The sequence below is a fragment of the Hydractinia symbiolongicarpus genome, chromosome 9, assembly GCF_029227915.1.
Source record: "Hydractinia symbiolongicarpus strain clone_291-10 chromosome 9, HSymV2.1, whole genome shotgun sequence".
Lineage (NCBI taxonomy): Eukaryota > Metazoa > Cnidaria > Hydrozoa > Anthoathecata > Hydractiniidae > Hydractinia > Hydractinia symbiolongicarpus.
This window is the reverse complement of record NC_079883.1, coordinates 2,124,496-2,196,584: the sequence shown is the minus strand read 5'-3', so window position 1 is coordinate 2,196,584 and position 72,089 is coordinate 2,124,496. Positions and strand designations below refer to the sequence as shown.

Below are 72,089 nucleotides of genomic sequence, written 5' to 3'. Positions count from 1 at the left end.
ACTTTCTATTCATTATGCTATTGTGTTATTTTTATAATCAGTTTGGTATTAGAATTTTTTATCCTAGCCAACATTATTTCTTTTTGTGCTAGGGTTGTGGATAATTATGTCTTTAGTCTAAAAATGAAGGTATGCAGTTTGGGTACACCAAAATTGTCAGTCAATAATTCTGATGCTGGACATAACTTTTTTAGGCGAGAACAGTTTTTTTTACCAATGTTGACAATGAATTATATAAAATATAGAACTACCCAACGCAATTACTTTTGGTGGCGAACTCCGAAATCAGCCGTCTTGTCATATTTTGACCAAGATTCTAGCTATATTTTTGTTATGGATTTTCTTCTTTTTTTTGATGATATAAAAGCTTTATGGCGATAAAACTTTTTTATTCGCTGTTAACTTATAAACTGGTTTTGCCGTGATTTTCACAGAAAATTATGTTCAATTTCGGAAGAAAAAAACGAAAAAGAAAATATTCTTATGGGAAATAGGAGAAAAACTTCAAAAGAATCTTTTAACTATATACTAAAATCATTTTCCACTTTGAGTCGACTGTCATTTATAACCTTGAACTTAATTGAGTAGCAAAAATTAATACCCAAAATGATTACGTGTAAACAAATATTTGATCTTTATCATATAACAAAAAAGTAATTTATAAAAAAAAATTTTTTGGGATAATAATGCATCTTAAATACATTTTTTTAAAAATATTTTTGCACCATTTTAAAGCCCAGAACTTTTTCTATCTAATCACTGAAAAATTTTTTTTTTAAAAAAAACTCATTTTTTTCATATACTCACGCCTTTAGTAGATATAACTTTTACAGTAATATGATTTTTGGAAAAAGTCTTGAATTTGTTGATTCGATGAAACATCAGGGTTTTTTTTGCATACAATTTTTTAACAACAAGGTTATTTAACAAACACTTATCTTGGAAAATAAAATTAGCGAGTGATTGTTTCAGCTGGCGGAGTAATGAAGGACTCTTTTCTGTGTTTTCGTTCAACCGATGTTGCGATAAGCGTTTTTTGAAAAGGGTGTTACGCCTAAAGAGGGCACTGATGTAAGCACTTCACAGGAATGTGCATGATTTTTTATTTATTATTCTTACTTCGCCTTTAAATGACTTAAATTTAAACAATTTTTTGTAAAAATAAATACAAAACTATAGCTGTTATAATGTAGAATTTAATAAAAATTTGTGATTGGGTGAAAGAAGAAGACTGTAGTAGTCTTATCACCAAGCCTCTAAACCTTCTCTAAAAGGTTGGCAAAGAAGATTCGGATGACGTGCAATTTAACTGTTTTGTTTTCTAAAAAGGTTGTAGTTCATTGTTAGTAGTTAATAATTTACGATTTACTTTCCGTTTTAATTATTCACTTTTTCTAAAATAATGTCTTCTGTAATCAGAAACAATTTTTGACGGTAAAGTAAATAAAAATTAGGCATAATATCAGAAAATCAGTACTGATAGTTTGTTTTGAGAGGATATGGACAATTAATAATATGAAATAAGACGGCTAATTTCGCCGCTACAAGTATACATAAGGTTCCGCATCTTGGCAAATTCTTAGCTACGATTCTTAAATACATAGCCAAATACACATTATAGTGAATTATGAATTGTTTTTATTTGCTTGCATGTTTGTTTGTTTGTTTGTTTGTTTCGATGAAAAGAAAAATTTCCCTACACAAAGTCTGTAAAGTCTGGCTAGCTATAAGAAACTCTACAATAAGGAAGAACTATTACGTATTATGACATAAAAAGACTTTAATGAAGAGTCCATTCAAGTCATCCTGAAATTGTTGAGTTTTAAAAATATTTCAAGTCACCCTAAAATTGTTGAGTTTTAAAATTTCAGTAACAACAGCTTCTTGTTTCATCTGAACAAAGCACCAAATTTCAATAAAACAGCTAAAGATAAATGTCTGTTTCATTAACTTAATATCCAGAAAGCACAGCAGCATCAGGTTTCCGTTTACGCGAAAAAATAGTAGACAAGTTTAAATCCAGTGAAATAAGCAATAACAATGACTCGAATCTTGAATCCAGTGTAAAAATATCTTTCATGAAAACCGCCGCCGCCGTCGCCGCCGTGACGAAAGGGTAAACCAACATATCACACTACTTCGTACGTGTGATTTAATAAAGGGAGATTTTCCGTCATTTCTCAAACTCAACCTAACTGATAATAGATGGACTCTTAAGTCCACTTACAATGGCGGCCTTGTAGTGGCCTTGTGAATCTCCCTTCGTAAGAGTAGGGTTTCTTTGACAAGTGTGTTTACCGCAGCTACCGGCAAACCCATGCTACGTACACATGCAGAACACTGGACCCACATTGTTAACAGTGTTTCCAACACTGAAATGGTTATATCTCTTCAAAAAAAGTCGTATTCCGCCCGTCTGTTTATGCGCAAAAAAAAGTTGTTGCGCACAGCTCCTTGATCTTTTTGTTACGCTGTTTTAACATGTTATTTTTGTTTTGTCTATCACGAAGTTTCACAAAAGTTTAATTTAAAACATTTCTCATACAAAATTTAAGCATAATTAACTTTTATTGTTCCTTCGTTACTGTTTTTGTTATAAATAACTACACAGTCAAAGTTGCGGACAGTTGACATAACATTGTCTATTTCATTAAAGAAGTATTCGCGCCTTTTTTTGAAATTTACAAATTTAGAATGGGAAGAACAGTAAATATTAAGGCGGTTTTGTAAGTGGTTATTTGTTTGTTTACTATTATATTTCTGCCTTCAATTAATAATATTAAAACGAATGATAATTATTAACGAAACAAATTATAATATAAAAGTATTTATATTCACTCGATGTAAATTCGAATTTATTTCTTCGCGAGTTTTCTTTGATCACACCATAAATTTTTTAACATGACTTTTCTGCTGAAATTGTTTTAATTATCTTTTAAACAATCTTTAAAAGCGTAAGAAATTGCCAAATCTTAAATTTTGAAAACTATTTACAGATTTTTGTTCGGAATCTAGGTTTGGCTGTAAAAATGCGATTATTATGTTTTTTGCGAGAAAGCGACGTGACCCTACTTTGTTTTGTTTTCTTAAATTTTGCTAAGCTTTGAAAGTCGATTGACACTCAGTAGAGAGTTAATATGTTCCCAGGCTAATGTCAGCGTAAAAGTTTAATAAGCTATAGGTTCAATTAAAAGCAAAAAGATGTGGTTTTTAATACTTCAGTGTCAATAAGTATATATTTGCAGGTGCTCATATGAGTACCATGAAGTAATTTCATACCAAGTAAAAAAATATTCGCGAAATACTGATGCAAGAAATATGTATGACAGGTGAATTCCCGTAGATTTTTCCACGGGTCTCCCGGCTAGTCTCTTTAATAATAGCCGTATTCTGTCTGTTCAAAATGGTTGCGCGCAGCTTTTTCGGAAAAAATAGCGCGGGGCCCGATTTATACGGACCTCCTTTTTTCTGTTGGACGCAGCTTAATTTCGGAATAATTTCGGAACTAAAAAATAAAAGTAGCCAAATACAGTTTGGCTACCAACAAAATTCCTAATAATAATTATGTTAAATACAGCTACTGTTATAAAAATTTATTCTGCAAAATATAATTTGCTAAGTAATTTTTTAACTAACCCCTGGGTTAACGCCAGGCTGTTTACTAATTTTTTTTTAAAACCAAAGTTGCGATAAAGTTTTTTGAAAAATGGTGTTACGCCTATACTCTTGTGCGACACAGTGTATCTGTAAAAAGCGCTTAGTCAAGTGTATACAACTGGCTGCTTCGTGTTTTTGCTGTGACGGGATAACAACAGATTTTAATCTGTGATTTATTTCAGCTTAAAATGTTGAAAGTTATTATTTGCAAAATTTATTACACCGGAAATACCATAAATTGTGTGCGCTTCACTTGATTTATTACATACTTGCCTCAATGTGTTGTACAGTTGACGGTTATTAATCACTAATTCGGGTGTTCAACGCCGGGTAACACGGGTACTTGTGGCTTAACCCGGCGTTTCAACAGAGTGTATCCTGTGTTTTGTAAACCAAAGTTGCAATATATTCAGTTTTTTTGAAATGGGTATTAAGCCTAAACGCGTGTGCAACACGGTTTACGTGTACTAAGCGCTTAGTTCGGTGTCACAATTAATTTTTTAACTTTCACAGACAATTATTCTGCAAAATAGAATAATATTGACCGATTGTTTTTGCTATGACGGTGTAACAACGGTTTGTAAACTCTGTGGCACAGTTTATGACGGTTATTAAGCGCTCCACAGAATGTTCAACGCCGGGTCACACTTTCACTTGTGGCTTACCCTGGCGTTTTGACGCCGGGTTTCCCGGCTAGTCTCTATTATAATAGCCGTATTCCGTCTGCCTGTCTTTGCGCGGACCCCCCGCTGAGTTAGAAACTGATGTTACGGAAACACGAATTTCAAATGCGATATATTTTTATCCACTTTGTTGCGACGGGTAAATTAAAAGAACAGGAGAACCCGTGGATATTTCCAAGGGTTAACGGCTAGTCTCTATAATAATAGCCGTCGTCTGTCTGTCTCTGCGCAACACGGCGGAGCAAGTAGCGAGACCCGCCGAAAATCCCCGCGGCCCTGCAGCTTTATTTCGAATCCCCGGCAGACCCCGTTTTTTTACCGGCCTTGCTTTGCCGCTCATTGTAATAAACCAATCACGAGGCTCTATTTTCACTAATGACCAATCCAAGTGCTTCGCGGCCTCAACATGCCGACGGGAGGAACATGCTACCCCTACGAAGGCCATTTTGGTTTGGAAGTGATGGTGTGAAGTTTGTAGGTTTCCTTTCAATCCTCCTTATTTCTTCTGAGTACTTTTTATCCTATAGGATTATTTAGTTTGTTTTCACATGTTAAGGTGAATATTTCATCACATTTTCTAGCTACGTATAAATCTTAATCAAACCAATTTTAAGTTTTTGGCTAGCTACAAAACGTACATTTTGAGGCAGCTAGCTATAGCTATCTTTATTTATTCCTATTCTTTTAAAGTTTTTATTCAGTTCGGTATATTGTTCTTTATTTTTATGTTGAAGTTGGGTCTACCTATCTAGCTCCTTTTAGCTCAACCTCTGGCTAAAAAGTGAAAGTAGCTAAATGCAGTTATGAAAGTTTATGCTAAAAAATAAAATTGCTAAGTATATATTTTTTTTAACTGAACTTGATAACGACAGGCGGTTTCCTGATTTTTTTTAAACTGAAGTCGCGATAAAGTTTTTTTAAAAATGGTGTTATGCCTATACTCATGTGCGACACAGTCTAGCTGTACTAAGCGCTTAGTCCGGTGGTAACAACGGGCTGTTTCCTGTGTTTCTGTTTAACCGAAGTTGTGATAACGTTTTTTACAGAAAAAAAGTACACACTGTTTACCTATACTAAGCGCTCAGCTTAACATTTTTTTAAACTTTTCCCGGGAACATTCCCTGAAAAATAAAGAAGGTTGGCCAGCTGCTTTCGCTATGACGGGGTAACATTGAATTGTAATCTGGGTTTTTATTTTACCTAAGTTGTCGAAAGTTATTTTTTGAATAGTATATTACACCGGAAACACCATAAAGTTGTGTGCACTTCACTTGATTTTCTACACACTATATGGCTGTACTAAAGCGCTTTACCTGAATGTGTGGCACAGTTGACGGTTCTTATTAATCACTCAATCTGGTGTTTAACGCTGGGTAACACAGCTACTTGTGGCTTAACCCGGCGTTTCAACAGAGTGTATTCTGTGTTTTGTAAACCAAAGCTTCAATAGTTTTTTTGAATAGGGTCTTAAGCCTAAACGCATGTGTGGCACGATTTACCTGTACTAAGTGCTCAGTCCAGTGTCACAATTAATTTGTTAACCTTTACTGAAACTTATTTCGCAAAATAAAATAAAATTGACCAATTGTTTTTCCTATGACGGGGTAACAAATGGTTGTAAATTGTGTTTTTATTTTGGCTAAAGTTACAGTAGAGTTATATTTTCAAAAATACACTACAGCCGAAACACTATAGTGTTGTGTGCGCTTTACTCGATTAACGACATACTGCGTACCTGTACTAAAGCGCTCCACCTGACCGTGTAGTACAGTTTACGGCTCTTATTAAGCGCTCCACATAGTGTTCAATGGCGGGTCACACCTTGACTTGTGGCTTACCCCGGCTTTTCGACGCCGGGTTTCCCAGCTATCTGTATTATAATACCCCTATACGTATGTCACCCAAAATGGTATCCACAGTAGCGAGACGCACAAAATGTTGTAAATAAAGGACGGGCGAACCCGTGAATTTATTCTAGGCTACGGAATATATTATAATAACAATAATAACACCATCTTGATCTCTCTCTGTATCTACACAAAATCTTCAACTTATTAAGAGATAAATAAAATAACAAAAAAAAAAAAAAAAAAAAAAAAAAAATAGTAATTCAATGTAATGAGTCATCACATTCTAATTTGTACATGGCACTAATTTGTTCCAACGCAATAGCAGCTAACTACTCTATTACACTGGAAATTTTTAATAATCATAACAAATTCAGACAAGCATTCTTTTATTACCCCATTACAAAAATATACACAGAATGACCTTATGTAATCTAAATTTTAATATGTCATTTAAAACAAAGTGTGATGCTGGACAGTTAATTTAACTCGTTTGTTTCCTAATATAACTATCGTGCGGTTAAGTGTCAAGTTACTTGAAAAGATTCAACCTCAAAATATGTAGGGCTTGGAGGTCACAGGGTGGTCTAAATACGTAAAGTAACTTTGTTTTTGTTTGATTGAAATATTCTTGGCTATGAGACAGTCCAAATGATGTACAAGGTGTCAGTTATTATTAACCTAAAATTTTTAAGTGCTTTTTCTTAATTACCTCCCATTTCAATTTCTTCTCCGAATTAAAATTTCCCTTCAAATACTTTACCCTTTGACTCTTGCTCGCTTAGAGCTTCATGAAAATGCCTCGTTAACACTTTTCCTGATATAGCTATTCAACTACAGTTGTTAGCTATTAAATTCACTTCAACTCCCACTTAAAAACACGGCCTGGTGAGATTTTATCCTTATAACCCATTTTTTTGTGCCATATGTGTAAACCGATCGAAAGGATTAGAACGGAGTAAGTGAACAATTTTATAGATTCAAAGACCGTGAGTAAACCGACATCAAAAAAGCATTTTTGTCTTAAAAGAAAACTTTCAAAATTTGCTTTAACATTTTTTGTTACCACAAAAGGAAAGAAAACACTGATCAACAGTCAAGACAAACAATTTAATACTTAATACTTTTCAAATTATTAGCCACAAATAATAGAATACATAGAACTGAATGTAGACCCGAATAACACACCTATAAAGTTAAATCATATATATGTAGTAAAAATAAATAACAATAAACAAGTTGGAAAAAATATTACTTCATCATTCATCACAGAAATTACATTCGCATTGATCAATCACTTCCACTCTAAACCGCCTATATTTCCTCTTTATCGAAAATGGACATGTAAGTTTCACTTTCCTCCAGTGTGAGCTTTTTGGCTTGCATCTTTCACACACTTTGAGAGTATCTTGATAACCTTTATTGCCAGGTAGATATATTGAATTACATTGTCCATCACAGTACTTTAACTTGAGAGTCTTTGGAATACAACCTTTGTGAAAAAGCGTTCTCTTGTATGAGCGTAGTACACAGAAAGAAGCGTGTGTTTCTGTTGCATTCATAACGAGAATCCGGCCTGCCTTTTCTTTTACGGCGTTTTCTACGATTTTTTCAATTTCAGCAAGAAACATTGGGTTGGCTATTTGGCAAAAAATATGCAACAATGTAAAGATGGTTGGTAGGTTAGATGTTTTCATGTTCTAAAAGCAATAGGAACGTTAACAAAAATGCTCTGGTTGAAATGGAGTATCAAAGTGACGCGAAGCATGCTAATCTTTTTTAATTGCTTCCTTTACTTTTATCCACGAGAACCGCTGCTATACTGAACAATTTTGTCATCACATAATAGAGTATATGAAAATAATTATGTTTCCTTTTAAGATCTAAAAAACATGTTAGGTATTTTCAACAAAAATTCCACTAGGAATTTAATCATCAGAGGTTCTACAACATCGTCAACACATAAATACACTTGAAAGTAAAAGTGAAGAAAAAAATAAGAAATATAAAAAACGTACCTTCATTAACAATAGCTGCAAAAACTTCTTTACAATTATGTGAGAGGTTTAACCTGATATATTAATAAAATACTCTACACATTAGTTTACCTTTTTTATATTTGTATAAGGCAATTAATTACGTCGGAACATTACCGAAGTTATGACATTATTTCAATTATCTCTAGGTAACATGTCATATCCACTACACCTACAATTAAAATATTGATATTAATGATATCTAACATAGACAACGCATGATATATAGGAATATGGTCGGACGTCGGGAGCAACAAAAACAAATTTAACAAGAATGGTATGACAAATATTTAACTATTGCAAGCTAAATGCACTTCATGACCTTGTTGTTAGTTCCGTTCAAAGAAAAATGCAAGCTTTTCTACTTTATAGACATCCGGAGAAAACAATGTTGTCTGAAAAAAGCTAGACTAAAGCTCGTCATTTCAAGCGATGAATTTCAAGCACTTTTAAATATTTTTTTAAATGATTCTTTCCCGGTCTGCATTACATTAGACAAAACTACCTGCTTCAAAGCAATTAATTGCTATTATCATTGACTTTTACTCTAGAAGAGGACGGTATTTTCCGACGCTGTGACATCCATTACTACTGTCGGCTTTGATTATCGGTTAAGGAGATATAACAGTTTAAGAATTTTGATTAACTCAGCAATAACTCGTGGATACGAATTTTTTTATAAGGTCATTCAGCCATTAGTTTTATTAGGTAATTCTTAACAGGGTGATAAAGGAAATGCATGGGATCGTGTGCTTTTGATTGCCGCCCGTAAAAACATTGTGCTGAAATCAGCGCAGACTCGCAAAATTACAATTTTTTTTTCAAGAAATTTATATACCTTTCGTATATAAATGATATAGAGCTTGAAACGATGAACAAGAAAATGTGTGAAGTCATGTGATTTTAACAGGAACGGTTGAGTAAGTATTGGGGCTCACAGTTTTTGATGACGTCAACAATCCGTCCATTACAAAATGTGCATAGCCATTTACGCAGAAAGATAACAAAAACATGGATAATTTGACATTACTATAACGACACAACATATATTAGAAGAACGATTTAACTGTTCACAAATAACTGTTGACTCTTTTATGATCTGCACGTCATCGTTGCACACACTATGGTTAGCATAAATTCTGGAACCACACAGACATTAAATTGCCGAACGCACTTAACAAAATTTTTCTTTTCAGCCACGCTACAACTTCCCCCTTTTGCTTCATTTTCTTCCTTCTGTGATCATGCCGGCTAGTCTGGATACAAAAATACTTGGTTTTAAACTCATACCACCGTTGACGCTAAATATCATTGACGTAAACATTCCGTGTTTTACATCTATGATGCGTCGTGTTTCTTTCTCTTCCTTCTCAGGAACCTGATAAGAATGACATTGTTTGTCGTCGTTAAGCTGGAACGATGGTACTAAAGGCCCTAATGTCTATGAATACTCGTTATCCTTTCTGTCAAAGACTTGTTTTCACAATACTATATAACAGAAGCTATTGGGAAATTGATCTTATTTTTGTTCCATGTGGTCCCTAGTTACATGCGCGGTTAAACATAACTGAAGTCACCACCCCATTTCCAAGTTATTTAGCCCAAAATTTATAAGTGCATTGTAATGGCTTCATTATTTATATTATGCTATTAGCATTAAAATACTGATATTCATGTCCATGCGCTTTTTTGATTTTCTTTTGTCTCTTCTTCACTTTTATTTTTAATAATATTTTCTTCTATTTTTATCTTTAATATATTTTTAATTTTTTTATTAGGATGAAGAGCCGTGAAAATATATTTTCCCTTACTTATTACTTACTTACTTAGCTCCTTTTACTTCTGATTTGTCAATCATTTGTAGAACGCAATTTCTAGCAAATTGAATGAAAACACACCTCCTGTATAAAGATATTTTAATACAAAAAAAGGTCGTTGCTCATCACTATATACATTACAGTAAAATTAAACTAGGAATATATATTCATTCCAAAACATTAAAATTAATGACAAAGAGTTCGAAAATTTAGGTAAAAAACACCGAAATTATATCATATCATACCTAACAAGCTTTTTTTTAAATATCAAAATAAATAGCATATTAAAATTGCAAGGCACAAATCTTCACGGAGACTGTTTCATTCAGTTAGTCTTCTTTCAACTTCAAGTTTGTTATACCTGAGGTAAGGTCATGCGGAATACTTACCTCTCTTCTCCGAGCAAAGTTTATCTTCACACTATGATCTCAAACACCATACAACTCTTCTAAGATTTTTTGCATGTGCTTAAGATTAAACATAGTACGTTCATAATGATTTTTACAGTGACTGCATTTCTGAGCGATTTCTTCTTTTGCTATCGTTAAACTTTTGCTATCTAAGTAGATGGTAAATACTAGAAGTGCTTTAAACGATTCCCATTGTCTTCCATAATCCTTACATATGAAGTTTGCTTCGTCAGGCACGAAAACTTCTAAAACATCGTCGAAAATTACGAGATCAGAAAAAATGATGTTTTCAAAATGAGTTTTCTATAGTGTTCTATACTTCTTTAGTTTTTTTATCTTTATCAGTTTTTCCGAAACTTTTCGATTCATATTTACTATGAACTAACTTCCATCTTGGTTCGAGAATCATCGTTAGAAGTTAAAAATCTCCTTATAAAGAGAATTTTATTCTTATAACGTCTAGCAGCACACGCAATAAAGTTCTAAAATCATGCGTCATTCTGTTGGCTAGCAAATTAACAAGTCAATAAAACGCATTTATCGTGGGAGAAGGGCGTCAAGAGGATGCTAACGATAGAGTTTTAAGTTTATCACGAAACTCAGTTACCTGAAACTTTTTTTTTATCTCACATAGTTTGTTTTTCAAGGTTTTAAAGTAAAAATGTTTTAAATAATAAAAAATGAAGAACGAGGTCTGATTTAATAAGCTGAAATGATTATCCGTCTGATGACGGTACATGATTGTGGGACTATTATTTAAACGGAAAAAACTAGCATTAATTAATATTCAAATATATAAAGGTCTCTTAATATTTTTATATATAAAGATATCTTAATATAATCAAATTACTGTGCTGAAGCTGTTTACAATATTTTCTTCCAGAATATTTGTTTCGTTACCAAGTGACATAGTGGGATGGCAATACTGTAAATGCCAACATCGTCCCCAGCACTCTTTTACGCCTACGATATTCTGACTTGACAGCTTCGTAATAATTATAAAGTAAAAACAACATTTTTTAATTTGCAGAACATGTTTCGATTTTTGATGTTCTGCAAATTAAAAAATGTTGTTTTTACTGTAAAATTTTTTGTTCGTTTTGTGCTCATAAGATCGTTTCGTATTAATTCTGGTCCAGGGTGAAGATATACGGATTTGCTTAGATGTGCGTTTTGAATAGAAACGGCGAGTTAGACATATTTTGATTTGTTACAAAACAAAGTGATGGAGCGTGAAGAGCAGGGAGCGAAGAAATCCAATGAAAAACAAAAACAAAAAAACGCAAATGGGCGGAAAAGAAATTCTAACAAAAAATATTACACTAGCAAACTTTAAAAATTTTAGAAAATGTTTTTTTTATAGTTTTTATTTAAAAACGTTGTGATGAGTGAGGTAACAACAAACAGACAGGTTGTAATGTTAAAAAAGTGTAAAATTGACACATTAATAATAACGTATAACATATAATATCAAGATCTCAAACAGCTTTTAAAATATATTATTTTAAACTAGTTATCCTGCTGCTCGCTATTATTACTTCACCTCCAGTGATCTCTGCACTTTTACATTACACAGATATTTCGCACTACATCTTACGACCATTAACCCTATTGGCACCGAGAGGGCGCTTTTGCAGCGCCCCCTTGTCATTTTTATCCACCATTTCTTAAATATCTGTCGTGTCGTACTACGTTTTTATGACTTTTAATATTTTTTCACTGCGGCATTATTACAAAAAAAATATATAAAAAGATGTCGCGGTTCGGTCCCAGTACCAAATTTTTCACACCGCGTCAAAATATCTAAAAAAATCGCCATTTTTCAATTTTCATGGATTGTCATTATTTTGATATTTATTATATTTTTGGGGGTGATTTTAGTTGATAATAATACAGTAATATGCCAAAATCTTCATAAAGCTTTATAGACGCCTAATATCATATTCACTATATGTAGCTAATCACTTGAATATATATTATTGCTTACTTGTCCTTTATTGTTTAGTTGTATAGAAACAATATTTACAATGTCTCCTAAAAAAGTACATATTACGGCTGAAGAGGCAGTGGCAAGATCCGCTCGCGGTGCGTAAATCCTCTTTTAAAGCCATGAGCTGGCCGTCGCATTATCAACGCGTAGACCATACCAATGCCGCGCTGTAAATAAGTGATGTAACGACGGCCTGCTGTCAAGAAAATAGTTTTGCAGGCACCCCCAACATCAATGGTGTGTATATGAATTCTCGTCAGGGGGGAAACAGGGGGGAGAGTAACTGCTATCAAACTACATTATCATTCGTTCAATTTTGCAATTACTCTTCCCCATGGTTTCCGGCCCCTGACGAGACTCCATATAAGATTTCATTTTCGCTGATTTTATACGACCAAACTAATATGGCTGAAAGTTATACAAAAAAAATGTAGGTACTTTGTATATTATGTTTACAACGATATACCAAAGATATAGACTACAAAGTTTTGTTAACAAAATTGTTTATTGTATTTCCAAAGTTCTCGTTAATCCTTATATGATAATCCATCTGGAATGTGTTTGCATTCGACCAGCCTGCCGCTCTACTGATCTCTGTTAACGAGAATCCTGTGCTTGCTGCTGCTGACGTTGCAGCTGATCTGGTAGAGTGACCAGTGAAAGTGACGGTATCGATACCAGCCGACTTCAAAAACTTGCAAACGTGTCTAGATATTGAGGGAGATGTTACAGCTTTATGTGGCTTCGCATAGCTTATAAGAAAGGCCCCCTTGTGACTTTCAGGCCTAAAGTGAACAGTCCTTTCCAAATATTCATTGATGCATTCCACCACACATATGTTCTTATTCGCAGGGAATGCAAGAAAACTTAAAGGTTCGGGGTGGAAAGTCGGCCTTGACTGCTTCATCAGTGTTGCAATACAAAACACACATTTAGTTGTTTCCGAGTGCATGTATTCCAGTTGGAGTGAGCTTATTGTTTAAGCCCTTTACGATAGCGAAGAAGAAGCGGTATATCTGAATGATCTAAATGGAGATGATGGTAAGCTAATTTTCTCATTTTTTATTTCATATGAGGTTGTTTTTTCAGTGATGCACAGTAGTACTGAAATATTATTTTTTAGTGGAAGACACTGAAGATGAAGAAGTAGAAGGCGAAGATGGTGAAGATGGAGAAGTAGAAGATGAAGAAGATGAAGAAGTTGAAGAAGTCATCAATTGATCAAATCTGTCAATTCCTCCCGCTATCCGTACACTTTCATTGCTACGCCGCATAGTGAAAAGCCTGTGGAAGAAAGCCGTGCATACTACATTCAAGGAACGGAGAATATTGTGAAGTATTTGGTGGAAAAGCTAGAGAGTAAGCTTCAATTGAATGGAAGAAACATATCCTTCGACAGATTGTATACCTCACACAGCTTGGAAATGTGGTTGTACGAAGAGACAATAGCTAGTATTGGTAGACGACAGATCAACTCTAAAGGTATTCCAAAAGACCTCAAAAAAGTAAGAAATAGGCAGTAATTGACAACAGAGGTTTACTGGCAAAAAGATGTCGCACGTGGTCAAATCATCAACGGGGAAAAAAAGTACTGATGCTGAAAAGGAACAAACCAATTATGGGTCTCACAAAGGACGACAAGAAAGAAAAGTTTGGAACATACAAATTGTATGCTTTTACAAAGGGCAGAACCGACATTTTTACCAGCAAATGGGATTTCTTACATGCAAAACGAAATCGAGAAAATGGACAATGGTTGCATTCGCATATTTATTGAACACGGCCAGAACTGCCCGCAAACGACGAGTTAGGGCCAACATTAGGCGACACGAGAGGAAGATGTTACATTTGTGTGGAGAACGCTATTGGTGCAGGCTACATGAAAAAGAGGAAACTTTTATCAAGTAACCGATGTATCTGCCAGGGATGTTCTCGCTATACATGGAAAACTCGCTTAGTGCAAAAATGCAAAACATTTAACCAAAGATAACAAAAAACTTGGCTACATACACGGCATAGAATGTACATTTATGTTCATTTTTGTTTATACTTCCTGATTATACAATCTTTTATGAATCCAGAAAAAGATAATTAAATTCTACAAGCAAAATTTGAAATTGTAGGTTTTTTGACCAAAATCCTTTTTTTTTCGACATGTCTCGAATAGCTACAACCACGCCGTAGTGGCCATTATCAAACTACTTTTCATATTTTTTTAACATTATGGTAGTAATATGGTTAAATATCCCCTTGCCAAAAATAGATTCATAGCGCATTCCAACAAAAAATTTTCTTGGGGTGTCGTTAAAGTACCCTCTCGGTGTTACTCCAGTTTTTTTCACCCGTTGCTAATAGAGTTAAAAAAATTGATAAATGGATTTTTCCTCAATCAAATAACATTTCTTTCTGGATTTTTTTTCAAATAAACAAACAAATTTAAATCAACAAAACACCAGTCATTTTGATATATCATATACATTCCTTCCCTTTAAAATTTACATAACAAAGGATCAAAAGCTAATTCTACTAGCATTAAATCTTTCAGTATCGCTAAGGAAAGTCGCATATGGTCCTTTGTCCAAAATTTGTATCTAGCACTTTTCAAAAAAATTGTCTTGAGAAACTTTCCAACAAAATGAAAAAAGATTTGGGCCATATTTAACCCTAAAGAGTGATATAATGTTAAGTCTAATTTCTCTGGACGGGATAAAACATGTTTTCCCAAACCTATCAAAGCTATTTCATTAGATCTATCTGGCTTAATTAAGGCGTGATAATTGGTTATAATGTTTTCTGGACATGTGTCTTTGTCAAAATTAACATGCTGTCAAAATTGGTTTAACGGGCCCTCTAAAAATGCGACAATTATGGAACTTAGGAACTGCGATTGCAGGTCATACCATGCTATACTCAATTTAAAGACATTATTTTAATATTTACTGCAGTCGTAAAACTTTTAACTCGAGTGAGAAGTATGTTTTTTCGACCGACAGCAAAATCTACAGCGGGCTAAACGGCTTAGAATTATTTTTAAAAAATTATAAAGTTTTCCGCCTTGGAAGAACAAATAGAAGTTTATAGTGTCGGCTTATATAGGCAAGTCATTTTATATATTTTGATATGGGAATTATCTGAAAGAAGTGTCTTATCTGTTCAGAGAAAATATTAATAACAACCATCGATATTTTTTAACTTTTTTTTCAAAATTTTTGCTGTTCATCCACCCATTATCAAGAAGTGTGTAAAAATTTTTACAAAGATACATATATAATAATGTTGTTGGCGTAATCATTTAGAATACAATTTTTTGGCAATAATGGAATATCAAAATAAACTTTTATTGTAAGAATATTTTTGTCATCGTTCTTCAGGTAAACCCCAAAGTATGGACGCTCTGAAGCATGGCTGATTAAGGAACACTAATAGCTTATGTTCAAAAGCTCATCAACCACGTGATGGGGTCTTGTACTGTTGTTAAGTTCCACCATATAGTGAAATCACCAAAAGATGCCTAAAAACTTCTTTGCAAAGAAAATGGTTGCTTCGATTCACCATAGCTGCCATAACTAAAACCGCAGCAAGTCACGTTTCTTCAACAAAAAATTTTTTACCAGATCTAAAAATTAATTTGAAAAAATAACTAACTGCTTTATTACAAGAAACATAGGCCAGCAAGTTTGGCATCAGCACGATGCACCATAATTTTCTTATATTGTAGTGAATTTTCACTTTTTAACGAAAGTTCTTGTCACTTTTTTATGTAGAACCTGGCTGTATATGAAATGTAATATCCAGTGTTAAATAAAACGCAATGTTTTCTTATTTTACAAAATAAGTTTAACACAATGCATTTTGCGCTGATATGAATAAACACAGTTTATTGAAACTGTTAAAACGCGCAGAATTATAGCTCCCCTAATACTTGATTAATCAGCTCTCCAACATTTTTATTTGAAATGCCCCTGGCTAGAGTTAAATCATTTTTAAAATTTGTGATTATTTTTTTCACTTTTATCTAGCACAAAGACTGCTGTAACTCAAGTGAAATAATTGAAGAAAAAAAATCAAATAATATGTTAGAATAACAATAAAAAAGGGAAAGTAAAACCGCACAAAGCTTGCTAACTAGCTAATCACTGTAGCTTAGTGGCTATAACTTTAGCATCTTTTGCGACCGACCGAGGTTTTACTGTCGTTAGCGGGGATTTAATATGGGCGAGTAAATATTACCATATCCCAACCATGTGAGGAAATGGGAACCACACTTTCTGAGTGGAAGATAATAGACATGTCATATCCCCTGACATGTATGAGACTAGCCGTGTTTGGTAGTGATCACTGTAAATACACCCTGTAAGGCGTCTTGCTGCATGCAACGCCATGTGCTTGCTAGATCTTCAAAATTACATGTACACTATCATACCACAATATGATCATAATTAATCACATCAGGATGTTTGAATTTATTTACATGAATTATAAATTATGTCAGGGGCAAAAACAACGAAAAGCAAAACACAATTTGGTAAATGATAAAACAGATGTTGTATGCGGATCCCTGTTAGCTGATACCAATAAAACATGTATACAAGCGCATAACGTGGATTATTGGACTTATCAACATCCGATCATGTTTATTTGGATTCGCTGCGGCCGTTCAATATTTATTAAATTTATGCTGGAGCTGACGTAAGTGCGTTAATAAGGTCTGCAAAATATACGGAAGTCAGAAGAATTAGAAGTTTGTGTTTAAAAGAAAACAAAATCAACATAGAATTTAGTGAAGATTTTTAAGCTTTTTGCTGATGATTTAAAAAAATGCAGCCAGCTACCTGGTCAAAAAAGTTTGTCTTAAGCTAGGGCGACGCCAGGGACGTTTTTTATGCCCGTGCATCAGGAATTGTGTCATTCCATGCTTCTTTCTCTCACATGTGATAGACCAAACAATTGTGCTACCACTATACTGCAACTTTATTTAGGCGGTTTTAATTTTAATAGAAAATATGGTGCAAAAATGTGTTGTAACACTCCGTAAAGTGCGGCGACACAATAAAAACATTTTAAGAAATTGTTCCTAGCTCATAACTTGTTCCTAGGTACTTTTTTGACATATTGCAACAAATCTTTGGTTATGGAAAACAATTGAACTTTAAATGAGCTTACCATCTTTTAAAAGGGGACTAGTTTAAAGTAAATCATTTCCTGATATGAAATAAATTTAACATTTTAAATTTTCCACAAGCTTAATAATTCATCAGAAAATAAAGTTTCATAAACCCATTTTTTTAAATTATAGTTTTAAAATTACTAGGTTTTTAGACTTAAACTTCATTTTGATAAAAATCCTCAAATAAATAAAAGGCTTAACCAAGTACTTACGATATGAAATTGGTTAGCTCTATTTTTTGTATTTGTGATATCGATCAGCAAAATTAACGAAAATCCAATTAGATGAAGTATTGTATTGTTTTCAAAAGCCTACATATAAAAATGTAAAGGTGATAATAATAGCTTATCTAGAGAACATATATTGTGAATAAGTATGAATTATGTCACCAGCCTAAATTAGCGAATGTGAATTTTAGTGCTTGCAAACAAGTTGATTATAAGAGAATTATAAAAATAATGAAATTCTTTTTTGACTTGCCATAATTGTTAGCATCTTTAGATATAACGATACATATTTAAGAATATTTAACTTCCAAATATGTAAAACTTGAAGGCCGCAGGGTGGTCTAATTATGTAAAAAAGATCCTTATTATTTGACTAAAATATTATTGGATTTAAGACAATAAAGAAAAGACGTCTAACAATTTTCACTTGGCATATGTAATGCTATGTAATATATAACTATTAAAAAAATAATGAAGCACCGAAGTAAGTAGAAACTAAACGTAATAATTGGACAATTTCCTATTTACATAATTTTACACCGATCCAAATGATGTACAAGATGTCAGTAATTATTAAAGTATAAGAAAAAACATTTTTAACTAAAAATTTTTTTTTTCGATTATTTTATTTAACTGCTTCCCATTTCTATTTATTCTTCAGATTAAAGTTCTCCTTGTGTTGTCAGTGCTGTTTAAAAATATTCAAGAAACCGTACTGAAAAAGTCAAATTTGCCCTTGACTTTTCTATTAAACGACTGTTCCACACGGGACTATTCAACTAAATCTATTTTTTTCACATCAGATACATACAGCGCGCCCTTCCCCAACTGGAAACACAACAGGGGCGCCTCTACAACTACTTTTTGTTGCCATATGAGCGTGTCTGGCGCGGAAAGGTGAAAAAGATATTAGCACCTTATAGGTTAAGGAAAATCTCCTTATTTATCACAAAAATTACATTCGTATTGAACAATAAATTCCATTTTATATCACTCACTTTTCGCTTTCTTTCACTGTAAGCTTTTCGCCTCGCAACTTTTCCGCGTTGTAAGCGTATCCTTATAGCCTTTATTGCAAGGTAGATAAATTGAATTACATTGTCCAGAACAGTAGTTTAACTTGATAGTCTTTGGAATACATGTCTAGTAAAAAATGTTCTTTTGTATAAATAAACTGCACGTGAAGAAGATTTGCTTCTGTTGTATTCATAACGAGAGTCCAGCCAGACATACGTTCCTCATTTCCAGCAAGAGACCTTAGTCGGCCTACTTCACAGGTTAGATGTTTCCATAGTTTCCATGTTCTAAAACCCAATATGAACGTCAACAATATGCTATGGTCGAAATGGAATAGCAAAGCGGCATGAGTAGCTAATCAATTTCAATAGTTTTACGTTATTTTTACCCGCTTGAACTGCTGCTATACTGCACAATTTTGAAATCCCATTTATGCTATGGAGACGCATATGAAATGTATATGAAAAATCCTTGCAGGCTAAAAGAATTCGGATTCTTGTTCGTGTGCAATTTTGTTCCCTCTACCTAGGTCACCAGTAGCCTGTTATGTACAGAACTTCTACAATGTTATTCAGTTATTTGAAATAAATAGGTATTATGCCGTGGTATTATCTTGAACTTGCAAAATGTTTTATGTAGTACAAATATACCAAAAGTGATTTGTGAATATTAATACTTTAACAATACTGCACTACACTTAACATTCATAAAAAAGAAATAAAGACGTTTTGGCATATCAATTTATTAGATATCTATGCTTGTGGTGTAGTTATATTTTGGAAATTTTTTATTATACCTGAGACGTGACTAAAATCTTTATCAAGTTTAAGATATCCAAGATTTGACCATAAAGTTGGATGCTACAAGTTAAAGGTTATGACTACGTTCATTGGTATAAAATTAACAAAAGAGACTAAATCCAAAATGCAATTCCCTGGTATTAATATTTAGACTAGCCGGGGGACCCGTAGTCGAAACTGTGTAAGTAACTGTGTTACCTTGCGTTGAACGCCTGGAAAAGCGATTAATAAGAACTTCAAACTCTGCCACAAATTCAGGTGAAGCGCCTTAGTATAAGTTTGTCATAAATTGAGTGAGGGGCAGAATATTTCGAGTGTAATATGTTTTAAAAATAATAGGCACACGACATTTTAGTCTTTCCACTGTAATATATTTTTCAAAAAATAACTTTTTACAAATTTAGCTGAAATAAAGACACAGTTTACAACTCGTTGCTATCCTGTTATAACAAAAACATTTGGCCAACCTTTTTTATTTTTCAGAGAACGTTACCGCTAAAAGTTCAAAACAAATATTACTACGGACTGAGGATTAGTACAGGCAAACAATGTCACATATCCATATAGACATAGTATGCCCTTTTTTTGAAAAATAACTTGATCGTAACTTCGGCTAAACGGAAACTCAGGAAACAGCCATCGTTAACATTTTACTAAGCGCTTAGTATAGGTAAACTGTGTCATCAATGCGTTTAGGCGTTAACCTCTAGATCTCGGTTTAGTTGAACAAAATCCGCCTCGTTATAAACATAACTGGAAACGAAAACTTGAAGGAGTATCCACCATAGCTCATCAAATAATGTTAAAATAACATTCTATAACAATATTTGTGATCAAATTCGTAACGCAGTCTTCGTTATTTCCCAATTAAACGGATATTAAGATGCGCACACAGTGGGAGTAGCGCTGTGTTGCGGGGTCAGGTCGGACTTTAAAAGTCATGAAGTCACGGCAATCGGTTAAAAAATCGGTCAAAGAAGAAGAAGAAGGAGGAGAAGAAAAAGACCGCCCGTTTTAATAAGATCTCGGATGTTATCCGAAATCTTTTTAACCAGACATTTTTAGCTCCTGCCTGCTTTTTAAAACTCAGGCATTTAAAAGTCGCACGACAACACAAACACGTAAAAAATGTTAAAATGTAAAATTGAAAAAGGAAATATGACATAAGATATCTCCTGAGGGATGAATCCAATGTCAAACATAATTTTCTGTCCGAAAAAATCCATAATTTCATAACGCTAATAAAATGTTTCAAATCAGAGTAACATGTTATCTCTGCATGTTGCAATTAATTACATCGAAGCACAAACGCAGCTATGACATAATCCAAATTATCTCTACATCTGCAATTATTGATATTAATAGTCGATTAGGTCCGTGGAAAAATAAACTTAGGCAGAAAAACAATTGAAAAGTTCTGTCATTTGAATTTTGATGACATCAGCAAATATTTCAGTATATTGAATATGCCTTTTACTAAAAAAAATAATCTGAAAATGCATAAAAGGAAAGTATATAAGTCATAATTTAACAAAAAAGTTCTTAAAATCTAACACAAAATATCAAATGTCAACTCGCATGAAATCCTCCCAACAAAACTTCAGACAAAATATGAAAAACAACGGCGTGCAAGGTGTAAAATCTAGTTAGTAGAAAGTTACAACATTGACAGTCAAAACCCAGACAGTTACGACAACAATAATAATAATGTCAGAAATAACACATATCTCAAATATGTATACATCTTATTATGTGATTATGTCGAAAACCTTTAATATTTTAATCTGAAGTGTCGAAAAGAAAGGCTTGCAACAGTAAGCACAGATCTATGAAATAAGTTCTTTACCCATTTAAAACATTGTCTTTTCCCTAAATGCTTATACAACAATACAACCTGAACAATATCAAAAAGCCAAAATTAAACAAACACAAAACACCTAAAAACAAAATGTTAAACTTTGAAAAATCATTTATTCGGTTGCATACCATCCTCTCCCGCAAAAATATGCACAAAATGTAAAAATTAACCGGTTAACAAAACAAAATTTTTGTCTAATGATCCGTACTGACTTTACCAAACATTTTAACCTGAAATGTCGAAAAAGCAATGAGCAAGGAGTAAATTTCAAATCAACAAAAATCATTATTTTGAAAACATTGTATATATATATGGTCCTTCCTCACAAAAGTTTACAATAAATGTAGAACACAAAGGTTTATGAGGAGCAAATCAAAATATGAACAAAAATCAGTTCAATTGGCATGTTCTATATTGTCTTCAGCCATAAAATCTTCCACAAAATTGATATGAAACCCATCAAATTCAACTCAGAAAAAGCAGTCATTTAAGTGCATAGAAAAATACAACTTGTAGAATATCAAATTATTATTTTTAGTATATATAATTGCATATGGTCCTCCCTCACAACAGTTAAATTTTTGCACTAAATTTGCAACACAAAATACAAATTCTAAATAATTCCTATGGTTTTCCTCAAAAGTTTAATCAAAATATAAAAGATGAGAGGTGAACGACAAAATCAAAGTTTGCAGAATTTAATTATTTTGGTATATATATGTCTATTGATATATGCCCTTTATAACAATATTTCAATCCAAAATGTGAAAGAGAAAAACAGTTTGCAACAAAATCAGTTATTCTGATGATATTGCATACACTTTTTCTCCACAAAAGTGTAAAAAAAGAATGGTTGTAGGAAATACTTCTGATTCAACAAAAATCAGTATTTCCATCTTGTACTCATTAAATGTTACCCAAAATTTCAAAAAACTGTGATTTGGAACGCATCAAATTTATAAATAGAGAGGGATCAGTCATTTCGGTATGTTGTACAGAGTCCTGCCCGGTAAGAATTTATACAAAATATAAAAAAAAAACAAGTTTTTTCGGTGTTGTGCCATAAACAAAAACATTTTAGTCAGAACATCTAGAACAACAAAAATCACTACACTTAAGGTACCAGAATTACTACATGTTAAATAAAAATCGTTTCGTCATATTGCATGTAACCGATGTATATAAGTTTAGTTAACTACACAAAATGTGAAAAATACATTATTTGCATACACAAATTGTGAAAAATACATTATTTGCTTAAAAACAGTCCTAAAACTCTTCTTAAATATTATGTAATACTTTTTTAAAAGTTGTTGTGGCTTGTTAATTTAAGCTTAAAATGTCAATTAAAATAAGTTACAGTCACATTCTTAGCAAAGACCACTAAGATTAGCTTACATGTAAAAAGCAACATAAAACTGCAGCTAGCATAAGGTAGCTACAGCAGCTAATAGCTGGTCACCTAAATATAAACTGGAGATCTAGCTAGGTATAAAGAACATGGCTACATATTTATAAATTCCTAGCTACCTAGCTAGCTAGTTGTTGTTGTTGTGGTTGATGCTAGCTAACAAACATGTCTCGCATCAATAATATCATCAAAACTTTAAAAAACATAAACAAACCTTACAGAAACCTTTCTATACTTCATTTATATACCATGCCCCTTTTTAAATGCTTTTGTAAAGATTTATTTTGAAGGCAAGAGAAGACAAATGCTTAAAAAAGACAGCCATCTTTTTTGCAAACACAATTTCCGTTACTTTGTGCTAGAACTTCATTTAACAAACCACACAAAACTCGCGGATTTTCACGACAAAGAAGACATATTTTTTCGGCAACATCAAAGATTTTTTTCGGTAACATCAAAGGAAAATGAAGACATCCACTTTGCCTGTCACAGACACACAGACAGACACACCTAGCGTATTATTATAGAGATGGTATCTAACATCGACAATGCATAGTATATGGAAATATGGTCAGATGTAGGGAGGAAATTAAACAAAATTAAACAGAATGGTATGACAAATATTTAAATATTGCATTACTAAATTCATATCATGATCTTGATATTTTAATATATCAATATTTTAAGGACGGAGAACCTGTGTATGTCTCCACGGGCGTCATTAGTAGTATTGTAAAGCCACTATATGAATAATACACCAATTCCGTCTGTGTTACCCATTTTTGCTGTTATCGCCTGCGCCTGATAAGCAAATCACTAAGCTTGGTTTTTTAAATAACCAATTAAAATATTCTTGGCAGCCACAACATGTCCTTGGACGATGATGGCCATTTTAAATGTTGTTATATTAAGGTTTGAAGTTTCTTTTGACATTATTCTGCTTCATTTAGCCTAATTTGTATTTAAAATATTATTTTATTTTCATCTTTTTACGCATATAAACTTAAATGATGATGATGATGTGCATTTTTCACATGGCTATCCTAACAAATATTGAAGGACATACCCTGTCTATTACTTTAGACGGGGATTCCTAGACCATTTAATGCTCATTTTAAGCTACGAAGACGCAATTTAACGGTCAACAAGTTGTGCCATCTCCCAATTTCCCTCACATGGCTTGGGTTAACCCGTTGCTATGGTACCATTTACTCGTCCATATTGAATCACTGCCACGGGAAATCGAACTCCGGTCTAACGCACAAAGTACAAAAGTTTATTCACTAAGCTACGACGCCATGAAATGAATACTTACATGAATATTTCCTCACATTTTTTAGCAATGTATAAATCTTTTTTCCATCTTTAAGATTTTGACTACAAACGTAAATCAGCAGGATGTGATGAGAAGCAAGCCCAGCCAACATTCTTTCGTGATAGCTAACTTTTTATCCTAGCCAACATTATTTTTATCGATGTATCGATTTTTCGATGCACCTGGCTAGCTAGCTAAAAAGCGCAAGTTGACAGATTTCTGTGTTTTGCTACATAAAACAGCTAGTTGACTATGAATAAACTACACAAAAATTTCAAGGTGTATGTATATGTGTATTTCATGTTTTACATTGTGGCAAGGTGATATACAACTGTTTTCCTATCTAACACTTCTTTTAGAACATTCCCTGAAACTTATTCTGTAAATAAAAAAAATCCTGAGTGACAGTTTTGCTAGTCCGACTAACGACAGATTTTTCTGTGCTTTTATTTGAACTGAAGTTGTCGTCTAAAAAGAACGCAAGTACTCCGCACTGAATCCTCATTCCTGTCATAGAAACTTATTCCAACAAATAGTACCTTGTGTTTTTATTTTTGCTAAAGTTGTGGAAAAATTATTAAACATTAGCAATGTAACGCTGTGTGCGCTACAAAGGATTTGTAACATACTATGTACCTGTACTGCACTGCTCCATCTGGTTGCGCGACAAGGTTAACCTGTACCCAACGCTGAACTAGGCGTTCAACGTTGGGACATCGCGTCTCTATATTAATCACGCCCGAATTATGTCAGTGCACGACAAAAAAACCATCTGTATGTGCGACCTTTTGTCTGAAATATGTACGAAATATATTTGAAAATATTGGTTTAAATGTTATAAAATAAAAAATAAAAATGGTAAATATTGGCAACTGTTAAGAAAATTTGTTTACAATGCAAACACCATTACTTACAAGACATTGATATTCAAAAAAAGGCGTCCTGTCTTTTCTCAAATTCTCGGCTGTACAATGTATCATTTACTTTGTGAGCAAAATAATTACAATATTTATACATATCAACAAATATTCAAGTTATATAAAAACTTAAAAAATCTATATTATTAAGAGGAATTCTGCATTAAAAATGACATTATTGTATTGTCTTGAGAATAAAATTTTGTTTATGAAATCATTGTGGTTTTTTGGAAAATCTTTCTTCGTTCTCAAGTTGTTCAACGTTTATAGTTAAAAATCCGAGAACTTATTACATCATCAGTAAATTGACGTGCTTACATTTCTACCAATTATTAAAGATAAAATTATTTTTAAACTACAAAACTTTATATCAAGATATGCAAAAAAGTTTTGATATTATGTAAGTTTGATTTCCAGTGCTAATTTTTGTTTATTACCCCCACGACCACCTACCTCTCCCCCAAATTAAAGGATCTTTTTAGTCTAATATGACGTAATCATATATTTTCAAACCTAAAAAGCTGAAACTGTAAACCCTAAACCTCGGAATAAACAAAAGTCTACACAACTTAGGTGTGTAAAGCAATTTGATAGACGCATCAAAAAGGTAAATATTACTTTCAAAGAATATTTAAAAAAAATTTGGCTGTGTAACTAAAAGACTAAAATAATTAAGTCATACCTAGAGGGGTAAAGGTCAGACTAAAAGCGTGCAGATGCTTGCTAGGAAGACAAGGCTTTTAGAAATGTGTACGTGCGCACTTTGATCATCTGTGGTTTCGATTTTTCTTATTTTGATGCTTATTTTGCTGAATTGTCTCAATTAAGTCCGTTACAACAAGCTCTTTACAGAAGTAGACGAAATATTTTAATAACTATAACATAGTTTTTTAAAGGCCGGAAGACTGCGGGAAGTTTGGGTGCTAAAATTTAGTAAGTGTATGCATGCGTACGTAGGGAGGGTGGGTCACGGCGAAAGTGCAGAAGTGTCAACATTGGTACGGGGGTTGGGGATTATGCAGCAAATTATCACGTTGGTGCCTACGTACTTTATGGATGGCCAAATATAGGATACTTCAAAATTTCTATGCGCTCAATGCTCTTAGTAAAACTGCCTCTAATTAGTTAACCTTGTGATGTCCTGTAGAAACATAACGACGTAAATCTACTAGAGTAACAATGTTTACTGTGGCTGGATATCGCAGTCAAATTTTTATAAAATAACAAATATAAAAATTACAATAAATCCTGTTGTAATAACTAAATGGTCTGTTAGCGCTAATTACTTTCAAGCATTTCCAGTATTTATTTTTGTTAATGGTTACCTTTTTTAGATAGCGATGTCTCAAATGTGTTTTTGATTTAGGCATTTGTTATCAAGTATTTTATTCCCATGAATACCATTAGTTCTTCGTTGATAATGTTAAACTACTATTTGTTATTTGTTACATGTCACTAGCTGTCTGAGATACGCATTTATTTTGTTGCGTTGTATGAGGGTATGTGTGTGCGCGCTTGTGTACAAATTTGTTCGGGCTGCATAGTGCTTTTAAGTAAGTAATTTTTTATTAATTCTTTTCCGTTTCAACTTACGCACTTGGTTTCTATCCTCTATAATATATGCAGCCTATTGAGGGTAGCGTTTAATTTTTAATCCTGGTGTTTATATGTTGCCTTTTGGACGCGGTCATTTTGAGATGTGTCTCGCATTAAAACATTTGTTATAGCTGTCGTTTCCTGCGCTAGTATGGTCAGCTGGAAATATATACTTTCATAGTTCTATTAACTAATAGCTAGACTTGCCTTAGCTAAAGAAGTGGTCAAAGCTCTATATTTACCAAGTTTCAAAACTATGCTTTTATGCATGTTAACATTCTGTGGAAAATAAAACAAAGAAATACACACTTCCACCATTTTAAAATTACTACGTTGCAGAAGACCTGATATCTTCATTCTATGGATCAAATGCGGGCAGTAGGCATTGTATTATAGACTAGTCGTATATTCTATATTCCATTGGGCATTGCTATCTTGTACATCATTGTTTGCTAGTTAGCATAAAGTAACTAAGTTGCGAGAAATTGGCTAAGAAAGGCAGGATACGGGTACTAATATAAAGATTGCTGGATATTCCGACGCTAAACTGTGTTGCACATTTACGTAGAGAACCTTGGTGCGGCATCGTAGCACTCATAACGATTCAGTGTTTCCGGTGTGATGTATGTTTCAAAAAATAACTTTCCTGCAATTTCAGCTAAAATATAAACACAGGTTAGAAACTGTTGTTATATAGCCCGAGAAAAGTTAATTGGCTAACACCTTTTATTAAGTAAAATGAATAAAAGATGTTGGCCGACTTTGAAATTGCAGAAAATTTTTTTCTGAAAAATTAATCCCAAGAAAGTTCAAAGATTATTCGTGATTGACACCGATATGCGGAGGTTAGTACAGGCCACTATAACGTACATTCGTGTGAACTGCTTACAACGGTGCATCCTTATATATATTTCAACTATCTTGCATGTCGTTATCCCGTTGAGCTAATACAGTCACCCACAGCTTCTTAAATTTGCGGGGAAAGTTTCTCTAAAAGTTTCAAAAGTAATCAAAAGAAAATATCAATATTAAACACAAATTACCAGGACTGTACAGCTATTTAAATAGATGTGAACACAAGAAACACAAATCTGAAAATTTATTAGTAGTTTTTGTTAACCGTCTGGATTGTGCAAGCGGGAAACAGTTTTAACAGTTAAAATAATTCAGCAACATTCGGTCTGGATGTTTCTTTAACATGGCTAGTTAAACATTGCCCATAAAAAGATGATCTGATCTATCCAGTTTTATTAAAAACACTGAATACAGGATTACGAGATTATAACAAATGCGTCTCCTTCATTTCCAGACTCTTTTTTCAGACTCTTTTTTTGGTTATTCAGTCAATATAAAACTCGTTAAAGTCCATGTTATTCTTGGCTAGCTAGCCCAGCTACAATCCCGGACAAAATATTTGGAACTTTTGAGGAAAATCCTCTTCTTGGCCCCCTTACCCCCTATTTCAATGTTGTCGGGCTGCCGACTGGTTATAAGGCACCTTGCAACATTGAAATAGGGGGAAGGGGATGTGAACAGGGCAAAAACATGTAAAATGTGAAAAGTTCCGATATATTTTGTCCAGGATTGTCTGAGCAAAAAAATGAACAGGAAATTGTGATAATTGGCCAACCAAAGATTTTCTACTCAAATTTAGGCCGTAAATCACAGCACATAGCTGTGATTTACATAACTGTGCACGTAAAGGAACAAAAAGAAGACCAAAAGACCTGTGCTAAAAGTGCTGATCTTGTAATTTAGAAAAAACAAGATAAAAATGAGTATTGACAAGGACTTTGAAGTCGGTTTAGCCATCAGAGCAATACGAAAAGTATATTTGATTACTTACAGTCAAGTTGATGAAAAGAAATGTGCTGACAGAGAAAGGTTCGGGGAGGTAGTTATTGAGGCATTCGATCCTAGGAAAGAAAGCTCAGTGCAACCTGTGCAGTGGGCAGTTAGTAAGGAGCTGCATGCAGAGACCGGTTACCATTTCCACATGTGTTTAAAGCTAAGCGGAAACAAGCGCTGGTGTGGGGCGAAACAGTACCTAATCGCAAACTTTGGGATTAGCGTTCACTTTAGTGATGGCCACCAAAACTAAATGAGTGCTTACAGATATGTGACAAAAGAGGACCCTGAAGTTTATCATAGTGTAGGACACCCAAACCTTAACCTGGTGGCATCACCGACAACATCCTGTGCAAGCAAAAGTTTGATGAGAAAGCGTAGAGAATCTACACCTGTAGATAAAGGCGGTATTTGCAAAAGCAAAGGCAAAAAGAATCAAAAATTGTCAAAATTAGCGGTTATGAATATCATTCGCACATGCAACATCAAAAGTGAAACTGAACTTTTAGCTTTGGCAGAGGAACAAGCCTCAGATGGATCAAATGATCTAAAAGGCTTTATTGCTAACACACCAGAGCACGTTTATCGGGAACTTATCAATAAAACATGGAAAATGACTAAATCACCCGAAACACTACACAGACAATTGCAAAACAGCATGGAGCGACTCACTGCCAGTGTCAAAAACACATGCATAGCATCCTGCGTAAACAATGACTGGTTATGTATGGCTAAAGAGATTTTGAAAAACAACAAGATTAATGCATATGTCTTTGCAGAAGCAGTCCGCATTTTGCTGGAGTACGGTCGAAGCAAAAATCGAAACTTACTGCTAATCGGTCCAGCAAATTGTGGCAAGAAATTTCTGTTGACCCCGTTGACACAGATTTACGACACATTTTCAAATCCTTCAAGCAGTAAATACGCCTTTGTTGGTGTCGAAAACAAAGGACTTATTTTCCTAAATGACTTGCGCTTGAACCAGGACATGATTCCATGGCAAGAATTCCTCAACCTGCTAGAAGGACAACTTGTCCATCTCTCAACACCAAAGACACACTACTCCAAAGACATTTGCATACAAAATGACATACCGATATTTGCGACAAGCATTTCCACAATTAAATATTCTGGCAAAAGTAACAACAAAGACGGGGAAGACGCAATGATGGAGGCAAGGTGGCGAACGTTTCACCTATTTGCAAATACCAACATCGCTACAGAGAGATTTGGCAGCTTGCAGTAGATGTTTCGCCGAACTTGTGTTTATGGGTTGTGACGAATAACAACCACGTATTTATTGTTACTTTGGTTCTGTTCTCCTATCACAGAGGCATTCTACCTAAGACGAATTATGTTGTACACAAACTTTTTTGACTTTCAAAACTATTGTTTTGTCAATAATTCTGGAAGGATAATTTAAAAGTGTTTTCTTTACCCGACGACAAAATTGCACATAGGTTTCTTTCTCCAGTCTTCTTTCCAAGGCCTGTTTCTTAAGCTGGATACCAACCAAATGAAAGACGTTTTCAATGGGGTTAAGGTCGGGTGAACGAGGTGGAATCTTAAAAAGTCTGCACCCGAAGGAATCCATAGCATCACGCGACAAACGAGAGTTTTGTAAAGGGTCTCCATCTTGAAGGAACAGTCTCCCGCGCTGGTTATTTCCACGTTCAAACATTACTGGAAAGCGATATCTGAGAAACTGTGCACACTTTTCACCACTGAGACCACCTTCATATTGATGACACTCAATTACACCTTTTCCATACGCAATCGCTACCATGAACTTAGCCATCCTACCGCCACTGCCCTCCTTTCTTCCTTTCGCCGTACACTCTCTGCTTAAACCTTCACCTCTTTTCCGCCACATCCGTGTCCTTGTTGTTTTTGCTGCCTTGCATGAATTTGTTTTATGCACCCAGCCAGTTCCATCAAGGTAGAAAGATATCACTAAAATTACCCACAGGTATATCATGATGCGCACAACAAAATTTTAAGTTTCAATAAGTTGAATCAACTAGCAAGGCATGTATAAAACAACTCAACACAACACAAGATAATTAACCTTAATAACTTACTGTCTGTCCAAAAATTTGGAGCCAATTTTTTACATTTTTTGGCAAATTTTAGGCGTTTCGTTAAATCCTCTTTGGTAAGAATACCTTTCTTCCTGCACTGATAAAAACCATATTTGTGTTTCTTTAACACCCGCCTAACAGTACGGTTGCTCAAATGAGTAGAGCCACTAGCCGTCTGAATATCCTGCGATGAAAAGGTGCCAAAAGTATTGCGAAGTTGTGTCAAGCTGCGCAGTATCGATTTTTCATCCCTGTCGCAAACTTTCCTTGGCCTGCCCCTGTCTCCATGGCGACGGTCCTCAAACTCAACCGCAACGTTACCCTTCATATGCCTAAACAATGTCGTTTTGGAATAGGCTGGATACCTTCTTTTCATTTCTGCAATACCAATTCCACTCTCCTGGTGAAGGTATTTTACGTACGTTGAGAGAGATGATGGCATTCTTTTGTATGGTTTTCTTTTGTTCTCCATTTTTTTTATTTTTTGTGTGTTTACGCACTATAACGATAAAGACAAGCATGTTGTTAATTTAAGACAGTAATTCAAGTATAAAAAGTTTCGCAAAAATTTTTGGTTGCAAAAAATTTTAAGTCTTCTCAATATTCTCCTCTCAGACAATCTCGGACAAAATATTTGGAACTTTTGAGGAAAATCCTCTTCTTGGCCCCCTTACCCCCTATTTCAATGTTGCCGGGCTGTCGACTGGTTATAAGGCACCTTGCAACATTGAAATAGGGGGAAGGGGATGTGAGCAGGGCAAAAACATGTAAAATGTGAAAAGTTCCAATATATTTTGTCCAGGATTGTAGTTTAAAAACTTACTTCAATATTCGCTGTAATAAAATTTTAGTTGCACATTCAACTTTCTACATTTTTCTGTAAGTGGCGAACATCGTAATATTTTGTTTACAAAGATTTATTATATAGAGACTGTCAAATTTTGCATTTTAGACAGGACTGTTTCGAGTTTTGACCTTGAGTGTTAAAGAAAGTAGTGCTAGTAGATTATATTATTATAAGAACAGTAAACCGAATTTCTTATTTTTTATTTTTATCTAACTTAGACGGTTAACAAATACAATAATAACCGATTACCCCGTGCTGTACCGGAAATATCGCCCTCAGTCATTGTAAGCTCGGTCGGCACATCGAGCCCGAGTGATATTTTGCGGTACAGCCCAGGGTAATCTGTTATTATTGTATTAATACATAGCTGGTTGGCTTGCTAGCTGCAGAAGTCAGATTGGTGAATATTAATATATAAGCAAGAATAATAATACCAACAATAATGTTGGCTATGCTAGTTTCTCATCACATATTAGGTTGGATGTACTTTTGTAGCAAAAATCTTAAAACAAATTTTAAAATTAAAGATTTATAGATGCGTCAAAAACGTTATGAAACGTTTATTCTAATATGTGAAACATAAGAATGAAATATTTTATAAATACAGAGTATTTAGATCAGAAAAACATCTATAAGAGAACATTAAACCTCTACACCAGTACTTCCAATCCAAAGGCGCTTTGTCAACGTAGCTCTTTGTATGGTTATTCATATTAATCGAGCTTTGGGATTTGTCACTATGCGTCAGCGGTCTAAACAATGTCAATAGAGATATATTGCATTTGCTATTTGTGGCTTGAAGTGTCATGCTTAGTTTGGACGACCCGTATTTTGACCTGCAAACAGGCAACGGGTAAAAAGACCACACTCGGCGTGCTTCTTCCTTTTTTAATCTACATCTCGCAGGAAAGAAAGTGTTCTCCATTCAATAACTTACTATCAAATTATCATTTGATATCGACCAAATAAATATAATCGGTGAACCATTCGAGTGCGTTGTTAGTGATTTCATAGATAAAAGTTTTTGCAAGGAAACTAAAAATCTTATTGTATCAAATCAAATCTTTGATAAGTCCATAAATGGTTCTTCAACAATGTTTCCCTCGGATATTTATTCCCAGACTAAATCGAATGTAGGTGTCAGTTCTGTATCCAAATTGACGACTCGATAATAAGTTGTTAGATTCCTAGTGTTCTTTTACTTTCCTAACGAACTGCATTCTCGGAGATTTTCGTCAAAATTAACGATGTCGCAGCTAGATTTTGCACTAGATTAATGCAGCGGATTGCTTTAAATTTTTTTCCACTCAGAGGGTACTTAAGTAAAAAGAGATTTACAATGTGACAAAAACAAAATGGTCTTGATATATATGCAGTACTCTCCTTAAGAATTCGATTTCACGCATACCCATGCTAAAATCTGAAATTTTTTTAACATCTGATTTGTTTAATGTTTGGTTTAGTCCAAACAAAGCTCCTAAACGACGAAACCTTCTCCTATCTGACCGATACAAGAAAAGTACCAACAAAACGTATTAGTTTTATTTATCAGGCTTAGCTACTAGCTAAGTCACCAATCAAACGTTCCGTTCACGGCACAGAGTGGCTTATAGTTTTCCTGATTGAGTTAGTCTCGGTTTTTAATACAGTTTGAAAACTTTAATTTTGTGACTTTTGCTTAATATGTTTTTGTTGAAATACAGATCTTGCGTTTGATATTTTTGTACACTTGTTTTAACCCATCTTGCAAATCTTTTCAAATGAAATGTTCGACATTTATTCTTTTTAAATCAAAAGAGTCGTGTTTATTAAATTTGATTTTAATTTACTTCTCATAAAATTCCATGCGTCATTTATATTAGTTGACATGAGCACTTAGGTTTATTTTGACGAGTTAACATCTTTGTGTAACTAAGTTTTGTTGTACTTAGTATAATAACGGCTATTTATTACTTTACTCTGAAATGTTTGACAATTTTATTTTTGCACACGATCAGCCAAGGCATGGTCACTCGTGGGAGGCGGGTGGGGTAACAACAACTCCATTAAAAACGGTTTAATTAACAGAAACATATCTATAACAGTTTTTGCATGTGGTTTTATTCGTGTCGGTGTCCTCACTAAATGTTTTTTACCCTACAATGGCAATAGAGCCTTGAATTTATTGATTTTATTATTTTATTGCTTCGCAAACAGCTTCGGGCTCATCAACTTCGGTTAAAATCAACGCAAGGTGCTCTTTAACCTTTTTAGGTAGATCTACTGATGTATCTGGGGGAGAGGTTTGGCGGGCATTTGGTTTTCTCTAAACCAAATACCATTTTCTATTTCATTTAAATATACAAGCCTTTTTCAGTCCCTTTCCTACCTATTTTATGATTTCGAAAAAAGAAATTGTACCCTTTTACATTATGAAGAGTACTATTACCGCTGTACCATTATTAATTTATGAGTCACTAAAATGATTGAAATATCGACTCTGAAGCTAAAATATCAGACATTTCGTGTAAATAAACCACAAGTGTTTTCAAACGATGAAACGGAATCATATTATAAAGTTTCATAAGTTTAGCCAATTTTGTGACCTTCCTGTGACATTGAATTTTTTCGCAATATGACGTGAAGTTGTAGCAACACCAGAGAATTCTGCCGTCTTTTTAATGGTTAGGTTTAAAGACGTACATAGCTACATTTTAATACTGGATATATTAAGAAGTTGTAACAGTATTGACTTGCATATGCTTTCTTATCCGAGCAGACAGAAAAAGGCAAATAAGATAAAAAAAAATAATTTACCCTTATCTATCCAAAAGGCACTGAAATTGTTTTCCTTTTTTTAATTATATCTATATATTTGTACATTTATATAAGTTTTATCATCAGCTAACGTATTTTTTAACTGTTCAAAACAATTACAGCAAATAGCGATGGAAAAATATAAATAATTTCTTAATGCGTTTTTATTTAAAAGACTCTTGTATCAAGATTTCATGTCTTTCTTCTAGATATTTGTTTTTTCAAAACTAAAAAAAAATCAATATTGATCTATTGTCGTCAATGACAATCAGCTACAACTAGAGGGATAAATAAGAAATGGCGACCACAACTTTTCTCATACGTTGGCTTTGTTTTATTCATTTCCTTCAATCTGAATTAATAAATTAATGAAGATTCTGCCAAAATGCAAACTTTAGTTATTTGAACAATTTTCTCTTGGGTTAATTAGTGTGAAAATTATAATTCGAAACAATTACAGGACACTTAAATCTGTCAAGACACCGAAACTGAACGAAAACGTCATTTTAGTTAATGCTCATTTTTTACGTTGCGGTTACTGTATATAATTATGAATTACGATACTGCAGTTTTATGAGCGTTACGAAAAATATTTTTTCGTTGGCTATACTCTAATCGTAATTAAGAACTTTACTGTCATACACGTGGCATATTTTGGATCCAATACTTTAACAACTCTAACTATGATAAGTCAGAAACTAGCTTTTAAGCTTTTGTCTTACACATAGAAATTTATAATTAAACCACAACGTCAAAAATACAGCTGCGAAAAAAATATTAAGAAACAGGCAAGTGATTACGTTGGTTGTTTCTATACTAAAGTTGCCTATTTTGAACTTGTCTAAGGTCACTTGTCAGAATCTACAGCGAACTTATTGTTGTTGATGTCAGTACGGAGGTCCCGAATTTCGGGTCCTTGATGAGTCCCGACATGGAATATTTTTTTGGTGCAAGCGTACTAAAGAATACCACTAGTTAATTTTGCACGTTCTCTCCCTGGCCTACGTGTGCGAAAAATAGCAACTGCACAGCCTTCTTGTTGCAGAAAATAGTGATCATTTGACCATTTAGGCAATGTTTGTAATATGACGAAAAAATTATGGTTTTACTTTCATTGCTTATGTTCACAATTGTAGTTAGTCAAACCAAAAACAGGTGCTAACAAGCTATACATGCAGCCACAAACATATTTTATGTTCCTGTTTTTAAGAAAGTTTAAAAACTTCTTTTTGTTGTATAGGTGGTCATCTTTCCTTCGACTTTCTTTTTTAAGAAGTTTCTGTTGAACACCAGACAAAACAACTTGACCGACACCACTAACAATGGCGGTTAACGAGAACAAAAACAGTGTTGAGTTCGTGTTATGCATGCACGAATAAACTCGCAATTTCTGAACTTTGATAAATGCTAAACTTGAGGATTATGAGAATAAATATAGCAAGAAAAGGAACAAAAAATACGCTTAGTAAGATGGTCATGAGTCTGGAGTAAATGTTAACGCCTTAAATAACAGTATTCAAAGTTTGCTTTTCCGTTGTAAACATTCCTAAGCATATCTAAAAGTATAAATGTAAAAGATGGTATTTTTTTTTTTTTTTAAATAACAAAAATTTGTTGTCTTATGCACCATACCCATGCATGGTTAAAATAGGGAATATTAGTTTTTTAAAAGACAAATCTTTTATCGAAACCAAATAACTTATCATTTGACACCTATCTACGAAGCAAAGTTACATCCAATTTAGTTTCATTGGAATGTAACATTACTAATTTATGCAAATTACTAATTTTTAAAGCGCTTTAATTACCTAACAATAACAATGAAAATGAAAAATGTAAAACCACAAGACTTGTTGTTATTTTGGCATTGTATCTCCTACTGTTTTTTCTTTTTTTTTGAGCTCATTTAGGAAGTACTCTTAGTTCAGTGTGTAAAAAGTCTATCCAAGTAATAAGTATACGGCTTAAAATACTAGTTGAAATTTTGTTCAATAGGAAATCCACAGCGAAGTCTAATACGAATCATAAAAAAATTCTGTTTCAGCTGTTGTACCTCTGGATTGACCACGCTTACCATTATAGTTTTTGGTTTTTAATGTTAACTGGTTGTAAATGTTCAACTTCAGGTTTAAACATTCCGTAGCTTTTAAAACCAGTGTAAAATTTAAAATACAGTGTTGTGTTTAAATCTGTCCACTGTAAATTTATTTCCCTCAACTTCTTTTTTTGTTATTTTAACTTTCATATTATCTACGGTAGCTTTTAATATTTAATATCTTACTGTATTACCTCTTCTACAGTCAGCTCAGGATCTTTAGGTTTTTCATGACAAGGTAGTTTTTTTTTAGACCAAGACTTGCCATTGTGTTTCTTTTTTTAACTGGTGTAGATGCTTTAGTTATTGGCACAATGGTTGGAATATCGTTCATATATGTTTTACACCACCTTTAAAATGAGCAGAGCATACTTTGAGGCCAGATGTGGGTTTAAAGTTTCTTCTACTTATTTTTTGAAGCAAATCCTTCTTAAATCTTCATCCTTTCGAATGACGTAAAACGACAATTCTCTGTTTCTTCGTAAGTTGTTGTAACACAGAGGTACACAACATTTAAATCCTCCCCCAGCGGCAGCTTTTGTTCTTAAAGTTCATTGGCAAATTTTCAATGTTTGTAGCATTTTATACGGAAAGATCAGTAGATACATTGTCTAAGGTAACTTCGATGTTGTTTGATGAAGTAAAGCTTTGAAAAAAGCTGGTTTTAGGTGTTGAACAAGGTAATAAAAAATCTGTGTAAAGTGTTAGTTTATTAACCACATGGCATTGAGAAAACTCTATTACACAGAAACGGTGAATTGTACAAGTTTTGTTGTGGATGGAACGATATGCTATGTTAAGACATCTTACATCCTATTAATTACGAAACACAGTAATGTTGTTCATTGTGTTCTACTCAGACCTAAAAATAAATATATTGATGATCATGTATAACATTAAAATTCTCTTTAGGCTCCTTTTTTAAATGGCGTACTGGCGCAATATGTTTTAGACGATTTACTTGTTATTAAAATTTTAATTTTTTCAAAATTGTGTAGTATAATTGCCACAGTCTGCAAAAGTTATCAAATTTCCTATTTTAATGTTGAGTTGCAAAACTTTAACGAGTTTTCTTTCTAGAAGAACTTAGTTATCAAATTCGATTCTGCATAACCTTTTTAAAATCTACTTGGTTCGTTTTCATTAGTTTTATTCTTCATAAAATTTCGTTAAAACTATCATTAGTTTTTATAATCAATGTTTGTCGGTACAATTCATTAATTGAACCTAACATGTGTGTTTTTTAAAGACCAGGTTTCAAAGTGCTGAAGTGAAAGACCAACAAATCCGACCAAGTTGAAAACATGACTATCAAGGATACTGGAAAGAATCTATTGAAAAAAATATCGAGTTGTGATTCTGCAGGTAATGACAAAATAAAAATGCGTTAAAAAAGGTGACAAGATGTAAGAGTAAAATTCTATCTAAACTCTATTCCCAAAGAGCAATGAAACAAGAAATCAAATACGGGTAAATGGTTGGTTCTTATACCTCAAAATAGAATGCTATAACTGGGGAAAAATTTACACCCGTGGACTGGCAGTTGCTAGTGGATTGGCTGTAAGCGAAACATTTGATATCAGCTTTTATCTATGTCGCTCTGTTACATGTTTTATATGAGCAACAACAAAACCGCATTCCAATTAAATAATCTACAATCTTGTTTAAATAATTGTGGTAATGGGAGCAGTTTCTATCCGTTTTAACAAGTAGTTATGAACAAACTTTTGATGTAAGACGAACATTTTGATATTGACACACTTCGTTTACGGCGGACCTATTGTTATTCACTGACGTCAAAATGATCCTTAAGGTCTAGTGTGCTTCTTTTCGTAATGGTCGCGTGTTAAACAAGCAACTTAACCGTTTTAGAAGCTGTTTGTCTCGTCTATGTGTCTGCTTGTGTAACGCTTCAGCAGCCTACAGGGTGCATAGTTTTAGCCAATAGAATAATCTCTGTCTATTTTTAAAAAATAGTTAAAGCAAGAAGTATATACACTTTAGAACCACATAGACGTCTAGACAACCTGTTTATAAATAATTAATTTTTATATGATGAATTTGCTACTTTTTTATTTTTATTTTCTAAAAAAATAATTCCTTTAGTATTCTTTTTACCAGTAAAATAAGCTACGTTCTGTAAAATATATTAAATATCATTAAATCGAAAGTTTGTTTTGACGAGGGAACAGACAACACGCGGAGCAGTATTTGTTAGCTTTAAGAAGGTAATTAATATCTCAAAAATATCTCAAAGTTATTGTTGTTGCTTAGACTGGCTTTGTGTATAATAAACTTGTATGTTTCTATGCACAATTTAGAAGGATATAGCTAGCTAGTTCAAAAATGTTCAAGGATTATTTTATTAGAAAGTTTGAGTTAAAAGCAAGGTAAGAACTTATATCTAATAAATCATGAATTTGTCTGTCATTTTCAGCTATCCTCAATATTAAGTCACTAAAGTCGAAAACTAACAATTGTTTCGTAGCCCCTTTAAGCCATCTATCTAACGTTTCTTTCACCTCCTAAATTTGATGCATGACCTGTTTTGTTTTTTGTTTATGGTTTTTCTTTTTTTCTTTTAGCTTTTTCTGCATTTATACATTTTGATTTTACTCGAACCTATGTTAACCCTTCCACTTTAAAACAGAAATTTTTAAAACCTTTTATATAAAATAACTAGAAAGGTTGTTTGCGAATTTGTATATCTTTTTAAATAATCTTTAACGGTTTTTATGATTTTAAACTTCTCCATTGATAACGGCACGAGTTGCCCTGAATAAAGTGCGTATTAAACAGTTAGTAGATGTCTTGGCCTTTCATATGACCGTTCTAAACATTTATAGAAGGGTGATTTCGCCCACACCAGTATATTTAGGGTTAAAGAACTTGAAAATTTGTTTATGAATCTTTTTATGTTTTTAAAAAATCTTTTGGTTAAAAGGCTTAGATAACGTTACGTGACAGAAAAAATGCCGACATAAGCAAAAACTTTTATACTATTTTTAGTGGGTGGCATACTTCAGCCAGTGGCTTTAGTCAAATCTTTCCTATGATTATTTTAAATAAAATAGTCCATGATATGAAAGTAATGGTACTATAACTTAAGCGGTGTGAACACCAATCAACTTTGTTATTGCGATTAACTTCACCTCGGCTTTACAAACAACTTAAAAACAGAAAAGAAATTTTGTTTTCAGAAAATTTACCACAAGTAGAAAACATTTTTGCTATTTTTATCGCTTTCTTATTACAAAAAACGTTAGTATGAGATACCAAGTATTAAGCATCTCCGTCGGTCTCAGTTTGGAATAATCTTCAAGCGAAAATATAATATCTACAAAGTGTTTGAAACTTGAAAATAAAATCTAAATCTTTAAAATTTAAAATCTGAACATAACAAAATGTCTTCAAAGTCCGAACCAGCTAATCATGTTGTCGCAAATGATGGACACTCTCTTTGTTGGAAAATTTTAAGTTGCGCTCAAAAAACTGTTTACGTCGGAAACTTTTGGAGTCATTCTATATAAAGTCGTTAAGGCCTGTTCTTAACAAACAAGTTGAATCTAAAAAATGATTACTTTTCCATAACGGCGTGACGTAAAAATCTACTTAGTGTATTTCCTCTGGTTATTTCTTTCGTGTAAACAAAAGTATATAACTGCATTTTGCGTTTTGGTCCTGTGATACTACTTTAAATCAAGTTTGGTTTAATGTGCAAATATTAAAGAATACGGTTTCAATAAAATGTCAGCAAAATGTTGAGTAACTGTAAGTCTTCCTGAAATTCAGCATTGGTGATCTGTGACTGGCATGACTCATTTCGGGATATGCCACTATATATCGCTTATTAAAGCATCAGCGAGTTGTCTACATTTTTTAGCACAGTCATCAATGAAATCAGACACTGACGCGTATTGCAATATTCCAACTATAAAAATTCCCGTGGTTTAAGTCATTTAAACTTTTTAATTCAATATCACACTTTTTTTCGCATGCTGGAACGTTAAATATCATACTTACTGAATGCGTGAAAATTGGATTGCTTGCGTTTAACTTTTACGGTGACATAATCACGTAATTTATCTTTCTTAACGAGACAGGTTTCAAAATTACGCAACATCGAACATGTTACATGACTGACAATTTATTTTTAAATGGTCTAGCCAGTTAGTCAAGTTTTGTTGATCTCATTAGTGAATTCCAGTCAGTATTTAAAGCCTAGGATAGCTAGTATCATAAAACCGTTCAGAAAAAAAAACTTGGTTTGCGGCAGTTTAAAGCAAGGTATGGGTATTCAAACTTGTCCTGCTCATTTTCTTTACTTTACAACTCAATTGTGTGTTTGTAGTGAAAAAGTGAATGGGGTTGTCTGATGAAACAAGCTTTGGTTTTATAATGCTTAGCTGATCTAAGGTGGATCCACTGCTAATGCAAAATTACTAGTCATTAGCCCATGAACAAATTTACGAGAATTCGCCCATCGCTATTCGCATCTACCATCTTTAGATAACAAATAAATAACAAGCCTTGTAATATAGACTAGTCGTCAACCCGTAAAAAATACATGGGGTCGCCTGTCCTTAAACTATCGCATTTTGTGTTTCCGTAAGAGAAAGACAAACACACGGACAACGCGTATTATTTTAGACTAGTTGGTGGCTCGTGCATAATTCCACGGGTTCGAGCAGTACTTTATATAACGATATTTGTATGTCTGGCTACTTGAGGTATCATTTTGCGCAGAGTCGGACAGAATACGGCTATTATTATAGAGATTATGAAAGTTACAATAAGAATGATTCTCTCTTAGAATACAAACCTTTGTAGGCGACACTTGTATAAGCAACTTAAATGGCACTTGGCACTTTGTGCAACATTGAAGCAACACAGTAAGCGTCAGGTTACGTCATGTTTTAGGTTAAAATTTCTCTGCCACGGTGTTCTCGAGGTAATGAAAACGGAATATTTTGCTTTTCTCTATTTCCTTTTAAAGGCTAAATACAGGACAATGGATTAAATACGCAAAGAAAGTAACTGTATTATAAAATTGAACTATGGTAGTTTTTCGAAAATGATTATACGTCTTCCTTTCCCAGCTCATGTCAATCCATCATGATAAATGATTTAAGTTGTTTCATGATTGAAGTATTGCATTATGTACTATCAATTTCTATAATAGAAAATAAAAATATGTGTGGATGAGTATTTCTTTTTTAGCAGGATTGTGACAAATGGTGTGCAAGCATCTTAGACTTTGCCAATGTAATTAAGTAGCATGAGGTGAATATACACACTATCAGTCATCAACCACATCATTCAAAACACAAAATTATGCGTCGATATGCATCGATATGCATCCATATGCATCGATATGAATCAATGCTAAAAACGTGACTGACTGTGTACAACGGTATTGCTTTCGGCTAATGTTTTAGCCTTATGAGCAATAAAATTTGTGCATACTACGTATTAGTGTTGACAGGATCCTTTCAATTCTCAAATGTCCATGTGGGTGGGTTTCATATAGTGTCCGTGGCTTATTTGAGTATGTCTATCTTTTGTTGTGCCTGTGATTCAGTGTTGAAACTTTGCGACATTTTCTGAAATTTATTCAATCTTGTGACAAAACTTTTTTATTTTATTTATCCGTCTTGCAGAGGGTAGAGTAATTTTAGGAGGAGAGTTTTTTTATAAGTTGTTCAGGAGATATAAAGCGCGTCCCCTCTCCCCTTCAAAGTTACACGGACTAAAAAGGCCGAGGTATAATAACTGTCAATGTGCCAATGAAATGCGCTCTATTTTTTGTTTCAAATTCATGAAGAAAGTCTATATAGGCAAATAGGGTGTTTCAAAACACAAAATCAATGTAGTAGAATTGGCGTATTTATTAGATCGTATTTATTATATTTTTGAAGCATTATACGTACGAAAATAAATTTATCCTTCATTAAATCGTGAATTGGGGAAACGTTTAAAACTCTCCACTGGAAACTTCATTTTTGATTTTCAACAGATCTCGGCGTGAGCCCCAAAGTTAACTAAACAGCTTTTTTGTATCCAAGGAAATATCTTGTCATCAGTTGTATTTCCCATAAAAATATTTAAAACATAAAAACTTTCTACCTTAACCCTGAATAGATGCGAATTGTCGTCTCAGCGAGCGTGATATACTAACAGGCTATCTATTGGTTATAGCTTGTGGTCGCTTAGCTTCAACATATCAAAATTCGTGCCAGTATAAAAGAAAATTAAATTTCTCCTACGGCAGTTCTTCCGTTAATCAACGCTAAAGTAGTAGGTGGCCAGAATCAGGTTTAAAGACAAAAAATTGTCGGCGAAAGATCGATAATAAAAGTTTCCGGTTTTTAGAAAAACGGTTGCGGCTCCATAATATTCAGTATATATACATTTTAAAATAAAGTATTTTTTATTTATATTGTTAAAAATATTTGGAAACAATTCTTTTTTGTTCAAATACCTTGCTTCAGTTCTGATAAGGTGGAAGAAGTAAATGCATTGAGCTTTATTAGGTATTTCCATTAAAACTTGACACTTAAAGAAATGAATTAGTAATGCAAAAGTTTTCTTGGTAAAAAAATTTACTATGTAAGTCCCGGTTACTAAATATTGGTTGATAACAACCCGATATGCTTGCCGTTATATTCTTGTTATCGTGTTTTAAGGGGGCGCTGTATTGCTGGTGTGCACGTTCGTCGTTACTTTTGGTTTAAAGGAAAAGACAAGAAGCCTCTGTCAAGAAGCATCTGTCACAAATTTTGTAGCAGGTTTAACTAATTTTTTTGAAAAACTAGTCAGTTTTTTCCTTGGGTTCGTCCGTGCAATATATAGCGCATTGCGTGCGTCTCACTGCTTGCAGCGCCATTTTTCGTGACAGACAAACAGACGCATGCGCATGTTATAACATAGATTGCTATTGCCTTTAGATGACGACTAATAGATTTGTTAACATTACCACATTGATACTGCTTCTTGCAACCATCACCGATACGTTCAATCCACAGAATGTTACTCGTGATAACAAATTATCAAGACTCAAGAATGCTATATTAAAGAACGAAGACCGTGTAATATATCAAAAAGCTGCTGCTACTTCCTCGAAATGTGAAACAAAGCTTTTCAATGTGACGATATCATATAAAAACTGTGTAACAAAGAAAGTTCAGGCAAAATACTGTACAGGCTCTTGTCATACAATTTATATACCTGGCGAACCAAATCTAAAGATCTGTAGGCGTTGCCTTCCTATTAAATTTAGCTTTGCTCGTGCACAACTAGACTGTCCATCTGCTAAAAGTAAGAAGCAGAGACACTTCAGGTACATTAACATAAAAAAATGCAGATGCTTAATGTGTTAATGTTCTTAAAACTGCTTCTTCTATGTGTAGAATTATTTTTCTTTTCTGTGTTCCGGATCGAATATATTTATATAATAAATTTGCTTTGAATTTTATCAACTTCCACGAGGTCCGTTTCATATTGCATCCAAAGCAAAAAAAGCGCCTAAAAATTAGTTATGTTTAACCTTCTGCTTTTAAAAAGTTGTATGGTGTAATGCGTTGAACAGATCATTAAATCTATAAATCCTTGCAGTATGTATTTTTTTGCTGGAAAACCCTTGCATTTTGATTCTTAGGACACTAATTTGAACAAACCCGTAATGTCAAAATTAATCTGATCATCGAAACATCTTTAGCGTGCCAATATACTTCGCAAACAGAACAGTCTTCATTTTTAGAGCAAGTCAGGCCATATACGATGTAACATTTAAATACATACGTCCTCTGTTCCCATCATCTTTTGAAACGCTTTATATGTTTGTTATGTAAATTGTTTAAGCACGTATATTAAGCACGTATGGCATTTGTCGCAAAGTTAGTTTAAGTGAAGACAAAAATAGAAATTTTCCACATGCAATGTTCAAGCTTAATAATTAATCAAGAAATTGCCTGCTATTATATCTTAGTATGGTAATGAAATTATGAAACAAAACATAAACCATGAAAAGACTCACTGTATTTGATAAACATTGAAGATGGGTTGAACTCGCATTCTCCGCTACTTTATAATAATTAAGTAGAGAACATTAATATTTAAGTAATGTAATACTGATAATTTTAAGCCTGTTTTCATGTGTGCTGCATTTGTCCTTGGTGCTAATTTTAAGTCCAGGGTGAATTTAAGTACAATGTTGCATTTACCAAGTTTCCTACAAAAAAATTCCGATAGCATTTTTTAGGTTAATAGGTTGTATCTTATCATATTTCCACAAAAATGAAACAAGTGACGTGTTTTTGCCTCTTCCCCCGGATTATTATTTCCTATGTTGGTAACACATGGTCTTTGGTAACACATGGACTCCGCAGCGGCCCCTGTGATGGAACTTTCCGTGTCCGGGCCATTAGCTTGTAAAGATATTTTTCTGCAGTTGTTACCTAACACGCCAAAAGTATGGCTTTCTAACTTTGTAAGACATTATTGTTAACTGTTCCAATATTTTTGACATTTTGGACCTATAATGTATCAAAAGTTTTCAGATTCAAAATTTGTGTCGAATATTTATATTTGAAACTTTTGGAAAGTGGTTAGCCATCTCGCTGCTATTTTATTTTTTAGCCTAGTTCATTTTTAGTGTTTCTGCTATTCTAACTAGCTCGTCACTTTTTACATCCATTTTTTTATCGTGCAACAAATTATTACCAGTTTAAGCGTAGCGCACTAACAAGCCATTGACTGTCTTTTTTATTTAAGTAGCATCCATACCGAACTTGTAAGAGTTCACTGAATAATGTTCACAACCGACTTAGGACTTAGAGACATGATGTTAACTCCTTTCATGGGCAATACCTAGCTAGTATGCATAATGTCTAGATTATAATACTCAACGTTCCGTCTGTTATTGCGGCTGTGAATACTCATTAGATACCCATTTCTTGTGCAAGAATATGTCCGCTAATTGATTGTCTACTTTTTAGAAACATTTCTATGAAGCTTTGACTAAAATTTGGCCGTTAATCAGGTGTACGCCTTTTGTAGTGTGCATCCATTAGAATACTGTACAAAAAGAATTACGACTAGCCAAATTCCCGTGGAAGAATCCACTGAATCTCCCATTATACCGATGTAAGGGATACCATACAAAAACTTACAACAGAGTAATTTGAATTTTAAAAACTCATATTTCAACCTCGGCACCGGGCTCTTTGTCTTTTTTATAACGGGATGGCATAAAGAATAAAAAGCCTAGGAATCGAGGTTGCTCACAATCTGCTTTATTCTATGTTTATAAACGCTGAAACAAAAATCTAAAAATATAAGTATGTGCAACAAAGAAAATAATAAAAGTAATTATAAATTAAAAACGGAAAATGTCCAAAAACATCAAGGCGTATAACAACTATTACGTAAAAAGCGGAATACGCTAAAACTATATACTTGCTTTGCCATTCCAGAATTACACTAGGAAAAAAAGGATACCAAACATTAAAAAAAAATCCAACATTTTTTGTTAAGTCATACAAAATCAGCTATTCCGTCTGTTGCATACGGTAAACCTTCCACAGTTATACTCAAAATATAAGAAATTATTAGTTGAAAACACATGAAAAAGAGAACTAAAAAACTTGAATCATTTGGTATATTGTGTATCTACCAAAATATTTCAATCCAAAATATGAACAGACCCAAACTTATAGTTAAGAAAATCACGCATAAAATCAAAGAAGATAACAATGCAGTGTTTTCGAATTTAAGAATCGAATATATTTCAAACGATCGTAACGTAACAGATGTAAACATTGATTTAAGTTTAGGTTTCAGGTTTAGGTTTTTTATGACGACATCAACACTGAATCACACAGTCTCTAGTATTAATAACAGTAACCACGGAAAAATTACTTTTTACAGTTTATGTAAATTCTTCTCTAGGATATATACGCTGTTTTTATAAGAACAGTGGGTTTTAGTTTCAGCTTCGATGTTCTAAACTTCTTTGACAAATGCTATCCTCATTATTCCCACTATGGCCTGAAAATATATAATGTCTTAATAAAATAAAGCATACTATAGGTTACTATTGCTGGCAATTCTACTACATGTAACAGCCCATTGCTTCGACACAAAAAAGTTCAGTTCGCCTAATATACAATAAAAAAAGTAAACCACTATCAATTTTGTGCGTCATACAAATGTTTATATTTAAAACAAACTATCAAGCTTAGACATATTCTTAGGATATTCTAAACTTCTGGCCCATTTTTCAGAGTATATTGTTGCAAAATAAGTGCATAAAGAAAATATTTTCTGCCGCAACACAATACAACACAATTAATATTCAAGGAAAAATTTAGTTCTGAAAGAAACAGCTAAAAAATCGTTATACACCCAAATTCATTTCTCTACTAAATAATCTAAACAACACACCTACTTTTTTTCCACTTTGTCAGTAGGTATCTTGCTAGCGTTCTCTGGATGAAAGTTCAATCAGTCTTTTACTTCGAATACTAAACTTCACTTTAACCCAAAGAGAACGAATTGAAGATGCATACAATTGCCTGATACATTTCCAATCAATTCTTTTTGTGATGTTATATCATCGTACGTTTTTCTTCGTTTTATATTTCTGACAACAACATTAACTTCGTTCGAAAACAACAGTTTGTTTTTTAGATTCGAATTACATTCATATTCGAATGCGATACAACCTCGGTCCCAGCACACAAAAATGAAAAATATAGAAAAAACATATTAGCTTTAAGCTAACCTCATGATGAGAAAACATTGGCATGCCTTGTTTGAAATAAATCTTTTCAGGCTTACTTTGAAAAAGAGACAACCTTCTTCGCTTCGGTTTCCTTTTTCAGTTGATAAACAAGTCGTTTCCATGAGATACGGCGCGCACATAGTAAACCGGGGGTAAAATTTAATTATTCCATAACGATTCCGTGAGGTTTTTAAAAAACAAAACAAAAAAATAAAAACGTTTAAAAATAAAAATAAAATTATAAAAATTATAAGAAAAAAACAGTTTTCTTTTTTAAAAGTAATAAGAAAAGAGAATTAAACATTTAAATAATAGCCTCCTGATTTGCGTTATTTTTAACTTGGTAAGTTTTAGCGTAACGCCACGTCATAAAAAAGTGACCCGTACTTTGAGTGCCGTGGACTCACATGGTTACTCACACAAGCGCATTATTATATAGACTAGCCGAAGTCCCTTGGAAGAATCCACTGAATCTCTCATCGAGTCCAAATGATGGGTGCAAAATAAAAACATAGAACACAGTAATTTGAGTTTTTAAAAGTCACAATTTGCATTATTCTATATCTATAACCGCTGAAACAAAACGTCCAAAATAATAAGCACGTGCGGCAATAAAAAAAAAATAAAAATAAAAGAGAAAAAAATGCCCAGGGATTGAGGTTGCTTACAATCTCCATTATTATATTTATACCCGCTGAAACAAAACGAGTAAAAATATGAGCAGGTTGAACAACAAAATAAAAATAAATAAAAATAAAAATGCAAAAGGTCTAACATAATCGAAGGTGTCTCACAACGGTTATGTAAAAAGCTAAATCTGCAAAAACTAAATACTTGCTCTGCCATGCCAGAAATACACCAGGGAAAATAGTATACCAGGCTTGAATTATTTTAAGAATAGAAAGTTTAGAAGAATAGTTTAGTAGAACAGAATTTAGAATAGTTTAAATGAAGGAATAGTTTAGCGAAACTATCCCGTCCTTTCTAAGTGCACGTTACACATTTTCTAAAATTTTAAACCCATATAGTTTGTTTCTTAAATAAAAAATACAGTAGCTACTTTATATTTGGTGTAATGACTGAAATGCATTTCTAAAGGGGTGTTTGGATTAATGTCTTTAAAGAAGCACATCATCCAACGAACACAATGTGACAGACATAGACTACAAGCAGGGCTTAGACCGAACTGGTGGTTGTTTTTATATTTCTGGTTGGTGCATATAGCGAAGCATCTACGTCATATTATATTGTCCTTATAATCTTTCGTATTCATAATCAACCATTGTTAGATAAAAAATAGAACAATCCTAGCTAAAGTTATTATATTTCCCCGATGATGAGGATTTCATAGAAATTTCCAGGGTAAGTTTTGAGGAATAGCCAATATCTAAGGTTCTGGGAGGCATAGGACCTAAACATTAGGCACGCAGGTGCCTAACAGACTAAAATTATCCGATTTTAAATATAAAAAATCTTAAATAACTTGAGAACGAAAGGAAAATTTCAAAGGACTTTTGATAAACAATTTTTTTATTCTCCACAATATAAAAAAAATGTCACTTTTAATGCAGGAATCCTTCCAGACGTCACAAAAGGACATCGTTTTTATGTCTGTCAAAGACGTCCTTAGAGGCGTTACACGCTTCTAGGCAGGTATTATAAGGCGTCTTATGGGCTTCTTCACTGATCTTTAAAGGCCGAGATACATTCGAAAGTTTTACTTCGAAACTGTCTGAAAATTTATTTCAGAAATATTTTGAAATACGTTTTCCATTGTTTCGAAATTAATATAAAGTTTTTCAACATTATTTTCAGGGGCGGATATAGAATTTATTTTATGTTAGTCACAAATTTTGCGAAGCAAAAAAGCGCAGCCGTTTGCGTAGCAAACCGCTGCGCGCCAAAACAGCTGGAGGTTTTGGGGGGCGCTGTAAGCCCCCCAAATGGGGTACGGGGCGAAGCCCCGGAAGTTTTTGCTTTTTACGGCATTCTAAAGCGTTAACAGGCTAAATTAAAGTCCAATCTCCTCTTACTCTTTAACGTGTAAAACCACTCTTTTGCGTTAATTTTGGAAAAATGTATTTGTTGTATAAAGTTAGGGGATAATAAAAACAACGGTAGGAATTATATATTATCAGACTGTTTCGCCCAATATCAGGGCTCATCAGCTTGCCTAGGCAACATTCAATAACATTATATATTATTTAGTGTGCCAGACAAGTACAGTCAGCTAGCGCTCCAATAAACCGGGTACTATTAGCAGGAGCAAGCTAAACCCGGGGGTAAAGTGCGTGGAAGTGATATAAAACGAAATAAAATAACGTAATAGGTAGTTAAAAGTTGCCATAAAGCTCCTGACAGGAGACTCCTAGAACAGGTGCTATCAGCCAGAGCAAGCTGAACCTGTAGAAAGGAAAAAGAAGTAGCAGGGGTGGGGTAGAAAAGTATATATAGTTAAAGTGTATAGTAAAGTAATTACATAAGGTAAGTATTTTATTTGTATCTAATTATTTATTTCAAATTTATTATATAAGTTCAAGACGTCTTTTGTCTTTAGCAAACTTATTTATGACTTGATGCACATCCGGCACTATTTCATTATGTATGTACATGAGAGCAAGTCCATTAATTCTGTCAGAGACCATAGTTGTGCGAGTATAGCTTTTTAATTTTCTCATGGATGAAAAAGAGCGCTCACACTCACATGTTGTGACAGGTATAGTGGCTAAGATACGCAGTGCCACATTTAAATTTACGAATACTTTTAAATCAATCGACTTTAAAGTTTGGGCAATTGTTTCAGGCCTGGTACCTTTGAAATCTACCCAGTACCTTTCCCATAGTTCTAATTCGCCACTTAAAGCTAATGCATTAGGAAGATCATCTTCATAAAAAGAGGAAAAAGATGTAAATTTTTCTTTCCAATTAACCTTACCATTGGAAAGAAGGTTTATCATTTTAGCAGGGACAATACATAAGCCGTTATATACACTAAGTGCAATAGGTTCAAATCTAGACTTCATTTCACTGTTAAGGTGGTCTAAGAGAGGGTTAGTAACAGCTTTTTTGTAGAAGTCAGACATACAGGTGAAAGGATGATTATCCCTATTAGTTTGTCTTCCAACAGTCCTCTTTTTTTCCTCCTCTATACCAACCTTTGCACACAGAGAAAGAGTTTCCTTGTACCATAAGTCATGAAAATGGTCGACGTTGTTTCTTGTCTGTCTTAAAACATTTTGTAAAGTTTTTATTAAATCTATTGAGTCCATTATATCTATAGATTTATTTTGAAGCAGTTGTGTCACAGGCAGAGTGACATCAAAAATACTTCTTGTAATTACAAGAGTGACAACAAATTCAAAGTTGGCTATTTGATGAAAAAAACCAACTGCTTGTTTTGAAGTATCATGGTTGTATTTCATCTCTAAATTTAACTTCATTTCTTCCAGGGTAACATAAATTGCAATATATAGCTCCTGAAAAGTATCTAAACCAGTTATTCTTTCAACCCATCTAGTGCGACAAACATCTGTAAGTTTAGTGACAGTAGCTAATGGACAATATTTTTTAATGTTATCCAAAAGAGCTTGATGTCGCTTTTCAGAAAATTTAAAAAAATAAGTAATGTGTTTAATTTTAGTCATAACATGTGAAACTAAGCTCACAGTACAAGATTTTCCCACAGATAAATTTAGACGGTGGCTGTTACAGTGAACATAGATGGCCTTTCTGTTAAGACTAAGAATGCGTGCAGAGAGACCATTTTTATAACCAGCCACAGCACCTGCACCGTCATATGCTTGACCCCTACAATCTTTTATGTCCAACTTCAAATGTTCTAAACACTTGCATAAAACAGACTGTAAGTCTTTACCAGAAAGTCCTTCATCACAATGGATAAACTGGATGAATTCCTCTCTAATGTTAAATGAATCATCCACAAAACGCAGGACTAAAGACATTTGCTCTTTGTGAGATGAATCAGAGGCTTCATCAGCAAGAATAGAATAAAACACATTGTTTTTTATCTCAGAAACTAATTTATCCAAAATAAATTCACCACAACAACTTATTAACTCATTTTGTGTTGTTTTGGAGATATAGGTTGCATTTTTAGGGCTGTTTTTCAAATGCTCAGCAAGAATAGTGTCTCCACCTTGCACCCTAAAATTCAACAATTCCACAAAATTCCCCACCCTTCCACAAGAAAACTCCCCTACTTCACCATGATACTGGGTGTCATCTCGATGACCTCTTAATGCCTGGCCCTGCCTACCAGAATAGATTATTGCTTGAACAATAGGGACAAGCTTTTTTCTATTTTCAGCAATTTTTTTTCTCCTGTTACTATCAACAAGAATGTCAATTGGTTGGGACTTACCAAAATAATTACTTATAAAGCTAGTAAATACAGCTGATGTATCAGCATGAAGTCCAGTGCTAGAATTATGCTTGAGGAAATGAGCATTGGCATCTGGCCAATATCTGAATGACTCAGAAAACAGTTTTTTAATTTTGTTGGTTTTGGTTGGAAATTTCTCTCCAAATAAAACACACGGAAGACAATATGCACCATCAACTGCTGGTGAATAACACAACCAAGGAAATTTGTTTAACCATTCAAAACGAAAGCATCTTTTAGTTTTTGGGAACACATAATTGTTATTTGGTTTAAAAACGTTTTTAATGAGGTCTTGAATTGCTGAAGTGTCATTTTTCAAAGTTCTCATTTTTTCACGGTACAATGACACATCAAATCTATTCACAGGTAATAAACTGTCTGGCATGTTACTACAAGGTGATGGTGTAGGAAAGGGCATTTTTGTAACTGCACAAGCTTCTGAAATTACAGTTGATTGTGAAATCTGTTGTGTGACAATGCTTGTTGTTGCAACATGGGATTGGACAGGTGGATGACAAATTGTATGTGAGGATTCAAAAATGAGACTATTGCTGTCTAAACTTGGTGTGATGGTTAAAGGATTTGACACAACAGGTTTATGAACATTTATTAATGGCATAACTTTTGGAAAAATTAAAGTGTCACTACATTTATCAGTCCAAAAACTGAGCTTTGACTGAACTGAAATTTTTTTGGTAGGCACACAAGACATTTTTTCTTTTTTTGTGATGTGCGGTAACTTTCGCTTTGTACCGTTAGGCACAAAAATTATGGGAACAAAATGATTAGGCTTAAAGGTGATACTTGAGTCAACATTAAAACTTTGTAAACAAAATAGAAATTTCAATGTCCTTAAAGAAGGAGTGGGATTTCTTGGACTGATTATACAATTAAATAAAATTTTATCCCTTGAGTCACCACAATCCGGAAAATATGTATTAATGTTGGCCAATGACACTGACGACAAAGCAAATATGCAAAGTAAGCTACACCACTTTTGATTTTTACAGTTACCAATGGCTTCATTTTTTACCAACTTATTAGAGCACGAAGAACCTGAAGCATCAAGAGCTTCAAAAGATGTTACCATTCGCAAAATGCTATCAACAGATTTAAATACCTTACCTTTGTGTTCTTCAAATAACGACAACAAAACAGGGTGCCTACTGTAATATTCAGAACACAGAAACAACTCTAATGACGTTAAAATTCTGAGATCCTCAACCAACGAATTGTCACCAACAAGCAGGATGGAAGCAGAACTGTACAAGCAATTTCCAGTACTTTCAGAGCTAAATAAAACATAAGTCTTGATCAAGAGCTTTGTCAAAGCTATAGCTATATAGCTCCCATCTTTAAACTTTTATTTAACAAATCAAAGGCTAGCAAGCACTGTGATGGAGAGCGACTGAAGTTTGTTTTTACATTTGAGTTTGGTTTAATTTAGCAAATCTTCTTATCAAAATATTAGCTGACAAGATCTATTGTATAAATTTAATGATCTATATTTTGTATTGTTATCCACCCTAACTTTTGTCCCCTTTCACAAAAATATTGGCAATTAGGGAGGAAAACTTAGGCGAAAAAGGTTAACTTTTGGTTGATAAAGAGAGGTTTTATTAATCCAATTTGCTTTATTTGCTCAATTAAATAGAAATAGAGAGAAGTAAGAACATCAACAAATAAAAAATTGGCAACGTTGAAGCTTTACTGACATACACACGCAAATATGTAGAGTATATTTTGTGAAAAAAACACAACCTGAACTTCCTAGTTCTTATTTACAAAAATTTGTGCTTTCGAATTTTAAGTTTTGTTACGCACGTAATTACATTTAAGCCAAACATCAAGTCAGTCTCCTCCCCGGTGATTTCGGCTCTTGTATTGGAACAAAATCAATGTAAAGAAACTAAGAAACCGTAACGACGCGATTTACAACAAACCTATCCCTATGTTAAACTTTTACACCCGGATGTTAGTTGAAAATTTAGAATATTATACCAATAACAACGCCTCTCATTGTTGTTCTGTGACGGACTGATGATGAGCAGCAACATTTTTTGGACCAAAAAGAAGTCTTAAAAATCTCTTCAAATTCATTAGTGTAGTTAAATGTTTTTTAAATAATTAATCTCAAACACTTTTAAGATTACCGTACATTGTCATTTGCAGATATTAAGGAGATTAGGAGTAACGCATTTCAAACAAATGTCAATTGAAATAATATTGGTAACAAAAACCCTAACCCTAACAAAAGAATACTTTCCAAATAGTATATAAATATAGATAAGAATACATCTTTTCAAGAAAAAATCTGTGCAGAAGTGAAGGGTTTTTAGTTGATAAAACCTTTAGGTTCATTACATACTTTTTATTGCGAAACCTAGTAAACACGAGACATCATAACCCTTTTCATTCCGGGTTTCTTCAAGAATACTATGACCGGGGGGGCAGTACCCCCCCAGCCCGAATAGGGTTAAGCACGTGTTTGAAACGTCTTTTAAAGACCACCGTAGATGCCTAAAAGCGTAACGTCTAATAAGGAGCTGTTCATATGGGAAATATTTTCTCGGGAACTAGGTAAGTATTACAGTACTAGTCGATAAAGCCCGTGGATAAATCCACTTTGGCAAAAGGTCAATAAAAAAAAGCTGTTTTAGATGTTTTGCTGACGTCAGCAGCGCAGTGCAGATAAAAAAAATTGCGAAATTTGTTTATTCTTTGTCTGTAATGTGTAGAGGTTGAAACGCTGGTCAAAATAATGTAGAGGATCATATGTTCTCGACGAACGCCTAAGGAGATATCAGGGATTAAAAATTTTGCCCACGTCAGCAAAGAACCCTCAAAACCCTAAATATTTTTTTAGAAATTAGTATATCTGTTGCCTCCATCACATAGATCTTGAAACTGCGATCAAGAAAATGTATAGGATGATGTACCTTTGAGAAACGGTTGCAGAAATATTGGGGTTTAAATGTTTTTCTGATGAAGTTGTCAACCCGTCCATTCCGAAACGGATTCTGGGACCCAGGTTTGGGAAAATTACCGAAATTTGTCCTAGGTGGTCCCTAGTTACCCACGCGGTAAAAAATCATTGACGTCATCACCTCGTTTCCAAGTTATTTGGCCACAAAGTTTCAGGTGCAGTGTAATGGCTTCGCTTATGTTAATATACATTCCTTTTACGTTAATATTATTCACTGTTAAAGTTTGGTAAATTACAGAACCATTTTATTGGGATGTATTACAGACTTTATGAAAGAAAGTAGTGAAGATAACAATCCACTTTGCAAAAGTGACAGACAGACAGAACTGGCGTATTATTATATAGATATTGTCAAGTCGAGATCTCGGGTTGTTAACAAACTCGCTAAATCGTCCAATGGAAACTAACTCTTACTTTCCAATAGACGATTTAGCGAATCGTCTTAAAAATCAATACGATATTTTTTAACTTTTTGTGAAGCATATAATATTTCTACCAGGTCTTGTCCAGTATTTTAGAGGTTTTTCTTCTTTTTTCTTCTTTTATTTGAATCAGAAACCAACATCTTCAAAATAAACTTTATTTTGCGTTTTATTTTGTCTTCCAGTTAAAAATAAAATTACCGAACTGAACATATTGCGTGTTGAAATCCACATATTTTGAAGTATTACAATTTGCGTACTGAAGTCAACTTTACTCGACGCCATTTTGAGCAAAACCACAAAACTGAAGAAGTTTTTATTACTTGCATGCCGAAAAGTTTATTGACCTGTTTCCTATCCGATATGCTTTTTAAGACGCGGCGATAGCAAATCTTCTAATGGAAACGATTCAGCATAATATTCAAAAATAAACAACAGATTCTTATCACAATAAACAATAATAATATGACATGATATTTTCTTACCGGAGGAAAAGTTTTCTCGTCCATGCCATATGAACATGAAGTAAAAGTTATATCATTCTGAAATATTTCCCCGCTAACCGAGGAAACATTTCCCATATAAACATCCCCTAAAGACATCTTTGACAAACGGAAAAAAAGGCGTATTCTTGTGACGTTTTAGAGACGTTAGGTACTAACACGTCTTAACCCTATTTGGTATGCGGGGATGGGAGGGGCATAAAGTGCCCGCAGCATTTTCAAAGTCTGATAACTTTTAAAATACTGGATGAAATTACCCAACCTCGTCCCCAGTACCTCTTTTCACTTTTTTGATATCGGGTAAGGCGCGTAAAAGAAGTCCATGGACCTGGGCGCTTTTTACACCCAAAAATCTTGGGTTTAGACTGCAGCGTCAGCATTTTTGCTATGTCGACAGTTCTTTAAATGGATATGTGACATCCATATATGGAGTAAAATTTCACAAAGTGAACGGCGAGTTAAGCTGGCAAAAGGGTTCCGTTTTTCAAAATGAACAAGGCACTACAATTATTTTGTAAATTGCATCATAGTCATAGAAAAACAAACAAACTTTTTTAATTAATAATTTTAATAACAATATCTTAAAGCCACAGCAAGTAAAAAGTTTTGAGCATCGTTTAAATGGATATGATGTTAGTGGCGTTTTACCTACTGGATTTGGAAAATCCATGTGGTTTTATTTGTTGGCAGACTTTTTGCCAAGAAAGAGTGTCCAAAATATAGTATTTGTGGTGTGCCCTCTTAATTCTATCATCGAGGAGCAGTTGAAAGTGTTACAAGTGAGAGTTATTGATGCTGGGAAGAGACAGAAAAATGTTACTTCTGGCACAGTCGCGTGCGTGCAATGCCGTGACGTCACAGCAAGTCACAGCAAGTCACAACAATCCCTATTAATCCGGTACCATCCAAGACCTAGTCCATATGAATCACTGCATCTATCCAAGACCTAGTATTCACTGCTGTGACGTCATCAATGTAGAATAAGAGGTCCAATATTTTCTAGCACAATTTCCCATAACATTCTACGCACATCGGGGAATTTCCCTAACATACAAAAATGAGTAAGGGGAAATTCCCTAAGGGAAATAACTGTGTTAGTCGAGCAGAATGAAATCCTCTGACTTTGTAAAAATTGTATATAATAAAGAGAAATGGATTCACACACTCTCAAACAATTACGCGATATTGCAAAAACCCGTGGACTTAAATTATAGACTATGTAAAGCTGAATTGATTGCCAGGTCGGAGAATGATATTGATAAAGAGGAATCTTATAACAAGGCCGTTGAAAAGAATGCCCGGATGCTCTACCGGGTGCTGGAACAGTTCAGGATGCAGGACATGTGCAATAAGGCTGTTGGAGAGGATCCCTGGGTGTTAAGTTGCGTGACACCAAAATTCAGGACTTGGGATATATATAACAAGGATGTTGAAAAGGAGCCCTAATATCTCAGGTATACCCCGGACTGGTTCAAGACGCGAGATATGTGTAGCAACGCCGTTGAAAGGTATCTCTGGGTTCCCATGGGTGTACCGGATCAATTCAAGACGCAGGACATGTGTAACAAGGCCGTTGAGGAGGATCCCGAGTTATTCAAGTATGTCCCGGACTGGTTTGTCATCCGGGACATGTCTAGTATCATGAACACTATACCTGAATTACTCTCTGGCTATCGCCAGAGGAAAGCCGAAAAGGCTATAATTATGGAGGAGTTGGCTCCAATAACATGGCATTTAGATAGGGTTATCGATTGGTGCCTTTCAGAGGATGAAAAGGCACATCTTGAAAAGTTGTGCGGGTTGGCTTAAGCGGTTGTCTTACAGCAATTGTTGCAAGATAATACTACTAATAAAGATGAGTTTCAAGACCCAAGACATGTGCAACAAAGTCGTCAAAAAAAAGCCATGGCTGCTCAAATATGTACCAGACAGGTTCAAGACGCGGGACATGTGTAATGGGGTTGTTCAAAAGAATACCTGGCTGCTCCGATATATGCCGAACCAGTTCAAAACACAGGACATGTGCAATAAAGCCGTTGAAAAGGAGCCATGGCTGCTGAGGTATCTGTAAGATATAATAAAATGTGCATTAACTGTCAATATAGCTTGAAAAAGTGTTATTCATGACTTTCCTGACTGCTATCGGTCTATCCCTACCTCTTGTAACCCTGGCATGTGCACAAGAATCAGAAAAGGAGAGGTCTAATGAACGGAGGATTAAAGACCCGGAGGATCGTCTATAGTCTTAATAAATGAATGAGGAATGCGGTGACTGTTTGGCAGTGCTCGATGCATATGATAAATGTACCTGTGGACGTAGGTTCGTGGCAAGTGGTAAAATGCTATGTCGGTACTACTATCACGAATATATCACATATAACAGAGGTGGCTGCGTATGTACCATGACATGTAATTCTCTGAGATCGTTCTATATACAATAAAGAATATGCTACCATTTGAAAACGAGCTTGTCAACCCAAATCTATTCTACAATTTTGCCGCTACCTTTACGGATATTAATGGTATCAACGTGGAGTATGTAACAATATCAGACCCTATTCCTGCTAACGGAGGTAAGACGAACGATATACAGTAGGATACTATACACAGGACCTCGTGGGAGCACTCAGGGTAAAAACACCTAAAATCTGGTCTGCACATGGAGTGACCCGGTACAACGCTAATGCTGTACCGGAAATGAGTCTCGATTTTGAGGAGTACCCTGATTGGGTTGCAAAATATAGCCAAATCTGGTACAAGATTGAAGAGCTAATATCTGAGCAATTGACAACGGAGCCTGTGAAAAAGGACCGTTATGTGAATGCTAAACTTTAATATTATAAGGACACAATTACCACCAAATTTTATGGTATGCCCGTACCGTATGATGAACCATGCCAAGCCGGCGCCATTCTAGCTATTTCATCGGTATATGTACAAGTTAAAAACCACTACCCTCAGGTACACATCACAGAATGCCGGTATAAAGACTTTAAAAAGAAATGGCTGTTGGACGAGGATTAAGAAACCATATTTTTGCTTTGTAGACCTATAAAGTATAATACAAATTAAGGCTCATACTCAGGTGGGGACTCGAAGTACCGCTTACAAACTCTGCAGGTCGGACGTTTTTTAAAATCTTATCCTGCATCTCTTTTCTCCCCTCATCCCTGCTACTAGCAACTAGCGGGCACACTCTTGCTCGTTGATACGATTCACAATCCTATTGAACCGCTGCCGCATTTGTTCTTTTGAGCATATACCTCTGCTTTTCCCTACTGATAAGGCTGTACTCGTAGTTACTAATCACACCGTTCTCCATTGCCTTTGAAATAAAATTGATAATAGGATTTAATTTAGCCTCCGCAAGCAGCCTTATGCCTTCATGCTTCTTACTCTTAACCCCGAGTCTTTTTGAGGTATTCCGGACACCTGCTTGACCTATCCCGGCCGCAATAGTGAGCCCCCATGGCAATAGCCAAGGGGACACCTAGGCCCGAGGCTATAGCCCCAATGGCAAGGGTTCTACAAGTGGAACGATTGACTGTAGGACCTAGTTGAATTTATTTTGTACATTTATCTTATAAATGTGATAAATGGGACAATTCGACTCCAACAATTAACATTCTTATTACTTTGGGATGACTTCTGGAACTCTGCAGTTACACTAGACGGTGTGTTAGCTCTTTATTTAAATATTTAGATCAATAAGTCATTTTTTATAGTGAGACCAATCAAAGCCGTCAGCGCGCGCTGAAGAAATAAAGACAGTTTATAAAACTATATTTCATTGACTTTCGAACCGTATCAGTCCGTTTGAGTTATAACGGTTGAATCACATTTTAGTACCAACATGTATTTAGCGAGATTTTGCCGACTAGGACTTGCCGCGATTAGGAAATAGAGACATTTTCGAAAACTACATTTCATTGACTTTCAAACGGTATCAGTCCGTTTGAGTTACAACGGTTGCGTCACATATTCGCACCAACATGTACTTAGCGGCATTTTTCCGATATTCCTAGGTTGCATTGGTTTTAGAAGTGGAACGATTGACAGTGGCACCTAATTGAACTGATACTGGACTTTGACGTTATAAATGTGATAAATGAAAAAAATGGGCTCAAAGAATTAACATTCTACTTACTTTGGGATGACTGCTGGAACTCCGCAGTTACACTGGGCGCTCTGTTAGCTCTTTATATAAATATTTAGATCAATAAGTCATTTTTTACAGTGGTACAAATCAAAGCTGTCAGCGCGCGCTAAAGAAATAGAGACAGTTTCTAAAATTAAATTTCATTGATTTTCGAACGGTATCAGTCCGTTTGAGTTACAACGGCTGCGTCACATATTAGTACCAACATGTAATTAGCGAGATTTTGCCGATACTACTAGGTTGCATTGGTTTTAAAGTGAACTACTGAACGCGGTACCTAGTTGAAATGATTTTGGACTTTTACCTTATAAATGTGATAAATGGAACAATTAGACACCAATAATTAAGATTCTTCTTACTTTGGCATGAATGCTGGAACTCTGCAGTTAGACTGGACGCTGTGTTAGGTCTTTACTTACAAACTTATATCAATAAGCCATTTTTAACTGCGGGACTAATCCTAGCCATTAGCACGCACTGAAGAATTAGAGACAGTTTCTAAAACTACATTTCATTGACTTTCTAACGGTATCAGTGCGATTGAGTTACAACGGTTGCGTCACATATTCGTACCAACATAGATTTAGCGATAATTCTCCGATATTGCTAGGTTGAATTGCTTTTAACAGTGAAACGGTTGACCGTGGGACCTAATTGAACTGACTTTGGACTTTGACCTTATCAATGTTGTAAATGAGACAATTGGACTCTAAGAATTAACATTCTTCTTACTTTGGCATGAATGCTGGAACTCTGCAGTTATACTGGACGCTGTGTTATGTCTTTACTTACAAACTTATATCAATAAGCCATTTTTTACTGCGGGACTAATCCTAGCCATTAGCACGCACTGAAGAATTAGAGGCAGTTCCAAAAACTACATTTCATTGACTTTCTAACGGCATGGGTCCGTTTGAGTTACAACGGTTGCGTCACATATTCGTACCAACATGTATTCAGCGATATTCTCCCGATGATACTAGGTTGCATCACTTTCAACAATGACAAGATTGGCCGTGAGACCTAATTGAGCTGATTTTGCACATTGACCTTATAAATGTGATAAATGAGAAAATTAGACTCCGAGAACTTTCATTCTTCTTACTTTGGCATGATTTCTGGAAATCAGTAGTTACACTGCGCGTCGTGTTATGTCTTTATTTACAAGTTTATATCAATAAGTCATATTTTACTGCGGGACTAATCCTAGCCATTGGCTCCCGCTGAAGAAATAGAGACAGTTTCCAAAATTTCATTTTATTGACTTTCTATCGGTATCAGCGCGTTTGAGTTACAACGGTTGCGTCACATTTTCGTACCAACATAGATTTAGCGATATTCTCCCGATAATACTAGGTTGTATCGCTTTTAACAATGAAACGATTGACCGTGAGAACTAATTGAGCAGATCTTGCACTTTGACCTTATAAATGTGATAAGTGAGAAAATTGAACTCCGAGAACTTTCATTCTTCTTAATTTGGCATGATTTCTGGAAATCAGTAGTTACACTGCGCGCCGTGTTATGTCTTTATTTACAAGTTTATATCAATAAGTCATATTTTACTGCGGGACTAATCCTAGCCATTGGCTCCCGCTGAAGAAATAGAGACAGTTTCCAAAACTTCATTTTATTGACTTTCTAACGGTATCAGCCCGTTTGAGTTACAACGGTTGCGTCACATTTTCGTACCAACATAGATTTAAGGATAATTCTCCGATATTGCTAGGTTGAATTGCTTTTAACAGTGAAACGGTTGACCGTTGGACCTAATTGAACTGACTTTGGACTTTGACCTTATAAATGTGATAAGTGAGAAAATTGAACTCCGAGAACTTTCATTCTTCTTAATTTGGCATGATTTCTGGAAATCAGTAGTTACACTGCGCGCCGTGTTATGTCTTTATTTACAAGTTTAAAGCAATAAGTCATATTTTACTGCGGGACTAATCCTAGCCATTGGCTACCGCTGAAGAAATAGAGACAGTTTCCAAAACTTCATTTTATTGACTTTCTAACGGTATCAGCCCGTTTGAGTTACAACGGTTGCGTCACATTTTCGTACCAACATAGATTTAGGGATAGTTCTCCGATATTGCTAGGTTGAATTGCTTTTAACAGTGAAACGGTTGACCGTTGGACCTAATTGAACTGACTTTGGACTTTGACCTTATAAATGTTGTAAATGAGACACTTGGACTCCGAGAACTTTCATTCTTCTTACTTTGGCATGATTTCTGGAACTCAGTAGTTACATTGCGCGCCGTGTTATGTCTTTATTTAAAAGTTTATATCAATAAGTCATATTTTACTGCGGGACTAATGCTAGCCATTGGCTCCCGCTGAAGAAATAGAGACAGTTTCCAAAACTTCATTTTATTGACTTTCTAACGGTGTCAGCCCGTTTGAGTTACAACGGTTGCGTCACATTTTCGTACCAACATAGATTTAGCGATAATTCTGCCGATAATACTAGGTTGAATTGCTTTTAACAGTGAAACGGTTGACCGTGGGACCTAATTGAACTGACTTTGGACTTTGACCTTATAAATGTTGTAAATGAGACAATTGGACTCTAAGAATTAACATTCTTCTTACTTTGGCATGAATGCTGGAACTCTGCAGTTAGACTGGACGCTGTGTTAGCTCTTCATTTAAAAATTTAAATCAGTGAGTCAATCTTACTGCGGGACTAATCCTAGCCATTAGTGACGCTGAAGTAATAGAGGCAGTTCCAAAAACTACATTTCATTGACTTTCTAAGGGCATGAGTCCGTTTGAGTTACAACGGTTGAGTCACATATTCGTACCAACATGTATTCAGCGATGTTTTCCCGATAATACTAGGTTGCATCGCTTTTAACAATGAAACGATTGACCGTGAGAACTAATTGAGCAGATCTTGCACTTTGACCTTATAAATGTGATAAATGAGAAAATTGAACTCCAAGAATTTTCATTCTTCTTACTTTGGCATGATTTCTGGAACTCAGTAGTTACACTGCGCGCTGTGTTATGTCTTTATTTACAAATTTATATCAATAAGGCATTTTTCACCACGGGACTAATCCTAACCATTGGCTCCCGCTTAAGAAATAGGGACAGTTTCCAAAACTGCATTTCACTGACTTTCTAACGGTATCAGTGCGATTGAGTTACAACGGTTGCGTCACATATTCGTACCAACATAGATTTAGCGATAATTTTCCGATATTGCTAGGTTGAATGGCTTTTAACAGTGAAACGGTTGACCGTGGGACCTAATTGAACTGACTTTGGACTTTGACCTTATAAATGTTGTAAATGAGACAATTGGACTCTAAGAATTAACATTCTTCTTACTTTGGCATGAATGCTGGAACTCTGCAGTTATACTGGACGCTGTGTTATGTCTTTACTTACAAACTTATATCAATAAGCCATTTTTTACTGCGGGACTAATCCTAGCCATTAGCACGCACTGAAGAATTAGAGACTGTTTCTAAAACTACATTTCATTGAATTTCTAACGGTATCAGTGCGATTGAGTTACAACGGTTGCGTCACATATTCGTACAAACATAGATTTAGCGATAATTCTCCGATATTGCTAGGTTGAATTGCTTTTAACAGTGAAACGGTTGACCGTTGGACCTAATTGAACTGACTTTGGACTTTGACCTTATAAATGTTGTAAATGAGACAATTGGACTCTAAGAATTAACATTCTTCTTACTTTGGCATGAATGCTGGAACTCTGCAGTTATACTGGACGCTGTGTTATGTCTTTACTTACAAACTTATATCAATAAGCCATTTTTTACTGCGGGACTAATCCTAGCCATTAGCACGCACTGAAGAATTAGAGACAGTTTTTAAAACTACATTTCATTGACTTTCTCACGGTATCAGTGCGATTGAGTTACAACGGTTGCGTCACATATTCGTACCAACATAGATTTAGCGATAATTCTCCGAAATTGCTAGGTTGAATTGCTTTTAACAGTGAAACGGTTGACCGTTGGACCTAATTGAACTGACTTTGGACTTTGACTATATAAATGTTGTAAATGAGACAATTGGACTCCGAGAACTTTCATTCTTCTTACTTTGGCATGATTTCTGGAACTCAGTAGTTACATTGCGCGCCGTGTTATGTCTTTATTTACAAGTTTATATCAATAAGTCATATTTTACTGCGGGACTAATCCTAGCCATTAGCACGCACTGAAGAATTAGAGACAGTTTCTAAAACTACATTTCATTGACTTTCTAACGGTATCAGTGCGATTGAGTTACAACGGTTGCGTCACATATTCGTACCAACATAGATTTAGCGATAATTCTCCGATATTGCTAGGTTGAATTGCTTTTAACAGTGAAACGGTTGACAGTGGCACCTAATTGAACTGATACTGGACTTTGACGTTATAAATGTGATAAATGAAAAAAATGGGCTCAAAGAATTAACATTCTACTTACTTTGGGATGACCGCTGGAACTCCGCAGTTACACTGGGCGCTCTGTTAGCTCTTTATATAAATATTTAGATCAATAAGTCATTTTTTACAGTGGTACAAATCAAAGCTGTCAGCGCGCGCTAAAGAAATAGAAACAGTTTCTAAAACTACATTTCATTGACTTTCTAACGGTATCAGTCCGTTTGAGTTACAACGGCTGCGTCACATATTAGTACCAACATGTAATTACCGAGATTTTGCCGATACTACTAGGTTGCATTGGTTTTAAAGTGAACTACTGAACGCGGTACCTAGTTGAACTGATTTTGGACTTTTACCTTATAAATGTGATAAATGGAACAATTAGACACCAATAATTAAGATTCTTCTTACTTTGGCATGAATGCTGGAACTCTGCAGTTAGACTGGACGCTGTGTTATGTCTTTACTTACAAACTTATATCAATAAGCCATTTTTTACTGCGGGACTAATCCTAGCCATTAGCACGCACTGAAGAATTAGAGACAGTTTCTAAAACTACATTTCATTGACTTTCTAACGGTATCAGTGCGATTGAGTTACAACGGTTGCGTCACATATTCGTACCAACATAGATTTAGCGATAATTCTCCGATATTGCTAGGTTGAATTGCTTTTAACAGTGAAACGGTTGACCGTGGGACCTAATTGAACTGACTTTGGACTTTGACCTTATCAATGTTGTAAATGAGACAATTGGACTCTAAGAATTAACATTCTTCTTACTTTGGCATGAATGCTGGAACTCTGCAGTTATACTGGACGCTGTGTTATGTCTTTACTTACAAACTTATATCAATAAGCCATTTTTTACTGCGGGACTAATCCTAGCCATTAGCACGCACTGAAGAATTAGAGGCAGTTCGAAAAACTACATTTCATTGAATTTCTAACAGCATGAGTCCGTTTGAGTTACAACGGTTGCGTCACATATTCGTACCAACATGTATTCAGCGATATTCTCCCGATAATACTAGGTTGCATCACTTTCAACAATGAAAAGATTGGCCGTGAGACCTAATTGAGCTGATTTTGCACATTGACCTTATAAATGTGATAAATGAGAAAATTAGACTCCGAGAACTTTCATTCTTCTTACTTTGGCATGATTTCTGGAAATCAGTAGTTACACTGCGCGCCGTGTTATGTCTTTATTTACAAGTTTATATCAATAAGTCATATTTTACTGCGGGACTAATCCTAGCCATTGGCTCCCGCTGAAGAAATAGAAACAGTTTCTAAAACTACATTTCATTGACTTTCTAACGGTATCAGTCCGTTTGAGTTACAACGGCTGCGTCACATATTAGTACCAACATGTAATTAGCGAGATTTTGCCGATACTACTAGGTTGCATTGGTTTTAAAGTGAACTACTGAACGCGGTACCTAGTTGAACTGATTTTGGACTTTTACCTTATAAATGTGATAAATGGAACAATTAGACACCAATAATTAAGATTCTTCTTACTTTGGCATGAATGCTGGAACTCTGCAGTTAGACTGGACGCTGTGTTATGTCTTTACTTACAAACTTATATCAATAAGCCATTTTTTACTGCGGGACTAATCCTAGCCATTAGCACGCACTGAAGAATTAGAGACAGTTTCTAAAACTACATTTCATTGACTTTCTAACGGTATCAGTGCGATTGAGTTACAACGGTTGCGTCACATATTCGTACCAACATAGATTTAGCGATAATTCTCCGATATTGCTAGGTTGAATTGCTTTTAACAGTGAAACGGTTGACCGTGGGACCTAATTGAACTGACTTTGGACTTTGACCTTATCAATGTTGTAAATGAGACAATTGGACTCTAAGAATTAACATTCTTCTTACTTTGGCATGAATGCTGGAACTCTGCAGTTATACTGGACGCTGTGTTATGTCTTTACTTACAAACTTATATCAATAAGCCATTTTTTACTGCGGGACTAATCCTAGCCATTAGCACGCACTGAAGAATTAGAGGCAGTTCGAAAAACTACATTTCATTGAATTTCTAACAGCATGAGTCCGTTTGAGTTACAACGGTTGCGTCACATATTCGTACCAACATGTATTCAGCGATATTCTCCCGATAATACTAGGTTGCATCACTTTCAACAATGAAAAGATTGGCCGTGAGACCTAATTGAGCTGATTTTGCACATTGACCTTATAAATGTGATAAATGAGAAAATTAGACTCCGAGAACTTTCATTCTTCTTACTTTGGCATGATTTCTGGAAATCAGTAGTTACACTGCGCGCCGTGTTATGTCTTTATTTACAAGTTTATATCAATAAGTCATATTTTACTGCGGGACTAATCCTAGCCATTGGCTCCCGCTGAAGAAATAGAGACAGTTTCCAAAACTTCATTTTATTGACTTTCTAACGGTATCAGCCTGTTTGAGTTACAACGGTTGCGTCACATTTTCGTACCAACATAGATTTAGGGATAATTCTCCGATATTGCTAGGTTGAATTGCTTTTAACAGTGAAACGGTTGACCGTTGGACCTAATTGGACTGACTTTGGACTTTGACATTATAAATGTTGTAAATGAGACACTTGGACTCCGAGAACTTTCATTCTTCTTACTTTGGCATGATTTCTGGAACTCAGTAGTTACATTGCGCGCCGTGTTATGTCTTTATTTAAAATTTTATATCAATAAGTCATATTTTACTGCGGGACTAATGCTAGCCATTGGCTCCCGCTGAAGAAATAGAGACAGTTTCCAAAACTTCATTTTATTGACTTTCTAACGGTGTCAGCCCGTTTGAGTTACAACGGTTGCGTCACATTTTGGTACCAACATAGATTTAGCGATAATTCTGCCGATAATACTAGGTTGAATTGCTTTTAACAGTGAAACGGTTGACCGTGGGACCTAATTGAACTGACTTTGGACTTTGACCTTATAAATGTTGTAAATGAGACAATTGGACTCTAAGAATTAACATTCTTCTTACTTTGGCATGAATGCTGGAACTCTGCAGTTAGACTGGACGCTGTGTTAGCTCTTCATTTAAAAATTTAAATCAATGAGTCAATCTTACTGCGGGACTAATCGTAGCCATTAGTGACGCTGAAGTAATAGAGGCAGTTCCAAAAACTACATTTCATTGACTTTCTAAGGGCATGAGTCCGTTTGAGTTACAACGGTTGAGTCACATATTCGTACCAACATGTATTCAGCGATGTTCTCCCGATAATACTAGGTTGCATCGCTTTTAACAATGAAACGATTGACCGTGAGAACTAATTGAGCAGATCTTGCACTTTGACCTTATAAATGTGATAAATGAGAAAATTGAACTCCAAGAATTTTCATTCTTCTTACTTTGGCATGATTTCTGGAACTCAGTAGTTACACTGCGCGCTGTGTTATGTCTTTATTTACAAATTTATATCAATAAGGCATTTTTCACCACGGGACTAATCCTAACCATTGGCTCCCGCTTAAGAAATAGGGACAGTTTCCAAAACTGCATTTCACTGACTTTCTAACGGTATCAGTGCGATTGAGTTACAACGGTTGCGTCACATATTCGTACCAACATAGATTTAGCGATAATTTTCCGATATTGCTAGGTTGAATGGCTTTTAACAGTGAAACGGTTGACCGTTGGACCTAATTGAACTGACTTTGGACTTTGACTATATAAATGTTGTAAATGAGACAATTGGACTCCGAGAACTTTCATTCTTCTTACTTTGGCATGATTTCTGGAACTCAGTAGTTACATTGCGCGCCGTGTTATGTCTTTATTTACAAGTTTATATCAATAAGTCATATTTTACTGCGGGACTAATCCTAGCCATTAGCACGCACTGAAGAATTAGAGACAGTTTCTAAAACTACATTTCATTGACTTTCTAACGGTATCAGTGCGATTGAGTTACAACGGTTGCGTCACATATTCGTACCAACATAGATTTAGCGATAATTCTCCGATATTGCTAGGTTGAATTGCTTTTAACAGTGAAACGGTTGACAGTGGCACCTAATTGAACTGATACTGGACTTTGACGTTATAAATGTGATAAATGAAAAAAATGGGCTCAAAGAATTAACATTCTACTTACTTTGGGATGACCGCTGGAACTCCGCAGTTACACTGGGCGCTCTGTTAGCTCTTTATATAAATATTTAGATCAATAAGTCATTTTTTACAGTGGTACAAATCAAAGCTGTCAGCGCGCGCTAAAGAAATAGAAACAGTTTCTAAAACTACATTTCATTGACTTTCTAACGGTATCAGTCCGTTTGAGTTACAACGGCTGCGTCACATATTAGTACCAACATGTAATTACCGAGATTTTGCCGATACTACTAGGTTGCATTGGTTTTAAAGTGAACTACTGAACGCGGTACCTAGTTGAACTGATTTTGGACTTTTACCTTATAAATGTGATAAATGGAACAATTAGACACCAATAATTAAGATTCTTCTTACTTTGGCATGAATGCTGGAACTCTGCAGTTAGACTGGACGCTGTGTTATGTCTTTACTTACAAACTTATATCAATAAGCCATTTTTTACTGCGGGACTAATCCTAGCCATTAGCACGCACTGAAGAATTAGAGACAGTTTCTAAAACTACATTTCATTGACTTTCTAACGGTATCAGTGCGATTGAGTTACAACGGTTGCGTCACATATTCGTACCAACATAGATTTAGCGATAATTCTCCGATATTGCTAGGTTGAATTGCTTTTAACAGTGAAACGGTTGACCGTGGGACCTAATTGAACTGACTTTGGACTTTGACCTTATCAATGTTGTAAATGAGACAATTGGACTCTAAGAATTAACATTCTTCTTACTTTGGCATGAATGCTGGAACTCTGCAGTTATACTGGACGCTGTGTTATGTCTTTACTTACAAACTTATATCAATAAGCCATTTTTTACTGCGGGACTAATCCTAGCCATTAGCACGCACTGAAGAATTAGAGGCAGTTCGAAAAACTACATTTCATTGAATTTCTAACAGCATGAGTCCGTTTGAGTTACAACGGTTGCGTCACATATTCGTACCAACATGTATTCAGCGATATTCTCCCGATAATACTAGGTTGCATCACTTTCAACAATGAAAAGATTGGCCGTGAGACCTAATTGAGCTGATTTTGCACATTGACCTTATAAATGTGATAAATGAGAAAATTAGACTCCGAGAACTTTCATTCTTCTTACTTTGGCATGATTTCTGGAAATCAGTAGTTACACTGCGCGCCGTGTTATGTCTTTATTTACAAGTTTATATCAATAAGTCATATTTTACTGCGGGACTAATCCTAGCCATTGGCTCCCGCTGAAGAAATAGAAACAGTTTCTAAAACTACATTTCATTGACTTTCTAACGGTATCAGTCCGTTTGAGTTACAACGGCTGCGTCACATATTAGTACCAACATGTAATTAGCGAGATTTTGCCGATACTACTAGGTTGCATTGGTTTTAAAGTGAACTACTGAACGCGGTACCTAGTTGAACTGATTTTGGACTTTTACCTTATAAATGTGATAAATGGAACAATTAGACACCAATAATTAAGATTCTTCTTACTTTGGCATGAATGCTGGAACTCTGCAGTTAGACTGGACGCTGTGTTATGTCTTTACTTACAAACTTATATCAATAAGCCATTTTTTACTGCGGGACTAATCCTAGCCATTAGCACGCACTGAAGAATTAGAGACAGTTTCTAAAACTACATTTCATTGACTTTCTAACGGTATCAGTGCGATTGAGTTACAACGGTTGCGTCACATATTCGTACCAACATAGATTTAGCGATAATTCTCCGATATTGCTAGGTTGAATTGCTTTTAACAGTGAAACGGTTGACCGTGGGACCTAATTGAACTGACTTTGGACTTTGACCTTATCAATGTTGTAAATGAGACAATTGGACTCTAAGAATTAACATTCTTCTTACTTTGGCATGAATGCTGGAACTCTGCAGTTATACTGGACGCTGTGTTATGTCTTTACTTACAAACTTATATCAATAAGCCATTTTTTACTGCGGGACTAATCCTAGCCATTAGCACGCACTGAAGAATTAGAGGCAGTTCGAAAAACTACATTTCATTGAATTTCTAACAGCATGAGTCCGTTTGAGTTACAACGGTTGCGTCACATATTCGTACCAACATGTATTCAGCGATATTCTCCCGATAATACTAGGTTGCATCACTTTCAACAATGAAAAGATTGGCCGTGAGACCTAATTGAGCTGATTTTGCACATTGACCTTATAAATGTGATAAATGAGAAAATTAGACTCCGAGAACTTTCATTCTTCTTACTTTGGCATGATTTCTGGAAATCAGTAGTTACACTGCGCGCCGTGTTATGTCTTTATTTACAAGTTTATATCAATAAGTCATATTTTACTGCGGGACTAATCCTAGCCATTGGCTCCCGCTGAAGAAATAGAGACAGTTTCCAAAACTTCATTTTATTGACTTTCTAACGGTATCAGCCTGTTTGAGTTACAACGGTTGCGTCACATTTTCGTACCAACATAGATTTAGGGATAATTCTCCGATATTGCTAGGTTGAATTGCTTTTAACAGTGAAACGGTTGACCGTTGGACCTAATTGGACTGACTTTGGACTTTGACATTATAAATGTTGTAAATGAGACACTTGGACTCCGAGAACTTTCATTCTTCTTACTTTGGCATGATTTCTGGAACTCAGTAGTTACATTGCGCGCCGTGTTATGTCTTTATTTAAAATTTTATATCAATAAGTCATATTTTACTGCGGGACTAATGCTAGCCATTGGCTCCCGCTGAAGAAATAGAGACAGTTTCCAAAACTTCATTTTATTGACTTTCTAACGGTGTCAGCCCGTTTGAGTTACAACGGTTGCGTCACATTTTGGTACCAACATAGATTTAGCGATAATTCTGCCGATAATACTAGGTTGAATTGCTTTTAACAGTGAAACGGTTGACCGTGGGACCTAATTGAACTGACTTTGGACTTTGACCTTATAAATGTTGTAAATGAGACAATTGGACTCTAAGAATTAACATTCTTCTTACTTTGGCATGAATGCTGGAACTCTGCAGTTAGACTGGACGCTGTGTTAGCTCTTCATTTAAAAATTTAAATCAATGAGTCAATCTTACTGCGGGACTAATCGTAGCCATTAGTGACGCTGAAGTAATAGAGGCAGTTCCAAAAACTACATTTCATTGACTTTCTAAGGGCATGAGTCCGTTTGAGTTACAACGGTTGAGTCACATATTCGTACCAACATGTATTCAGCGATGTTCTCCCGATAATACTAGGTTGCATCGCTTTTAACAATGAAACGATTGACCGTGAGAACTAATTGAGCAGATCTTGCACTTTGACCTTATAAATGTGATAAATGAGAAAATTGAACTCCAAGAATTTTCATTCTTCTTACTTTGGCATGATTTCTGGAACTCAGTAGTTACACTGCGCGCTGTGTTATGTCTTTATTTACAAATTTATATCAATAAGGCATTTTTCACCACGGGACTAATCCTAACCATTGGCTCCCGCTTAAGAAATAGGGACAGTTTCCAAAACTGCATTTCACTGACTTTCTAACGGTATCAGTGCGATTGAGTTACAACGGTTGCGTCACATATTCGTACCAACATAGATTTAGCGATAATTTTCCGATATTGCTAGGTTGAATGGCTTTTAACAGTGAAACGGTTGACCGTGGGACCTAATTGAACTGACTTTGGACTTTGACCTTATAAATGTTGTAAATGAGACAATTGGACTCTAAGAATTAACATTCTTCTTACTTTGGCATGAATGCTGGAACTCTGCAGTTATACTGGACGCTGTGTTATGTCTTTACTTACAAACTTATATCAATAAGCCATTTTTTACTGCGGGACTAATCCTAGCCATTAGCACGCACTGAAGAATTAGAGACA

At 34.7% G+C, this 72,089-nt stretch overlaps 1 protein-coding gene across 2 annotated transcripts; it reads left to right on the top strand.

The window, feature by feature from the left end:
- The first annotated feature begins 25,993 nt into the window (after window positions 1-25,993).
- LOC130657253 (gremlin-1-like) lies at window positions 25,994-44,020 on the top strand. Of its 2 annotated transcripts, none has more exons than XM_057460230.1 (2): window positions 25,994-26,705; window positions 43,363-44,020. In XM_057460230.1, the coding sequence occupies exon 2, from the start codon at window positions 43,363-43,365 to the stop codon at window positions 43,792-43,794; it is 432 nt and encodes a 143-aa protein (XP_057316213.1). In that variant the 5' UTR covers window positions 25,994-26,705; the 3' UTR covers window positions 43,795-44,020. The 2 variants fall into 2 exon arrangements, with proteins under 2 accessions (XP_057316213.1, XP_057316214.1); XM_057460231.1 differs by lacking the exon at window positions 25,994-26,705 and adding an exon at window positions 43,104-43,203.
- Window positions 44,021-72,089: the final 28,069 nt, after the last annotated feature.

Bases quoted from the DNA above. Each gene is read 5' to 3' on its own strand.
- LOC130657253 (XM_057460230.1), top strand. From the start codon at position 43,363: ATGACGACTAATAGATTTGTTAACATTACCACATTGATACTGCTTCTT.